This window comes from Lolium rigidum, chromosome 2, assembly GCF_022539505.1.
Source record: "Lolium rigidum isolate FL_2022 chromosome 2, APGP_CSIRO_Lrig_0.1, whole genome shotgun sequence".
Classification (NCBI taxonomy): domain Eukaryota; kingdom Viridiplantae; phylum Streptophyta; class Magnoliopsida; order Poales; family Poaceae; genus Lolium; species Lolium rigidum.
The window spans coordinates 136,242,855-136,298,333 of NC_061509.1; the positions used below are offsets into that span (position 1 = coordinate 136,242,855).

Below are 55,479 nucleotides of genomic sequence, written 5' to 3' on the forward strand. Positions count from 1 at the left end.
AGCTTCGGCTACTGGCGGCGGCGGCGACCTTGCGATTGGGGCACTACGGTGGCTAATCGATCAAATTGAGGCGGCGAGGAGTTGTGTGGTGATGAGTGGAGGCGAATGGTGTGCTCAGATCAGTGGGAGGAGTCCCCCTTTTATAGCATTGAGGGGTGGCCGTGGGGCGGAGCTAGGGTCGCCGGCGTCGTCGTCGGTCCAGGGCTGCGAAGGGGCAAGGCATGGGCGCGGCGTGTTGCTGGTGCACTGGCGAAGGTGACGCGCGTGATCGTGGCGCAGGAGGGGCTCTGTAGAGATGGTGCGCTTGACGGGAGTGCTCGGTACCGCGGCGGGTGATCGTCGTCGTGGTCGTCGACTGCGGCGTTCCCGCGGGCAAGTGGCCATGTCCAGGCGGTCCAGGGAGTTGTCGCGCGTCGACTGGCGCTGAGGGGCAGGCTCGAGGTGACGCGATGACGCCGGGCACCGTCATGCTCTGGGCGTCCAGGGTGTGCGCCATGCGCGCTCTGGCGCGGCATGGACGTGCTCTGGGCGCGTCTGGGCGCTCGTGTTCTGGCCGTTGCTGTGCGAGAGAGGGTCGTGGCTTGGACTGGGCAGCCTCAGGTGAGTGTGAGGGAGGTGATTGACAAGGTGTGGCATGCTGGAATTGACCAGAGTGAGAGAGAGCATGAGAGAGGCATGCCATGCCACGGCATGGCAAGCTTTTGGTCAAGTGGGCATGCTCCAGTGCTTGGTAAGTTGATGGGAGGGTGCAGTGAGGTGAGAGGAGGCTCCAGGGCAGCAGAGAGGCTCAGGCTTGGACTTGGTCCAACCAATTTCTCAGCATGGGCATGATTTCCATCTCTGCCCCAAAGGTGTTTGATAAAATGCCCGCAAGAAAAATATTTTCGAATTTTGAATTTCTTTTTGGTGGGTTGCAAACATATATTAAATGTAGCATTTTGGTGCTGGTGGTGGTCAAAATGGCAAAGAGATGCAAAATCACATTTTGCATATGATCTTAAATTTGATTCAAAGTCTCCACTTTGTTTGCTTGCCATTGGAAATAGAGACAGAATTTGGGGGTGTGGTTTTGAGCAAAGTTGTAGTGCTTGATGTTGTCTTGGATGAGGTGTAAAGAGTTGACAAAGTTTAGTAGTGGAAAGAAGAAAACCAGGGGCTCAAAGTGGCCATCAGGGTAAAAATGGCACAAGTGACCATATTGCATGTATCTTGGAATTTGAATTTGAATTTGGTTTGAGTTGAGTTTCTTCACTTCCAAAAGTATTTAAAAGTGTTTAGTAACCATCTACACCCAATGGTGCAAGCCAAAGTGGGTTAGGTTAAGTATTTGCAAAATGGCATAGGCCTTATGTGAGAGTGAAATGGATTTTTGGAATTCTTTTCTATTTTGTTTTTATTTGGCTATGGTTGATCAAGTGATCATTGCTAGGGTTTTAGAATGAGAGTAACACACATAAACAAGCATCATGGCAAGTGCTCACTCAAAATATTTAATAAGGTGATCTACATGCATAAACCTATATGATGAGAAAAAGTTTTTGTTAACCCTAATTTTTGGGTTCTTGAATTTCTCTCTTGTTCATTTTATTGAAATTTGGGATGTTACAACCCCGTCATCTTTTGGAAGGACTTGAAGATGGGCCGGACTCCAGCCGCGCGTCTTGGCAAAGCCCCGCCGGAACCTTCCGGTTCGTCTGATGAATTGACCATTCTTGAGGTAGCTTTTCTTTCATTCCTCTCATATTCTTTTGCTATTGTTCTTCTGTAGATGTGCCCTCAGCCAACCTCGACCCACAGGTCCATCAGCATGTGGCGCCGCTGCAGGCCGAGGCAGGCAAAGAGTTTGTGGACAAACTCATGGCCCAGGGCCAGAAGAACAAGACGCCGGCCTCTGATGCCGGCTCAAGCCAAGCTCCTCCTGCCAAACGCTTCCGGACCGAACCCGTCGCGGGTAAGGTCGTTGCCATGAGGCGCCACAAGGGCAAGCAGATGCCTACGGCCACCGGGTAAGGCTTCTTTTCTTTTCTGCTTGTTCTGTTTTCACTAAGTTCTTTTCCGGTTGCTTTTTTCCCAACCTTTTCCTTTTCTCTCTTTCGGCCCCGCGCTCAAGCTTGGCCCCAGGCCTGAGGCCTCTGCCGGCTCGGCCAGGACCTCGACTCCTCCTCCTCACTCCAGCCCGGCACCATCTGGTGCCGGCAACACCTCTGCCTCCCTTCTGGGGGGCATAACAAGTTCGGGGCGCGCGGCCCCTACACCGCCAGATCCCCGCGCGGAGGAGGACTTTGCCTCCCCTCCAGAGACCCAAGACACCGGCGCCAGCAACATGGGCGCCGGAAAAGAACCCTGCCGGGCGGGCGGAACCTTCCGTTCCTCCCGTCCTTGAGAAGAAGAAAAGGAAGAAAACCTCCTCCAAGACCGCGCCGGAAGCTTCCGCGCCGGAAACTTCAGCACCGCCGCCGCCACCGGAAACCTCTGCTCCTGAGGCAACCGGGCCCACGCCAACGCCTCCACCGACCCAAGGAGCTCCCGCGACCGCGCCCAAGCCGCCGCCGGCGTCCCTCAAGATCACCGACTATCTCAAGCCGGGGGCGTCGCGCGGAAAGGCCACGGACGGCAGCGCCTCAAGCAGTTCGCAGCCCTTAGTGCTGCACAACGGGCCTGCCGCCCTGGTGGTCCAAGACAAACCTTCCGGCCTCTTGGGCCGGATCGTTGAGCTTAAGCGCGGAGGCCAAGACTTGGGGCCTCTCCTTCCTTACGCCCGGCCGCGGAACGCTGCGGACATCTCCGCAGCCTACCCGCGGCTTGGGAAAGGACCGCCTCCCGGCGCCGCGATCCTGCCGGCCCTCGCTCTACTGAAGAACACTTCTCGCGCCTCAAGCGTGCCGTGAAGGAGTTCGACAGCGCGTGGTACGACGCCACCGCCAACGTGGTGGTAAGTTCCATCAACTTCTCTTGTAAATTTTCTTGATGCCGGTTTTCCTCTTTCCGGATCTTGTCTACCCTCCCAGTCCCCGAGTTTTGGGTTTAGAGTGCAACTCTGAGCGCGAAACTTCTTGTTTTTAAAGAATTTCCGAAACCGGCATCTTTCTCTTAGTAAACCGCGAACTCCCAGTCCCCGAGTTTTGGGTTGAGAGCTCACTCTTAGCGCAAAATTTTCTTTTAAAAGATGCCGCAAACTCCCAGTCCCCGAGTTTTGGGTTTAGAGTGCAACTCTTAGCGCAAAACTTAGCCGAAATGCACGAAACCGGTATCACCAGTCCCCGAGTTTCGGGTTAAAATCCTTCGTTCTTCACTAACATCATTTCCTTAAACAGAGCACGGCCGACGCCCGGAAAGCCCTCTTTGAGGAGCTTCTATGGGAGCACCGGAGCCTTGCCGAGGCGCATAGCAAGTGCCTAGGTAATTTCTCGCCCTCCGACATCTTTTCACCGGAAGGTTTTTCTTTTCTTTGTGACTTACAAGTTTTTTGCACAACAGCTATCCCGGAAGCCTCCATTGAGGCCCTCAAGGACCAGGTTGCCAAACTCCAAGGTACAATTTCTATCTTTCCGGTTGAATTGCTTCTCACCTGCCTTTGTGTTTTGCTAATATCTTCTCTTCCGGCTCTTAGCTGAAAAGGAGCAGCTCATCCGGGATCACCAGAAGGCCTTGGACGCCCAAAAGGAGATCTCCAGAGAGCTCAAGGACCAGGCTATGCAGGCCGGAGTTCGGTACGCTGAGGAGTTGAAGGCCGCCGAAGCTGCCGCGGAGGCCAGGCTAAACGAGGCGCTGGAGGATGCCGGCAATGCCAATGTGGTGTTGCAGGCAGAGCTGGAGGAGGGCGCCAAGGCGCTGAAAGCAGCCGAGGGCAAAGCCGCCAAAGCGCACAAAGCTTCCACGGAGGAGGCCAGGAAGGCCCAGAAAGCAGCCGAGAACGAGGTCGCGCGGTTGAAAGCGGAACAGAAGGAGTATGATCTTCTGGTCACGCGGACTGATGCGCTTGCCCTTCGTAAGTTTCTCCTTTTCTCTTTTCTGGTTTCTGCTTACAAGCTTATTCATTCCGGTATCATATACTTAGCTTTTGTTTGTTCCGTAGGGCTCTTTCCGGACTCCCAGGCCCACGCTATAAAGAAGGTTGCGGAGCACCGGGCACGACGAGGCCGGCAACAACTTGGGTGCACCTTGGGATCCTTATGATCACTTGATTGCTCTGAGTGCGCGGATCTCCCATATGCGCTCAGTGGATCGGAACCTTTCCGACATCCCTGAAGTAGCCTCCCAGCTTTTCAAGACCCTTTGGCCTGGTGAAGCGGTGCCGGAAACCTTCTCCCTCATCAGCGACCGGTTAAAAGGTGTGTGCAGAAGGATCCGGGAGTGGCAGTGCTCTGCCGCCCGTGCCGGAGCGGACTCAGCGCTCCGCATCGCCTGCTCCTGGTATCCGGAGCTGGACCTGGATGCTTTCATCGGCGTGCGTGAAGGTGCTCCCACTGATGTGGATCCGGTTCTTACCGCTAAGCGGCAGGACCGTGCATACCACATCGCGGAGTATGCCGACATGCGCGCCTTCATCCCCCCTCCTGAAGATGTCAAAGATTATCTGAGCGAGGAGGAGGAAGATGAAGGCGAGGACGTGCCACCGCCAACTCCTGATGCCGGCGCTGCTCCCCCGGAAGCCCCTGCTGCCTGACCTTGTCATAGATATCACCTGTTCCTGATTACCTTGTCATGAAACTTGTTAAATTCTACCCCGGTATGCCGGGGTTTATGATGTAAGATAAAACTTAACCTTTTGGTTTGTGCTGCAACATTCTATGCCGGTAAGCTGTACCGGTAACTTATTAAGTTATGTTTGTCTTAAGATATTTGCTTGTTGATTTGCTTTTTCTTGCACTGCAATGATTCCGAAATTGTTTCCGCATCCAATTGATGCATACTTGGCTCTTTTGCCTTGGCTCTGCCTACCTTCTCTGGGCATTTTTGGCGTATGAGCACAAAGTTCTTTTACCAAGCAAGCATTTTCTTGAACTTAGAAATAACTCGAAATTTTTGCAAAAAACCGGTATAACCGGGGTTAGTTAAACTTTTCCGGATTGTTCTTTCCTGCTGTCTCTTTCCGCAGTTCATGTGCTTATCCCCTACCGGTTTATCTTGCTTGTCATGAAGCCAAGTTATGGACAACAACAGAGTCGAAGACTCCGGTATGGTCTAGCACATTACTAAACCGGAAAGAAAAAACATTCAATAAGCAACCGGCAACGGAAAAAATAAACATGTTTCATGCAACTTAGTAAAGGTAGTTCCCGAGATTCATTCGAGGTTCCGACATCTTTTTATTCATAGCAATTAAGGTACAAAAAAGGAACTCTTACAGCACCACTTCAAGAGTAGAAAGGACGCAACAAAGCTACATTCCATGGGCGTTTGGTCTCCTCTCCTGACTTGTCCGCCTTTCCTTTCTTCCATTCCTGTGCATCAATTAGGTAATAGGCATCATTGTGTAGAGCCTTGCTCACAATGAAAGGTCCTTCCCATGGAGGGGAAAGTTTGTGCCGGCCTTCAGTGCGCTGCACCAGGCGTAGCACCAGGTCCCCTTCTCGGAACACTCTTGGATTAACCTTCCGGCTATGATAGCGTCCGAGGTTTTGTCGATAAATGGCTGTTCTTGCCGAGCTAGTTCTCTTGCTTCTTCTAGCAAGTCCACATCATTTTCCCGGGCCTCCTTTACCTCTTCTTCGGTATAGAGTTGCACCCTTGGGGAATCATGGAGAATGTCGGTTGGTATGACCGCTTCTGCTCCATAAACCATGAAGAATGGCGTGTATCCGGTAGACCGGTTCGGAGTTGTTCTTAGACTCCACAGCACTGATGGTAGCTCATCGATCCAACATCCCGGCGATTTTTCCATTGCATCAATGAGTCTTGGTTTGATACCGGAAAGTACCAAAGCATTCGTTCTTTCAACTTGGCCATTGCCTTGTGGGTGCGCCACTGAGCACAAATCCAACCGGATGTTCTTGTCTTCACAAAATCTTTTGAACTCTCCTTGAGCAAAGTTCGTGCCATTGTCGGTTATGATACTGTGTGGGTATCCATACCGCAGAATTACATCTTTTAGGAACTTCACCGCTGCGTGGCCATCACATTTTGCTATAGGCTTCACTTCCAGCCACTTGGTGAACTTATCCACCATTACCAAGATGTGGGTCATGTTTCCCCTTGCGGTTTTAAATGGTCCAACCATGTCCAGGCACCGGACGACGAATGGCCAAGTTAGCGGTATGGTTTTTAAACCGGATGCTGGGGTATGGTTTTGTTTGGCGTACCTCTGGCACCCATTGCATTTTCTTACCATATCCTCCGCATTTTCCAAAGCCGTTGGCCAATAGAATCCATGCCGGAACACTTTTGCCACCAGTGCCCTTGACGAGGCGTGGTGCCCGCATTCTCCTCGATGAATCTCCTCAAGCATTTCTCTTCCTTCTTCCGGCTCCACACATCTTTGGAGGACGCCGGTAACACTTCTTTTGTATGCCTCACCGTTAATGATAGTGTAAGCTTTGGACCTCCTCTGTATTCTTCTGGACTCATTTTCGTCAACCGGCAAGGTGCCGTTGACCAGGAATTCCTTAATAGGTTTAACCCAAGATGGTGCTTCCCTAACCACGAACACCGGCATGTCTATGTCCATGCCGTCCACGAGCATTGCCTCCTCCGGCACGGGCGTCGCAGTCCCCGAGTTTACCGGTACAGTCCCCGAGTTTGCCGGAACAGTTCCCGGGTTTCCTTCGTCAATCTCCATTGGCACCACATGCGACTCCGGTACGAAAATTGATTCCGACTCCGGGCTTGGCTTGATTGACGGAATTCTTAGATGTGCCAAGTGTAACAACCCAAAAATTTCAAAACAAACAAAATGAATTTCCCCAGTTCCAAATTTTGGAACCAACAAAAACTTTTATTAAAATAAGATTGATACACATAGATCTTGTTTAAATCATGTGTTTTGCCATGATGAGTGTTGTTATGCTTATGTGCTAAACCCTAAAACCCTAAAGTGATCGAGTGAAGGTCACCAACCCAATAAAATAAAGAGAAAGAAATCAAATAAGAAAAACCTTAAACCCTAATCTTCACCAGGTATTATTTTGGATCTATTTTGAGAAACCCAAAATCAAATAAAAGATATATGGGGGCATATAGCCTTAATAGGTAAATCTTGAACCCTACATTTATTATTTATGCTAAATGGTAGTAAACCATTGTGAACCCCACTAAAACCCTAAACCTCACCCCTCTTTTCACCACCTTAGTTAAATTAAAATGAAAGGGAATTAAATAGGGAAGAGGCATATGTGCCTAGGACTATATTTATAAAACTTTACCCTAAGCCTTTCTACTTTGCTTAGAGGTTTGGAAAATCTTCATCCACCTTACCTAGTACCTATCAAACCAATTCCAAGTGATTTCCAAAAAAATTAAAAAGAAACTAAAAATGCCATAGAGGCATATGAGAGTAAAATAGCAAATTTGGGAAATTAAGAATTCTGACCCTAATACTTGTTGTGAATGATTGGATCACTTCCATATGCCATTTCAACACTTAACAACATCAATTTGGTCAAGCCAAGTCAAATTGAAAATCAAATGCAACATATGCATAGAGGCATATGTGACACATAGCCATTTTTCCAAAAACTTGACCTAAGCAACTCTACCTTGCCAAAATGGTTGAAAACCTTACTAAACCCAAACTAATAATAAATCAACCATGAACCATGACCTTTGGTCATAGGTAAAGAAAATAAAATAAAAAGATGAAATGCACATATGTGCACATGGCCAAAAATACAAATTTGAGCCAAAGGCCATCAAACTTGTTTCCATTGCTTGGATTGTTTTCCTATAACATATTAAACCTCAACCACATCAAGGGGATCAAGAAAAACCAAATCAAAAAGAAAATAAGAAGATTTCCCAAATACACATATGTGGTTATGGCCTTTTTTTTTACAAATCTTGAACCTAGACCTTTAAGGCTTGCACCATTAGTTGTGTTTGGTTACTAAACACCTATAAACACCTTTGGAATCAAACAAACTCAAATCAAATCAAATTTGAATAAAATATGAGCTCACATGCACTAATGGTCATTTGGCCACATTATAAAATGTTCCCCACTTTAACTCCTGGTTTTTACTTTTCCTCAAACTAAACTTGGTCAACTATGACCATGTCATCCAAGACCATATGAAGATGAACAACTTTCATGTTGCCCACCATACCACATGTTGACTAGGTTGACCAGAATAGAGGAGACAAGTGATGACATTGAAACAAAGAGAAGATGGCCAACTTTTTGAATCTTTGCAAATCAACACCAAAATGAGCACCACCACCACCAATATACTTCAAATATTATATGATTGAGATCCACCAAAAAGTTTGCCAAAATTCAACAAAAACTTTCTTGCGGGCATTTCATCAAACACCTTGCTGGCAGTGTATCCAATGTTGCCCATGCTGGATTTTGGAGAGGACTTGGTCCAAGCCTGGCCCCTCTCTGCACCCCTGGAGCCCCCTCTCACTTCCCCAGACCAGTGCCACCACTTGCCAAGCACTGGAGACGACCAACTTGACCAGAGCACCACCATGCCGGCCCTCATGGCACCTCCATGCCATTTCCCTCTCCTTTCCCATCCAAGCCCATCAACCATGTCTCTGAGCTTGCTTGGACCTTGCTGATCACGCCCATGCACACACTGACCACAGAGAGAAAGATTTTCTGCTCTCAATCAACTAGAACACCCATGCCGGCCACCCTAGTCACCCCCATGTCACCCCTCTCTCCCTTCACATCAGCTCTGCCCAACCATGTCCTGGAGGTTCCCCACGTCGCCCTGAACCTGCTAGTGCCAACCCTTGCCCCAGGAGACGCACAAACACGCCAGCACGTGACGTGCCCCGACGTGATCACCCTGCCCCGCGCACGCCAGGACACGCCACGGCCACCATAGAGCACGCACGCGTCCGGCTGACCTGGACCTCGACTCGACCTCTCCTCGCGCCACCAGCTCCCTCTCGCTCCGACACCTCTGCCAGACACGGCCACTGACTCGCGCGCGCGCCGGGACGAGGACGCGACGCGACGCCCACGCGGGACGCCGACGTCGGCATTGACCCCGTGCGCCCTGCACACGACGCCATCATGCACGCATCCTTACCTACCCATGAGCTCACCTCCTGACGCAGCAGCAGTGCCGGAGAAGCCCATGCCCGCCGTGCACCGTGACGTCGCCACCATGCCGGTCCCGTCGCGCCCCGCTCCTCCAGCCGCTATATAAACCCCCTCCCTCGCTGGGCACAGCACCACACCACTCCACAACGTCCTCCTCTCCCTTCTAGCACAGCTCCCCTCCTCTCCTCGCCACTCACCGACGCCTAAAGCTCGCCGGCGGCCACCCGCAAAACCGCCCAAAAAAGTGTCGCCATAGCCTCCAACCCCTATACCATATTGAAGCCCTGGGAAAGCTCTGTCCAACGCAACAAATCTCGCCGAAAACCGTGCCCGGAGGTGAGCAGGGGAGCCGTCGGAAGTTCGCCGGCGTCGGGCGGAAGACGACGGCCCAGCGCCGTCGGATCCCAATCCGACGCACAGCGTGCGTCGCCCGCGCCCAACGTGCATGCCCCATGCACGCGTGGCCCAGGCCGCCGCTGGGCCGGCCCACTCCTTTTCCCGCCCGCGGTTTAAATTCAAATTTCGTGTTTACTTTTATTTCAGCTTTTGCTTATTGGAACATTGCTAGAATTTGAATAGTTTCAATTGTACTAATCCAAATTTAGTGATTCAAAATGTTTTAGAAAGCTTATGAAATTCTCTAACAAACCTCACTGGTTTCAACCTCATAGCTTGTGTAGTTTTTGAATAGTAAAAATAACAAATCAGTAACTTTTCAAACTTCAAATAAATCTTAAAAATCAACCCTTTTGAATTTTGAGGTGATTCCACCTCTCATAAATCACATTTGATGTTTTCTAATTTATTATGTAAAAATATGATATATGTTCTGTATATGATCATGGGCTAGAAGCAAAATATTGGCTATGTAGTCAATACTAGCCCATTTAAACTATATCCAAATTTTAGAATTTAAATCTATGAGGTGTAGCACCTCATTTAAATCCTTTCTCAAGTGATATGAAGTAATGTGTTGACCTTTAAATGCTTAGGCTCATACTTGCTCACTTGTAGAATTTAAATCAACATAGTATTTAAATTGCAAAGGTTATTTAAAACACATGAGATGATGAATCTCATTTAAATCACTTTTCTCAAATACTAAATGTGAAGTGTTGACCTTGGTCAACATGTGATCACCCCTGGTTATGTGAAAAGATTAAATCTTAAGAAGAATTCAATGAGAGGAAATTATTCCTCCAAACCAAAGAGAAACCCTAACTTCATTGTTCAATAAGAGGAAATTATTCTCCTATTATTAAATAAGGAAACCCTAGCTTAATGTGTGAATAAATGTTAAGTAGTGATGCTAGATCCTTTGTGTGAGCCAATAAGGCTAATTAAGACTACTTAAGTGTTGTTTGGTGATTGTATCCTCGTATTCGTTTATAGACGCTAGTACCGGGGACTATCAAGAGGAGGAGGTATTCTACCAAGAGGAAGGAGAAGAGAACTTTGATCATCTCCCCAATCAAGGCAAGCTATTATCAATGCAAGCTAGACTGATGCAAGTTATATTGTGGCAAGCTAATATTCTTGCAAAGTGCAAAGCTCTACTAGAGCAGGGCACACTCACCAGTTTACTTTATGCTTCATGATCCCATCCCAAGTTTTATTCTTCCAAACTTTTACTTTGACTATTACAACTTGCTTTTATAGTTAACTTTGGTCTAGAGATAGAATACTACAAGAGTATCAAATTTAGCCTAGAACCATCAAAGCTAGTTAGCACCCCTCATGACTAGTTGCTAGTGCTAATATATAAAATTGACTACTCTAGATGGGAACTTGGGAAATGAAATGACTTGAAAACCTTGGAATGATGAGTCATTCTATTGAAAGATTTTGAAGGTGAATGTGACTGGTGAATGACTTGGTGAATTTTACAAAAACTGATGGTTGGGTTCGGATGCGATACCATTCCAATTTGCAAGTACCCCCACAATACCTGATATGGGTAAGGGCTTAACTAGAAATTTATGTGCTTTAGTATGGGTTCCCTCTAAACAAGCGTCATCGGGGTTATGCCGAGGGCTGCCTCTACAAAAGAAATGATGTGATATGACGTGAATGAGGTGAATGGTCCGGCCCAAGCCTCGTGCAGTTCCCGGGTTAACAGTGTTGGTTTTCACCGGGAGGCCAAGCTCATGGGGAGAGGTGCCCGTACTAGAGTATATAAGTGAAAGGTTATGGTTGGTAGTCCGCACACGGAGTGTGATAAATCAGGGCCGCTTAACCCCGACGGATTATTGCAAATGTTGTGGCACAAGTGTACGACCTCTGCAGAGTGTAGAACTATTCGAATAGCCGCGTCCACGGTTATGGACGGTTGGAAAGGCCATACTGTTCCGTCATCAGACCATTTTCAAAAATGTGACATGTGAAGGGTGACTTGTGATTTTGAACCTGAAATGGTGACTTTGACTTGAATCACAACAGAGTTGTGGGGATGACACTAATGTTCCCACTTGAGTTAGTTAGCAAATGAAGAGTCTTTTACTAAATGCTTATGAAATAAAATTTGCTTTATGCAAATAAACTTAGAGCTTAGCACCCCCTTACTATAGTTGATAGTGCTTACCTCAGTATTAGTTTGCGAGTACTTTAAAGTACTCATGGCTTTGTCCCTGGCTATTCAAATGGCCAGACTATGAAGGAGAACAACGAAGTACGAGGAAGATGGACAGCAGGACGTCTACGACAACTAGGATCACTCCTGACGTCAACAGTTGCCTGTGGAATAGATGGACCACAACCGTTACTTCGCTTCCGCTATATGTTGTGTTTGTTGATCAATAGATCAACTATTTGTGTATTTGGATTTCTAGATCCACTATGATGTAAGACTGGATCATGTGATCCCTCGATGTAAGACAATTATGTGTTGTAATGAATGATGTGTTGTGATATCAATCTATTATGTCTCGCAAAAACAATATTCCTGGGATTGCGATGAATGGCATAATAGGCATCTGGACTTAAAAATCCGGGTGTTGACACCAAGGCTATTCCAGGTGGAATTTCTTGTCTAGATGAGCCCAGCTTGGATAGAGCATCCGCGGCTTCATTTTCAGCCCGCGGTACATGGTGAAACTCACATCCCTCGAAGAAGCCGGCAATCTTTTGCACATGGAACCGGTATGAGGCCATGTTTGCATCTTTTGCATCCCAATCTCCGAACACCGTTGCACCACCGGATCCGAGTCGCCGTAGCAAATGATCCGGAGCGCTCCAATTTCTTTTGCGACCCTAAGCCCGTGTATCAGAGCTTCATACTCAGCGACATTGTTTGATGCCCTGAAGTGCACTTGCAAAACATACCGGAGGTGATCTCCCTTAGGTGAGGTGAGTACCACACCGGCACCCAGACCTTCTTTGAGTTTGGATCCGTCAAAGTGCATCTTCCAGTATTCTATTTTGTGCTCTGGCGGCTTGTATTGTATCTCCGCCCAATCGACCAAGAAATCAGCTAAAGCTTGCGACTTTATGGCATTTCTTCTTTCATACACCGGTACATACGGTGATAGCTGAATTGCCCATTTTGCAATCCGGCCACTGGCGTCCTTGTTACCCATGATATCGGAGATAGGTGCCTCACTTACCACCTTCATTGGGTGCTCCTCAAAATAATGCTTGAGTTTCGTGGCGGCCATGAACACGCCATAAGTCATCTTTTGGAAGTGTGGGTAGTTTTGCTTTGAGGAGGAGAGCACCTCGCTCAGGTAGTATACCGGCCTCTGGACGGTTTTTCCTTCCTCTTCTCTTTCCACCACTACCACAACACTAACCACCCGGTTTGTTGCCGCTATATAAAGCAACATAGGTTCCCTTTCCAAGGGCGAGGCCAAGATCGGGGCCGTTACGAGCATGTTTTTCAATTCTTTAAACGCCGCGTCTGCCTGTGTGGTCCAGACGAAAGTATCCGACTTTTTCATCAAAGCATAGAGTGGCAAGGCCTTTTCTCCTAGCCTGCTTATGAACCGGCTTAGCGATGCCAAGCTTCCGGTAAACTTTTGCACATCCTTCAGTTCTCGCGGTATTGTCATCCTTTCTATTGCCCGGATTTTTACCGGATTAACCTCAATGCCCCGGCTTGACACAAGGAAACCAAGCAGCTTGCCGGCAGGGACACCGAAGGTGCATTTTGCCGGATTGAGTTTCATCCGGAACCGTCTTAGGTTATCAAATGTTTGCCGGATGTCATCGATTAAGGTATCTTTTACTTTAGTTTTTATCACAATATCATCCACATAAACTTGCACATTTTTTCCGATTTGATCAAACAAGCATTTTTGCATACAGCGCTGGTACGTTGCACCAGCGTTGCGCAGACCAAAAGGCATTGTAACATAGCAATAAGCCCCGTGCGGGGTAATGAACGCAGTTTTTATTTGATCTTCTTTTTTCAGAGGAATTCGGTGGAAGCCGGAATACGCATCCAGGAACAACAACAACTCACACCCAGCAGTAGAATCAATCACTTGATCGATTCGGGGCAAAGGGAAAGGATCTCTTGGGCAAGCTTTGTTGAGGTTGGTGTAGTCGATGCACATGCGCCACACCTTTGGAGCTTGTGCCTCCAGGTTCTCATCTTTTTTCTTCTCGACCATCACCGGATTAGCCAGCCACTCTGTGTGCGTGACCTCCACGATGAAACCGGCAACCAACAGCTTCGTTACTTCTTCTCCAATGATTTTCCTCCTATCTTCTGCGAACCGGCGCAAAGGTTGACGCACCGGCTTAGCATCTTTCCGGACGTTTAGAGAGTGCTCAGCCAGCTCCCTCGGAACTCCTACCAAGTCATCGTAGACCAGGCAAAGATGTTCCGATTCTCACGGAGGAAGCCGACGAGCGCGCTTTCCTATGCTTGACTGAGGCCGGCACCGATACGAACGGTGCGCTCTGGGTAAGCCGGATCCAGCACAATGTCTTTTGTCTCGTTTGTCGGCTTGAATGCCGACGAGGCCAAGTTTCCACTCATTGCCGCTAAGCTCAACTTTGAGGATTGAGCCAGCGCAACAGCAGTTTGCATTCTTTTCTTTTCTTCCGCTATCACCAGTGATTCTGCCAGGTTTGATCCGGCGGAAGCAGTTTCCATTGAGACTTTATAGTTTCCCACCACAGTCAAGGGACCACGAGGTGCCGGCATCTTCATCTTGAGGTAAGCCGTATGAGTTGAGGCCATGAAAGCTGCCAAGGCCGGTCTCCCCAGCAAGGCATGGTAAGGACTATCTAAGTCCACTACCTCAAACTCAATGTTCTCTACACGACAATTGTCACATCCTCCAAATGACACATCCACCCGAACTTTTCCTATCGGGGCGCAAGACAAACCGGGAACAATCCCATGGAAAGTTGTGTGAGTTGGCTGCAGCATATTCTCCGTTATGCCCAGCGTACGCATGGTGTGCTTGTACATGATGTTTATGCTGCTACCATTATCTATCAGCACCTTGCTGAATTTTACTCGAGTTTCCGGCCCCTTCATGATTGGGTCCACAACAAGAGCGTATCCACCCGGATTCGGCATGATTTTGGGGTGATCCTTGAACGACCAGGTTATTTCCTGATCTGACCATAGCATGTACTTGGGTACTGCCGGCATCACCGCGTTCACTTCCATGGAACGGCGATGCACGCACTGCCTGTCAGTTGGTTCGGTGACAAAGACAACCATACACAAGTGTGGGTCTTCGTAAACATTCCGGCCCAAAGGTGCCGGTGGAGGTGGTTGATCACGATTCTCCTCCACCCGGTTAACTTGCTGGTACTGCTGCCTGTTTGGCTGATGTTGTACCGGTAGAGCATTTGCTCCAGTGAGTGGTGGTGGTGGTGGCAGTTGTTGTTGGCGCAGCATATCTTGCGGCGGCGGCAACATTGTGGCGCACCCTTGTCCTTGCGCATCTTTCACTGCACCCTTTTGCATCAAGTACTTGGTCCAAGAACAATCCTTCGTCAGATGGTTCGACGGGTGATCCGGGTTCGGCGTGTGCCACCGGCAAGGTTGGTCCATGGCGGCTTCCATGGTGTATTTCACGTGCTCTTGCCAATTCTTTTTCCGGCCCCGTGGTTTCTTCTCGACCCATCGCTTCTTAGGACCCGCCCATGGCTGCGATCCGGTTTTCGTCTCCGATCGCCGCCGGCGTCAAATTTTCTTGCACAAGCAAGCAACTTGCCGCGGTGCATATCTTCGATCCGGAAAATCTTCCCTTCTTTTGTTGTTCCGGTTATCCCGGTATTGCTGTTGAGGCAGGTTTGACTGCTCCGGCTCAGCTTGCACTGCCGGTTGCATTGGGTCTCCCAATGCATAGCTATCTGCCACACGTATCATTTCCGCCAAAGTCGTTGGCATGCTTCTCTGCATCCTTTGCCATAAAGGTGATCCTCTCCGGCATCCTTGACTGAACCAAGCAATGGCTTGTGCTTCAATCACTCCTTCACATGTATTTCTCATTGAGTTCCACCGGGTGAGATAATCCCGGTCTGGTTCTCCTGCGCGCTGTTGGCACAACGCAAGTTGCCGGGGCCGGTTTGGCCTCTTGTAAGTACTCGCTGAAGTTGTTCACAAATGCTTCCTCAAAATCCAACCATCCGTTAATGCTTCCTGCCGGCAAATTGTTAAGCCAAATCCTCGCAGGACCCACGAGGTAGGACGGTATGATTCTTACCGCCCAACGCCGGTTTACTCCACCACCAGCTACATAAACAGCTGTGACATAATCTGCCAGCCAGTCTTCCGGCTTGGTCGTACCATCATACGTTCTTGTGTCCCGGGGCAACTGGAAATTGCGCACCGGTGGTTCTTCCCTCATGATTCGTGGGCCAAAACACCTTGGGCCAGGAGGTCCCTCACATTCAACTATTGCAGAAAGATGTACCCTGTCCAACCTGTGCCTCGCATCCCGGTCTGGCAAACATCTTTCCCCCAGGCGTTCCCCCAAAGGGTTCCGGTGGACTCTTGTTCGTTCCACCTCGGAATCTGATTCGTCATATTCTTCCGGTTCCGCGGCTCTTGCCTGCCGGTACCCTGGTGGTGGCATTTCTTCATCCACATATGCTACTCTCGCGGCTCGATAATTTCGCCCGGTTTCATATCTACCGGCATGATTGTTTCCGGCATAGCCTCCCTTGGCGTAGCCCCGATCTGCCCCTTGGCTTTTTCTACCGGCATCATGTTGCCCGGCTTTTTGCTTTCCGGCAAGAACTGGATCATACACAGTCATCTGTCGTGCGTTCTTTTCTCTTTCCCTTCTTTTGTCCGGATGAGGGGACGATGCCTGCCCCTGGGACTTGCTTCCGGCATTCTTTGTTGAACGTACGGATTTTGAGGCCACTGCCTCATTCAGCTTAGCTAGCTGCTCAGCATTTTGCTGCTCAATAGTTTTCAACAGCTCTTTTACACGTTCTTGCTGCTTTGCCAACTCGTCACCGGAAAGCGATTCACATAACTCTACTGCAGCTTTAGCGGCTTTTATAGTTTTATCCGGACTACTGTACTTAGGCTTTTCTACGATGCTTACGTATACTGCATGCACTCTTGCCGGCAAGAACTTCTTTGCGCAAATCCCGATCTAGATTGCGAGCCTTAAGCCGGTTTTCCGGTATCCTAGCAGCATGAGCACTAACTCGAAGCAAAGCCATGGGCAGCGTTGTACTCACGTAGGGTTAGGTTCAGCTCGCGCTACGCCCGGATGATGTCGGCGCCACCGGTAGCGGTGGCCTTGCGCGTGGCCTCCAGCTCCTCCTGAGCCTTTGCCGGGTCGATGTTCTGCGTGATGGGCGTGGCCAGCGTGTGCATCGCCGCTTGAAGAGGCGTTGCCGGTGGTGCTGACGATGCTCCCGCGATGCCGGCGTCACGCTCCAGCGGCGGTTTTGCCGGGCGGGTCGATGCCGCGCGTTCATCTCCTTCCTCCACAGCTCCCTTGCCGGTGTTGACCGCACCAGCCATCATGACCTCCACGCTGCCGGCGGCGCGGCCAGCACACAGCCATCTTGGTGGATCCGGCGCCACCAGCACCGGCGAGAGGCGCTGGCGCACAGGGACGGTGCCGAAATAGACGCGGATGCTGCCGAACTCGATGGTGCGGCCGTTCTGCGGGAACTTGCCGCCGTTGGCGAAGCAGCCTGCATTATCGTTTAATGAAGTCCATGTTGTAGATGCGTTGCACGAGCGCGGACACCGTGCGCTCGCCGTTGATGTCGAGGATGCCCGCCCGAATATGAACTCCAGCAAGCGCCACTTCATGCCCCACGGTGGGCGCCAACTGTCGTCGTGGGGAACAAACAGATGCCATAGGATGGCTTATCTTGGGGCCGAATGGACGCTAGAGGATTCGGGGGAGGGTTTGTGACTAGACGGGATGAACTTTCGGATGGTTTCCTCAAGAACTTGGCAAAAGCCAGAGGTTGAAGAAGAAAGACACAAGGAAGAACTCGCTCTAGATCACCACTTTCATTGATCTCCACAGGTTTACAGGTTCAAGCTTACAAGGTTCTGTCTCTAATGTCACGCACGTATGAAAGAGGCTGCCCCCTCTCCTTATATAGGGGAGAGGGTGGCTTACAGGACAAGAAACCCTAATGGGATCTTTGACTAGACAAACTGCTTTACAAAGATACTTTATAAAGCTACTTTAATCATAGATGACACCGGGTCTTCTTTAAACAGGGAGGCCGACGTCCTCCGGCTTCTTTGGCCGTCATCCTCTTCTTTGTCTTCAGGCCTTCGTTTAAAGCTACTTTGCTTAGCTCATCCTTGTCTTTTAGCTCCTGACGGAATCTTTGACCAGCTAGCCGACATGTTCTTCCTTCCGGCGCTCCGGTACCTTTCCTTCCTGGTTCCGGTATACCCCTCTTGGGGATACCGGCTTAGCTTACTTAGCCAAATTCCTAACTTGGAGCTCCGGTATAAATATTAAACCGGTATCTTGATGGATAAGACCATCCGGTTTGGCATGCCTTTGGCATACCGGGGGTCATCCCCCCAACAATCGGCTCTCAGGTTTCCCTGTGGATCGGCTCAAGGAGCCGATCGCCCCATGGTTCACGTTGGATTTACAATGACATGGGGATCCTGCTTGATCAAAACAAATCTAAGGCGATCCACGACAGTTTAGGGTTTTCACCGCATAACCGGAACGTCCTACGTGTGATCGGGCCTAGCAGCTACGGAAGATGATGCAAACTACCCCTACGAGAGGCCTAAAAACCAACATAACGTTGATTCCCGGAACATCCCTTGCAGGGACGGTGAACAACACCTAACGCACTACCGGATCGTCCGACCCCAAGCATAAGGCCTAACTATGCAGATATTAAACTAATCCTTGCGAGCAAGGAGCAACTATAACGGATCGGATCTACTAAGTAACGAACAAGCAAGATGCTGCCCTTACACCCGCATAGGTGTAAGGGCAGCTAGGTGTCGAGGGACGGCATTGCCACGCAGATATGCACGAGAAAGCATCAATGCAAGCCCCTAAACACCTAATGATAAGTAGTACTCGTTCGCCATCAACAACGCTTCAAGCACGAGCAAGTACAAGGTAGACGAATAAACGTGTACTGCCTAGATCGCAAGATGCGATCTAGGCAGCATGGTGCTTACCCGGGAGAAACCCTCGAAGAAAGGGGTGGCGATGCGCCTGATTTGTGTTTGTTGAACGATGATTGTCCTCCTTTTCCGATAACCCTAGATACATATTTATAGTCCAAGGGACTTTCTAATTGAGGCGTGCACCTAACCGTGCACGGGCCAGACTCTATCTTTTTAATCTAAATACGATATGATCTACTATATTACAAATACACGGGCAGTTAAGCCCAAACTCTTAGCGCAAGGCCGCTCCAAAGATGCTCCACGTGTAATCTTCAAAGCCCATCTTCACTTACGGCCCATCTCCTGATTTGGCCAAAATCGGGTGGTAACAGATGCCACAAAGGCCACTAAGCCGTCTAGGGTTCAAAGACCCAAGAGTAACAACCTTCTTGCTTTCACTTCCACGAATCACCGTGGAGAACTCAAACCGATGCACCAAATGCAATGGCAAGAACACCACAAAGATGCTCAAGTCCTTCTCTCTCCAATTCCAACAAATCTACAAAAGCTATTGGGGGAATAAGAGAGGAAGAACAAAGAGGAGAACACAAAATCCTCCAAGATCAATATCTAGTGGGTTCCCCTCACAAAGAGAGGGATTTGATTGGTGAAGATGTAGATCTTAGATCTCCTCTCTCTTTTCCCTCAAGAGTATGCAAGAATCATGGGAGGAATCAAGAACTAGGGCAAGCTGAACTAGGGCAAGCTTTGAAGGACAACAATGGAGGGGAGAGAGAGAGAGTGAACCAACCAGATTTGGGGAAGAAGAAGGCTATTTATAGCTCCCCATGAAATATGACCGCTGGGGGTGTCCAGGCCGGATTATCCGGCCCCCGGGATGAAAAATCCGGCCAAAAATCCAGGTCCAATACTGTGGCTCACGCCCAAAAGTCCTTAGCAGTTTTTCGAGGGCCGGATTATCCGCCCTCACTTGGGCCGGATTATCCGCACCCTGAAAACTGGCGGAGACAGCAAATCGAGAAAGAGCATAACTTGAGCATCCGGACTCCGATTTTGATGATCTTTGGCTCGTTTCGAAGCTAGTAACAAGCTCTACAAGATCATGCAGGGAACCATCATAGTCCAGCAAGGGAGTATAGAAACAAATCATGAAAGGTTTGACCTATCTAAAAAAGACATACCGGTAAAACCTCCAACCTCGAAAATGCAACAAGCTAGTTGCCCATGCAAAAACCATTCTCGATGAGCTAGAGCTTGTCATGAGAATAAACACAAGCTCTAAAACATCACATGGATAAGATCCAAATAACAACCAAGAAAGATGGTGCAAGGATGCAAAGGTTTGAGCTCTCCGAAGGATACGATCGAGTTACTCACTCGAGAGCCCTCTTGATAGTACAGCAACTATACTATAAACCGGTCTCCAACTACACCATGAGACCGGTGAGAAAGAAACCCTATCAAGAGCAAACCTTAACCTTGCGCATTCCACTTGAGCTTGATGATGATGGTCTTGACCGCAACAAGATGGAACGCCTTTCTTGATTGTGCTTGCTTGATGAAGTCATGAGAAATGCTCCCCCATACTCCACTATGGGAGAGCTTCTTCTTCGGCGCATCTTCACATATCCATGATCACCATATGGATGTCAAGATTCAAGCATATGATCTCTTCGAGTTTGGCTCATCTTGAACTTGCACTTCATTTCTTCATTCTTCATCATGTTGATGTCTTGAAGTAACTTGAGGGCTCACTTCATCTTCATCTTCAAGACATACTTGACACTTGATATCCTTCATCAATTTCTTCTTATTGCAACCTTGAAGCTAACATATGGTTCAAGCATTGCCTATGGACAACTCCTACAAATATAACTCAATGCAAACATTAGTCCATAGGGATTGTCATTAATTACCAAAACCACACATGGGGGCTCCATGCACTTTCACCGAGGTTCCTCCGTCATGATGGGGAGTGGGTTGCATGCTATTTGATGAGTTTATTTTTAGCATATTTTTACACCGTTATTTCATAAAGATATCTCTGAGTATAGGGTTTTTGTATTTTATCATGCTACCGCGGCCTTTGCTTGTCTACGCATGATCTTAAAATATTAAGGAAATGATGAAATATCAATAAAAACTATCATTTTTATGGTATTTTAACATGGTCAAAATCATTTAAGCACTTAACCATGTACCTAGGCGAAAGGGAAACGCGAGGACAAGTTCCAGTAGGTTTAGCGGGCATCGGTACGAGGGAGACTGCCCGTACCGTCCGCCCGTACGCCATACCAGAAGCATCACCTTGTAAAATACTTTCATCTGGCGCAGACGGCAGAGAGATCTGAGACACACAACTTCAAAAAAACGCAAAAACACCACCTCTTGGATAGATATGGAGGAGGAACTTTGGAGAAGACATCATCCGGACTGCTACTCGGATCATTGGAGGACAAGGCATCATCCCCTTCATCATCAACCGTTGCATCTCCATCACCATCACCGATCCCATCCTCCTTCAACCATAGTTATAATCTTGATTGCTATTCCAGATTTGTATTCAAATTCATACCATTACTTTCATCCCATCCATAAGAGTATGATGATGTTCTTGATTGTTTCCATGTGTGAGTAGTCCCTTTTGTTCTTGGAGAGATGGAGAAACCCTAACATGAATATGAGATGAATCTAAGATGATCTATGGTTTTAAGTTATTAATGTGTGTTAGTTCTCTCTCTTGATATTATATGTTGTGCACCATGTAATATTTACCTTATGGTCTCGAGAGAGAACTACCCTTTGAAGTGTGGTAAAGTGAACGGCGAGAAGTGACATTACCATATCGGCACTTTAACATATGAAAGAGGGGGATAAAGGGAGACTCACCTTCTATCAAGAGAATCTCGTTAGTGGCTCATGTCTTATGAAAGATGGGTTTAAGTTGGTGTTTGAATCCAATAAAGTTGTATTGTCTAAGTACGGAGCTTATGCTGGAAATAGTTATGAATGTGACGGTATGTTTCGCTTCTCTTTGGAAAACTTCTGTGATATGTTGTGAAACATGTACGCACTAGTGTTGATGAGATGAATGTATGGCATTCACGATTTTGTCATGTTAATTTAGGTTGTATATTGTGTCTTGCTGGTATGAGTTTAATTTCGAAGTTTACCTTAGTCAAATGCTCCAAGTGTCATGTTTGTGTGCAAGAAAAGCATCCTCGCAACCCTCACATGCATGCAAAGAAAAGAAACTTGGCACCACTAGAGCTCATATATTAAGATCTATGTAAGATGAATGGTGTGTTGATAAAAGTTGGAAAGAAATATTTCATGACTTTGATTGATGATTCCACCAGATACTATTACGGGTATCTCCTAAAAACTAAAGATGATGCTCTCAATTTCTTCAAAATCTATAAGGCTGGAGTTCAGAATCAACTTGAAAGAAAGATAAAAGTGTGGTCAGTTTGATCGTGGTTGAGAGTACTTTTCTAACGAGTTCAATTTAGTTTTTGTGGAACATGGTATAATCCATGAGAGGACGTCTCCCATTCCCTTCAATATAATGGGATCGCGGAAAAGGACAAACCATACTCTAACAGATATGGTTAACATCATGTTAGATACTTCGGGTTTATCCAAGAGATGGTGGGGGAGGCTATATTGACTTCTTCTCATGTCCTAAACCGTTTTTCAACTAAGAATAAATAGATTACCCCATACGAGGAATGAGAAAAGAAAAGGTCAATCCTCTCCTACCTACGAACTTAGGATTGTTTGGCAAAATTGAATTTGCCAATCAACAAGAAGCGAAAGCTTAGACCTACAAACTTTGGGTTGTTTGGCGAAATTGAACTTTCTGCCCCTTGCATTGAGTATTTTGGCCACTCGACAATGCCATTGTTTTCCACAGTGTCTCACGGTCATATGCATGGGTTGTGAGGCTACGCCTACTAGAAAGTCCACGGTTTAAAACATGAGGCTTGTGATTCCATATGCCCAGTCTCACAACAGTGTAAAGCCTTGAAGAGTACCCCTGGTATTGTTTAAACTCAGCCATCATACCCCTAATCCCGTACAAGTATCATTTAATCTCAGTTGTCTTTGTGTTCCACTTAGAAAAACGTTACAGTTTTGAAGGTCTATGAAAGCACAAGCCTTAAAATATTTACACGTGGCCAATAAGGCCTACCAGAAATGGAGCAGCGATGGGCTGCCCACATTGACGACAGATAGAAATAAACAACCGTTGATTAAATCCTCATCGGGGAAATACAGATTCGTCCATTGCTCAGATAAGAAACCCGGAACGACTTGGTAAGCTCGCGAGTTAGCCGCCTTTTTAGCTTGTTCAACTCAATATAAAGTACTAGTAATCCTCCTACTAATTTAGGACTAGAACAATGCTAGTTCTTCCACAATGTCGCGCCTCTACTTGGAGGGTAGATTAATGCTAAAAGACAGCCGCTGTATACAATGCAGGTGCAAAACCATTTGTTCAAATGAAGGCAAATGTGAGTTTCATCCAGGGAGCTCATAATTATGTGTTGACTTTGATTTACACCAAAGAAAATGTCAATGAATCCCGACCCATTCATCATGTGTATCTGCTGGCATCGGCCACCTGATGTCAGCAGTAGAATCAGCCCTGTCCTTAGTTCCTTGCGCAGTTACGCTATGTGTTCTGATTTGTTCTTGGTATCGGATACCAGCGTTCTGCTGCTCGGCTGCTATGCAATTCGCGTCAAATCGAATATTTGTGTTTCTTACTAATTAAATCTCGGTCGTAATAATTGGTACCAATTCGTTCGATCAATGCATGGCGAAGATACAATATGTGTGAACTAACGTGGAGGCTTTATTTTTCCGCAAGTGGTTCAACTCGACATGCGATGCAGGATCCAATCGTTTCACGTCGATAGGTGTAGGTTCAAAATACATAAATAGGGGCCTCGAGCATGCACACAGACAGCATCAAGCAATTGCAAGCCTTCGATCGTGATCAGCAGGCCAAGTGGCCGGCCAACTAGCTAGCTAGCCAGATTTTGTGTAGAACTACACAATGCCGCAGGTTGCCTCCATCTCGCTGTCAGTGATGCTCGTCGTAATAATAACGGTCACATACTACTACCTCTTCCAGAGGTTTAGGCCAAAGCGCAGATGCTCGTCGGCGGCGGCGCCGCTCCCACCCGGGCCTCAGCCGTGGCCGGTAGTGGGCAACCTGCCCGAGATGATGCTCAACAAGCCGACGTTCAGGTGGATCCACCTGGTAATGAAGGAGATGGGAACTGATATCGCCTGCTTTCGTTTCGGCAGCGTCCACGTCATCTCGGTCGCCTGCCCTAAGATAGCCAGGGAGGTGTTCAAGACGCAGGACGCCAACTTCGCGTCCCGTCCGCTCACCTTCGCCTCCAGTGCCGCCGGCGGAGGGTACAAGGAAGCCGTGCTCTCGCCCGTGGGCGACCAGTGGAGGAAGATGCGCAGGGTGCTTGTCTCAGACGTCGTCTCCCCGTCCCGCCACAGGTGGCTCCACGACAAGCGCGCCGACGAGGCGGACCATTTCACTCGCTACCTCTACAACAAAGTCACTGGCGGCGCCGCCGTGGACGTCAGGCACGTCGCGCGGCATTTCACTGGCAACACCATCCGTCGGCTCCTCATCGGTAGCCGGTACTTGGGAGAGCCACAGCCTGACGGCGGGCCGGGGCGGATGGAGTTGGAGCAGATTGACGCCACCTTCGCCGTCATTGGGAGCCTCTTCTCCTTCTGCGTCAGCGACTACCTCCCGTGGCTAGTCGGCTTCGACGTCGACGGCCACGAGAAGATCGCCAAGGAGGCTAACGCGACGATGGATAGGCTTCAGGACACGGTCATCCACGAGCGGTGGAGGCAGTGGAAGACCGGCGAGAAAGAGGAGGTTGAGGACCTCCTCGACGTTCTCGTCACGCACAAAGACGGTGATGGCAACGTTAACCCGTTGCTAACCATTGATGAGGTCAAAGCACAGACCAAGGTACTTATATCTGAAACTAAAGCACGTGAAGTATAACGATCGAAGCTTCTGATCTGAAATTCTGAACCTGCATGCACGAGGTTGACCCGTCCCCATCGATCCTCGTATACTACTATTACATTTTTTAAATCAAACTATCAACACACTACGCGTGAGATTCCATTTTTGTTTGGAATAACTATATAATGCTATACGGAAAAAATACTTCCTCTTGTTTTGTTCTCAAGTCAAGTTTCTTATGTTTGACCTAGTTGTATTAATAATATATATTGGCTTCTATATATAGTAAAAAAATACATACAACATAAAAACATATTTCATGCATGATGTTTTTACTGATATTGATTTGTTATTGTAGTATTTTTTTCTATGAGCTTGAGCAATTTTAAAAAAAAGTTTGACTTAGGAATGAAACAAATAAGACTTACATTTTGGGATGGAGTGGATATAGTTTTCTTGGCTAGTAACACTTTTTATTAGAGCGGTTTGTAACTGTGGTAGCCGAATGGTAGTACTTGGTAACTAAAACACTACTAATAATATGTTTATTTTCGTTAATTAACTTGTGTGCACTGAATTTGCGATTCATGCAGATCATAATATTAGCGGCGGTTGACAACCCGTCCAATGCCGTGGAGTGGGCTCTGGCGGAGATGGTGAACAACCCTGAATTACTTGCGACTGCGGTGGAGGAAATGGACCGGGTGGTAGGTCGCGAGAGGCTTGTGCAAGAGACGGACATCCCGCGGCTTAACTACGCCAAGGCGTGCCTCCGCGAGGCATTCCGGTTGCATCCCGTCGATCCATTCAACTTGCCACATGTCGCACTTGCTGACACCACTGTTGCCGGCTACCGTGTGCCCAAGGGCAGCCATGTTCTCATAAGCCGGATCGGCTTGGGCCGGAACCCAACTGTATGGGACGAACCGCACCGCTTCAAGCCAGAGCGCCATATGGGAGATGGCATCAAGGTGGCGCTCACAGAGAGTGAGATGCGGTTCATCTCATTTGGCACCGGACGCCGTGGATGCGTTGCAACATCATTGGGGACAGCCATGACCGTCATGCTCTTCGGCAGGCTCTTGCAGGGATTCACCTGGAGCAAACCATCTGAGGTGACGAGCATTGATCTTAGCGAGTCAAAGAAGAATCTATACATGGCGAAGCCACTGGTATTGCATGCTGAGCCACGCCTGCCGGTGCACCTCTACAACCTACAGCCATAAACATCCATCATCAGCCTTCTTGATATTACCCTAGCTTTATCGAGCCTGATGTGGAGGTCTCAAAAAGGACGAAATTTATCTTATTGTTATAATCAGTTTATCTACTGAAAAGATTGTAGTATGCCACAAATGTATCTTGAAATTTTATTAGTGTTGTGGTAAAAAAACAGGAACACAGATAATTTAGGAAAATAAAGGACTAGACTCGAGCGTTGACGTGTCCGGTGTTTGCCCCATCGCCTCATGCACACACATAGTTGGCACGATATTTAGATGGTGGGTCCTGGCAACTTTCCAAGTGGCAGATATTTTTTATTGTCACACACCATATATACTTGAAGACCCGATGGCTAGCAATGCGTTCATTCTATGGAACTAATTAATATACTCATGTTTGCTCTAAAATTCCAACTAGTGCAAATCTTTCGCCCCCTGGAAGTTGCGAGGGAAATTCGATTGTGGGCCCTGGCAACTTCCAATTGTAGTTTTAAAACAATGTCATTCACCATACACTTGAAGATCCGACAGCTACCGAGGCATTCGTTCTGCGGGACTATAAAAATCTCAAGTTCGCTCAATATATTATTATAATTTTTTAATCTAGTGCGAAAATATGTGTTGTTATTCTCATAATTTAATAAAATGGGGAAATCATGCATGAGTTTCAAGGCCGGATTAACTGAGCCCTAAGAAAATCACAACTGAATTAATGGAAGTTGGGAAAAGAAGTATTTTCTCGTATTATTGGAACAATGTTTAAGAATGGAAGTAACACTTCCAACGGAAACATTCAATTAATTCGTCGGAAGAAACACATATGAGCTTGGTACTTGACAGGCGTAGAAAACAGGAGGCCATGGCAGCTCACAAGGAAAAGGCACAACGCTCGCGTAATCTTTCGTCTTGCACTTGCATTTCACCACCTGCATGGTGTCAAGGTCGACAGAGAACAACCATGTGTTGGTTCTTAGAGCGAGGATGGCAGACGTCATGCCGGCGGCGACAATCTCCAAATCACCGCCGCAAAAGTACTCCTCCTTGTACCCTGCGAGACCTTTGGTAGCCTCGATCAGCTCGAGGCTCTTCCGAAGCACCCATACGCCGGCACCATCGCCGTAGAAAGGTTTGTCAAAGACACGGAGGCTGCTGCCCTGCAAGCTGATGGCAGTCATGTACCTGCTGTCCCGGCAGGCGATGACTCGCACGGTGGACGCCCGGACGAGATCCGGCAACTCGATGGTACCGAACACGTCGTCAAATTTCAGCAACGATGACCCATCGCCGTCGTCGGTGAAGAAGTAGAGTGAGCACGCGTTACGGCCGACGAAACGCAGCGAGCTCGCGCCGCGAACATGCAAACGTGCTGGGCTCTTGGCGGCGCACCAGCCGGGCTCCCTGGTGCCAGAATTCTTCATGTGCCGGCGGCAGTCCAAGACGCAGGCGGTCACGGCGCCGATATCGTCGTGAGGTAACCCGTCGAGCTCCTTGTAGAGCATGCAGGTCACCCTGAACTCTGACATGGTAGGCTGCCCCCACCACCGGCTATTGACGCCGGCGCAGAGGTGCACGCCGATGCAGCGGTGGTGTCTCATCTCCTCGAAGCGGGGGAGCAGCCTGTACCTCCCTGTTGCCGGTGAGCAGACGGCGAGGTCGGGGAAGCTGCGCCGCCTCAACCGGGCGGTCGTCTTCTTCCTGAGGAGCAGGATGCTGGCGTCGCTGTCCGCGACCTCCCACGCCCTGCCGCCGCCGCCTGGGAGGAAGTCGAGGGAGAAGTGGCAGCTGTCGACGACGTCGCCGAGCGCCGCCGCTGGCGAGGACGGGACGAAGACGAGGCCGTTTGGCGGGGACGTCCGGTTGTAGTAGTTCCCCGCCACCGGGTACCGCCGGCCGGAGTCGTTGGCGTGGACCAGCAAGCGGGTGTGCGCGGTGATGTGCCGGCGCCACCGCTTGCACGTGGCGGCGGCACGGACGGCCGTCACGGGCGAGCTGACGCGCCAGAGGATGCGCCTGAGGAGATCGGCGGGGATGTCATGGAGCGTCGTCGCCCTCGCCGGCGGCGGCCTCTTCCTATCGTCCTTGCCCATATTCAGATTGTGCGTGCGTGTGTCGTGGTGTTATCCTATACTGTTCCGGCTGGCTGGGTTCTACGAAGTTAACGTGCCGCGCGCGGCCTCCACGTACTCCACCACGTCCGGTTGGAGATGCGCACGGTTTGGTTTGGATTCGAAATCCATTAAGATCTACCGGAGCCATTCCGATCCGTGGAACAGCAGGTCGGCCCTGGTTAATTTTTTGACAGCGGTTCTGGTTTTTTACAATCAATATCACATATATTTATATTGATAAATAGTTGAGATACCAGCTGACTTTAACTATTAAAAATAAAGTAACAATTCTTTAAGGTTTTCAAACTCTTTCTTTTTCCATGACACAATCTTGTACTCTCTCTAATCCATATTAGTTGACTCTATGATAGATCTACGTAGATATATTTTAGTTCTAGATACACCCATATTAATGGCAAGTAATATGAGTCAGAGTGAGTACATTTTTGGAGGCAGGGTGATCCACTCTCCCCTCTCCTATTCAACTTCATGGCGGAGGCGCTGTCGATTATTTTATCTAAAGCAAGTGTGGCGGGACACATCTCTGGGGTGGTGCCCCACTTAATTCAGGGGGAATTACGCACATTCAGTATGCGGACGATGCACTCATCATGATACAAGACGACGACCAGCGGATTGTCAACCTTAAATTTCTCTTGATGTGCTTCGAGGACATGTCCGGACTTAAAATCAACTATCACAAGTCCGAGGTCATTGTAGACAGCAAAGGGTTGTTGATCAGCTAATCTGCAAACTGGGAAAGTTCCTCTTCATATACCTTGGTCTTCCGATTGCGGATAGGAAGCTAACCATGGAGCAATGGATGTTTTTAATCCAGAAAATGGCTGCACGGATTGGACCCTGGTGGGGTAAGTTTCTTTCGTGTCTGGGACGTGTGACCTTATTCAATTCTTGCCTTGCTAGTCTTCCCATGTTTGCGATGGGGCTGTTCCTCCTCTAGGATGGAGTGCACGCCAAGTTCGACTCGCAACGTGCCCATTTCTTTTAGGAAGGATCGGAACCTAAACGTAAGCTAGATATGCTCAACTAGCCTGCGGTCTGTCGTCCCAAGGAATGTGGGGGTCTGGGCATCCTCAACTCCAGAAAGATGAATGTAGATTTGCTACTTAAGTGGGTGTGGAAGTTATATCAGAATGACAATCCAATTTGGAAACAGATCCTCCAGGCTAAATACAACTCTGCGGGTGACATCTTCACCGACACGAACCGAGGGGGGCTCGCAGTTTTGGCGTAGCCTGCATAAAATCAAACACATGTTTAAATTGGGTGCTAAGCATGTTGTTATGAACGGTCTCCGCACGCAATTCTGGATGGATAAATGGACGGGCGACAGGGCCCTGTCAGATAGATTTCCACAACTTTTTAAGTTTTAACATTTGTTTGTCTCAAATGGTGTCAGTGGCCCAAGTCTGCGGCCAGCCCGACCATCTACGTTTTAGAAGACCTCTGGGTCATGCTGGTATGGCTGCTTGGTACGAGATTAGGGAGATTATTGACGACACTAGGCTTGAGGATGGGCATGACGAGGTAGTTTGGTCCCTGGATCCTTCGGGTACGTATACAGTCAACTCCATGTATGCCAAACTTGCTCAGGGTGCATCTTTGGCGCATTTCAGGAAGGTCTGGGCGGCCCGTGTTCCACTCAAAACTAGAATTTTCTCTTGGCAACTAATCCTAGATCCTCTTCCATCTAGTGCCAACGTGGCGGCGCATCACAGCCTAGGGATGGGTTGCTGTGCGCTGTGTGGGACAGTTGAGAACGCCAAGCATATTTTCTTCCAATGCTCGCCGGCGAAATTTGCGTGGAGCGCCCTACATCAGCTGCTGGGCTGCAGCTGGTGTCCGACCAACTTTCCGCAATTCTTCGCTATTTTGTCAAGTTTTTCTGGCAGATTTCGTAGGGTTCGTTTGAATCATTTTTTTGGCTCAATGTTGGGCACTTTGGCTTATTAGAAACAAACTGACCATTGAGTCTAAACTAATTAACCATACATCATTTTCAAAACTATGCTCTTTATCCAGCTTTGGTCTCTCCTGGCGAAGCCCCAGGATCGTCCCTGCCTAAGGGGGTAGTAAGCGCGCTCAAGCAACTACGCACGGCGATCGTGGCAAGTGACTGAGGAGGACTGCCAACCTTCTGCTACCGTCTCTATCTATCTAGTTGCCTGGTTTCGGTCTGTCTTGGTGTTGTTGATTAGTAGACGGTACCCCGGAGGAGGGATCCTCACGAGGGGGAAAAGAAGTAGGGGCCATAGGGTGGAGTGTCCTCGGGACGGTAGTACGCGAGTTACCCAGCTTCGGAACACCTGCACGATGATAGGGTCTACTGCTGCTTGTCTGGAATTATCTGGGCGCTTGCGCGTTGTTACAATGGTTGTGGTCGTGCCTCTAGCACTACCAGAAACCGGTATTTTCCCCGCGGCCATGTACCTACAGGAAATTAGCATAAACCGTCAGGATAATAATTCCTGTCGGCTGACCGACAGGATAATTCCGCAAGGATTATTTCGACAGGGAAATTAAAAATGCCTGACGGTTGGCTGACAGGAATTATTTCCCTGACGGGTGTTCCTGACGGTGGCCCACAGGAAATTGTTAGTCCGTCAGGTTTACTAATTTTATTTTTGTGTCAATTGACCCACAGGAAAAAGCCTCCAGGAAAACCAAATCATATGAAAACAAGCCCACAGGATAAATGCTTGTACCGCAAGGAATTATAGGCTACATGACAATAGACTGCTCACAGGAAAAATCATCAATGAATACAGGTTCAAGCCAGCTAATGAAGTCCAGATCACATTCCAGAACGAGTCCACAAATAACAATGTAACAGTACACTAAAGGTTGGTGCCAGACATGACACAACCTTGCCCAAAAGCAAGTAATAACAGTGGCACACATACATGCCACTATCACTCTAGTTTCCAATACATTGCACATGGCAGTGCAATGTAACAACAAAATACATGAACTTCAAGGTCATACAGGTTCACGGTCAGGCCCATCACCTACATACATAACTTCACTATTTCCCATACATCACTTAACCTAAGTTTATCAAAGACAGTCAAACCACAAAAGAACCAAAATACCATAAGAGTGCCAAGAACTAGCTGAAGTGCAGGACACTAGTGAGAACCTCCTCCAGAAGCATAGTTACCATCACCATCTTCATTGTAGACAAAGTCGTTGCTATCACCACAAATGTTCTCACCATCATTTCTACCTCCATTGTTTCCATGACCAACAAGGTCATCCATAGCAGCATCATCCAAGCCTGTGTTCCCCTACAAAGTCATGTGCACCATGTAACAAATTAAGTATCTTATTAATGTACAGCTCAAGCAATAATAAGCAAAACTGAATTAGCTTAAGGTTCAAAGATGGGAAAGAATTTATGTGTTGGGGTACAGCTCATGCAATAATAAGCAAAACTGAATTAGCTTAAGGTTCAAAGATGGGAAATAATTTATGTGTTGGTATGTATTCTGACCTGGCTACGAACTTGGTTTCGACCTTGCTGGAACCATTCTGGCAGGTCTCTTCCCATCTCAGCAACAAGCATCTGCGAGAAGAAAGCATATTTATAAGGATTATGTAGTAGAACATATTTTTCCATTTATAGCTAGATTGTAACAGATCATACTTATCATTACCCTGAACATTTGGTCATGCATTTCTGTTTTCCTTGTTAGAATCTCATTTGTAGAACGTAACTGTTGATTCTCTTGGATGACATTACGGTAAGCAACAGAACTTGAGGGCTTCAGATTTGTTGCCTTTGCAGCAGAGATAATGTGGGCTTTCTTGACGGCACCAGTAGCAATTGATAGGCGGCCATGTGGCATGCCACCCGATGTGTTGTACAAGACACTTTCATCCAAATCAATGTCTTGCCAATCCTCTGGATGTGCTTTCTTAAGACCATCGCAATATGCATCCTATAGCAGCAACAATTATTTAGTTTGCACATAATTAATGAGCTAACACAAAAATAAAAGAAGGGGACATCACATACAAGGCGTTTTTGTGCTTTCTGGCTGCTGATTGCACCGCTACAGCCACTTTCATCCAAATTTTTGATACCAGATTTCATTGCAGCATATGTGTTCATTATCGTAGCCTTCTCAGGTCCAAATTTATGTTCCTACATGTGCAATATATAGTGGATAAAAGAATGGAAAAGATAGATTAGACTGAGTTAAATAAACAATAAGTTCATGTCATACCAAATACTGCCTTGTTTCTGTGAATGGTCGTGAACCTCCACGATTTTGAGCAACATCTAGAGATTTTAAGCGAGAAGCCTGCCCTCTAGACCTTGCTTGCTTGAACTCTTTTGAGCACCAATATCTGCAAATATGAGGCCATACTGTAGGACTGAACCAGTCCACTCTGCTAGCTAAGTATTGTTCAAGAGTAAGCTCCCTTGAACATGCCAGCTTGTCATCGAGTTCTTCTCCTTGGTTATCATAGTATATCTTGACAGCATCCACACGAGCTTGGTACATATTGTCTTTTACTTTCCTCCTCGCACAACCCTCTAAAATACGGTTAGCCTCTGCCTTATTAGGCTCGGTAACTTCAAACAAGCGCTGCAAATATAAATATGATAAGGAATTGCACAAGTAAATCAGATCACTGTCCTAAATATATTAGAGACAAGCAACAATCGAGAGAGCTCCAAATAATATTAGAGACTATTGAGAATCATACATACCCAAAATTCTTGCTTCACGCGGTCAACACTTGTAACACCTTCACCATCATGCATGAGATAATAATCTTCCCAGTCTAGTGCGGGTCGGCTTCCAGTGATTACACCATTACTATCCTTGACCTCAACCAGACCTGGGTATTCTCGCTTGAGAATGACTCCCAACTGTGTACCATATTTGTATGCATTGGAAATGGTACCAACATACTTAAATTGCCTATACAAAATGCAACAATGAGAATATAAATGCATAGGTAGCAATAGAATCATTAGAAGCCCAAGTAACCATGCAGCCCAAGTAACCATCAAATGTCATAGCCAGGTACTTACAGTTCACCATTAGGTTCAAGTTGGACCTTCCGACCATTAGGAGGCACTTTTAGTGAAGTACGGGCCCTCTTTGTCCTCCCTCTCTTCTTAGACTGTGAAGTACGGGCACAATTATCTTCATTAGTGTTGCTTCTTTGGCCAACACTTGAGTTATTGTTTTCACCAGTGGTCCTTTGGGAGGCATTGCCGCTTGAGTTACTGTCATCACAGTTGGTCCTTTGGGTGTTGCTAGCAGTCCTGTCACGCCTGATATGGCGAATCGTCATCCTGCATGATTACATTGAGATATTAGATCAATTTTGCAAACACTTTGTACAAATAACTTATTGCAATTTTTAACATAATGGAATTGACACTCAAGACCATAAAATAGATAACAACATTGTCGAATAAATAAATGTTCAAGACCATGCAGTGCACTTTCAGCCACAAAATTGGAAGCTTAATCAAAAATCATTTGGATCATAAGATGGGGCTTGATTCTCAGCATCATTGGCTACTTCGTCATCTTCATCCTCTTCATCATCTTCATCTTCACTGTCGCTAACTTGTTCACCTGCTTGCTGCTTCTTCAAACGCTCCAACTCCTTCGGATCAGTGATCTCATCTGACATCAATGGTGCTACAACTTCCAGGTCATCCCCCAAATCAATCACAAAGGTTCCTTCCAAACCATCCTCTTGATACACTAACACATCATTCACAGTGTTAGACTCATCCGTGTTGCCATTAGGAGGAAGATAGCCATGTGGAGGAACATGATACACAATCGACCATTGCGACAGATCTGGTCTGGTCTTACATGCGTAGGGTAGATAATATACTGGACTGACTTGACTAGCCAAGACAAATGGATCAAAATTTGACAGTCGAGATGTGTGCTTGACCTCCACTAAGCCCAAATTTTCAGTTCGTCTAACACCAGCAGGTGTTGGATCAAACCAGCGACAATCAAATAAAACTAGCTCAAGTTCCATGGAGCCTTCCCAGGTAATTTTGAAGATGTCCTTGATAACACCGTAGTACTCGAGCACATTGTCGTTTTCATCAAAAGAAGACACACACACACGCCAGTATTTATTGTTGACAATCCTGATTTCTCGCTTTCATACAACTCTGATCTAAACCTATACCCATTGATATCATATATGCCATAAGTTCTAACTTTACTGCGAAACTCATAGGACATTTGGCGCAAAGCATTGTGGATATTAGATGACTTCATACACTGCAAGGAATGCATGCTTATGTTAGTGCTAAATGAGTTTAGAGGGCAGTAACAAATAAGTTCCATCTGTCCAGGAACATTACATGTGTTTTAAACCAGTCAAAGAAATCAGGACCACGGCCTGATTTCCAGCCATTTAATCTTAACTCACGGAGTTGCTTTTCTGTTGGTTTGGTTCTGCTCTTCCATTGTTCTTTATCAAATTGTCTGCCAAAAATTTTCTTAAATCAGTTGTGTAATGGAAAATTGACTATTGTGAGTTAACTACTTAACTTATATTACTTAGATACGTACTTGAAGATATCGCCCATCTCTGGTATGTTGGTTAATATATAATAGAGAACGACCTTGTACTCCTCTCTGGTAAGAGTCCGAAAGCCTCGAGGGCTAATGCATCGCCCCGGGCATTGAAATATATCAAACTCACATGCAGGTACAAAGGAAGAGGCGCCATCATCATATCGAGGCGCCTTATTTCTAACAGAATGGGCTTTAGGATTGAAGTACAATGATAGAAAATTTGTAGTCTCCTCAACTAGATAAGCTTCAACAATAGAACCCTCAACGCGAGCCTTATTACGCACTTTTGGCCTAAGATTCCCAATGAATCTACATGGACAGATCATCAACTTAGGATAAATGGTACACACTAATAGTAGTGTATAACAAACTAATAGTTTCAGACTTACCTCTCAAAGGGGTACATCCATCGGGCTAGGACAGGACCTCCTAGTCGGGCCTCTTCGGGAAGATGTATGATTAAATGTTGCATGGGATTAAAGAAACCAGGAGGGAAGATCTTCTCTAATTTGCATAGAAGCACAGCGATATTCTCTTCCATTAAATGGACAACATCTTTGCTAAGTCGTTTTGCACATAGTTGCCTATAAAAGTAACTTAACTCGGCCAAACACAACCATACGTTCTCAGGCAAGAAACCACGGAAGGCAGCAGGGAGCAAACGCTCGATGAAGATGTGATAGTCATGACTTTTCAAGCCAAAAATTTTTCTTTGAAAGAAATTAACTCCACGTGATATGTTGGCTGCATATCCATCAGGAAACATTAATTCTCGGAACCATTTGAGAATAATTATTTTGGCATCCGTATCAATGCAAAATGGTGCCCTTGGCTTATGCCATTTTCCATTATCCTTTGGCTGCAAATTCAGCAACGGACGATCACAGATTTCAGCCAAATCTTGTCTTGCCTTTATATTATCTTTGGTTTTATCACGTATGTCAAAGAAAGTGTTCCATATAGCTTCACCAACATTTTTTTCATTATGCATAACATCAATGTTGTGTGGGAGCTTCAGTTTAGAAAAGTACTCTAGTTGTGAAAAGCAGCCTATGTGAGTCCAATTGTGCAACTTATTATAGTTCTTAGTATCAGCGACATTCTTGTGCATGTGAGCAAGCAACTCCTCTCCCGTTGGACGCCTTGGTGGCCCCTCAAGCACTACAGTGTCCTTTCTAAATGCATTGTCTTGGAATCGAAATTCATGATCTCGATGTAGAAAGCGTCTATGGCAATCAAACCAGCAAGGCTTACGCCCATGAGTGAGCTGAAATGCATTGGAATCAGCCAAACATATATGGCAAGCTAGCTTTCCATGGGTGCTCCATCCAGAGACCATACCAAGAGCAGGAAAATCGTGGAACTGACCATAGAAATGCGGCCCTCATAGGGAAGTTACGCTGACGAGAGGCATCCCAAGTCAGCCGCCCCTCCACAATTCTATAAGTTCATCAATTAAAGGCTGCATCGGGACACCTAGCTTCTTTCCGGGATGTTCGGGACCAGGAATAACAAGGCGAGAGGAATATGTACTCTTTCTTCAAAAGTTTGCCGGGAGGGAGATTTAATGGAGAAACAAAGGCGGCCAACATGAGTACGGAGCAGCACCTAAACCATAGGGTGTGAAACCATCTGTAGAAAAAACTAGCCTAACATTTCTTGGATCACTTGCAAACAATGGATAATCCTTATCAAATTGTTGCCAAGCTTCCCCATCACAAGGATGAACCATGAAATTAGAAGTAGACCGGCTATGTGACCGCATTTGTCTAGCAGTCTCCTCATGTGCATATAGCCTTTGTAGCCTTTCTGTGAAGGGGAGATATCTCAACACTTTATGGGGGACTTTATTTTGGCCTTGCACATAGCGAGAGGTACCACAAAAATCACACTTATCTTTTTGCTCGTTAGCTTTGTAGTATAGCATGCAATTATTCTTACATACATCAATTTTGACATATGGCATACCTAGGCCCTCAATCAATTTCTTGGAGCGGTAGAAGTCCTTACACATATTAGATTGCCCAGGAAGAAGTTCATGAATAAGCTCTAAGATAGCATCATAGTTTGCAATGGACATGTTGTATTGTGACTTTATAGCTAGCAAACGAGCAATGGCAGAAAGACATGAGTGTGTTGTGCTCTCATGGACTGGTTCATCGGCACTAGCAACCATCCTATAGAAGGCTTGAGCGGCCGCTGATGGCTCCTCCTCAATTGATGGGGGCTGCTGACCGGCAAGGTCAATTAACATATTGTCCATCCGGTCAGTTAAGAAATCCTCGTGAACTAATGATGAGCCGGCCTGGTCAGACATAACACCACGGGTTTCACCATGTGCAGTCCATGTTTCATAGTTTTCCTTAAACCCGTTGTAACACAAGTGCATCTCTATTTCATCCCTTACATGACTAAAATAGTTCCGACACTTGGCGCATGGACATGGACACTTGACGGTATTATCTTCAGCTACACCAACAATAGAGAAAGCATGATCTAAGAAAAGTTTGGTGTTCTCAATCCATTCATTGCTAGGGGCTCTACCACGCTGCCAACCACTATACATCCATGTACGATCTGCCATAAATAGCTCTGTGTTTGAAGATTTAGATTCATCAGTTATAAATTAGATCACAACGTTACAGCACACTATTCCTAGCGAATGTGTCAATGTATAAAAATAAGACAACAGAAAATAACACGGTAACAATCAGCGCATCATTTATCCATATGTTAATTACCATATCAAGACAAACATGTACTACCAAAGTGTGAGAGGTACCTTATTGATCCTTTCTTGCGCTTGACTCCAATTACGCAATATAATTCCTTCGTTTTTACACGAAGATTTCTAAAGATGCAGAACAACAGCTACAAGAGGTTGTATAGATGGGCTGCACCTTCCACAATAACTCCGGACAAGGATTCAAGCTAGGTCCTACCACCGGGCAGCACATCAAGCATGGAAAAAAAATCAATATGTCACATATCCAATACCATTCACTAGATATAATCAGATAAAATTTACTTAACTACCAATTAGAAAAAGAATGGACATCATGTTCACAAACACTACATATCCTCAACAGCATTGCAAAGTAAAAGTACATGACACAATTCAGTTTCACAATGGCATGCTAAAATGAAACTACAATAGCACCTAAATATTTGAGGTACAAAATAGAACAAAGCTATTTCTTTCATCATAAAAAAATGCAATGCAGTAAAAATGCAAAAGGCCCTAATAAGTATATCTAATATTTTCACTGAGAACAAATTCGAGCTAGGTCCTACCACTGTGCAGCACATCAATGATGGGAAAAAGAATAAATGTGTCACATATCCAATGCAACTTACTAGATAAATTCAGATCAAATTGACATAACTACCAATTAGAAAATATTCAGTTTCACAATGGCATGCTAATAATGAACCGGCAATAGCACCTTTTTGAGCTACAAAATAGAACAAAGCTATCTCTTGCATCCATCGCGCTCTTTCCTTTTCTTCTAAAACTAATCCATCCATGCATGAATTAGCTAGATCCTACAACATGCGGCACATCAAGTATGGATAATAAACAACCCAGTACAGTATTTACCCTTTACCACTCCAAAACGAATATGATGATGAAAAGAAAGGAGTTTGCGGTTCCTGTATAGGTCGACCGAGAGGAGCTGGGCGACGGCCGCCGACGGATACGGCGGCAGGCTTCAGACGGAGTTCCGGCCGCGAATGGGGAGGAGGCAGAGGGTGTAGGCAGGGGCGGCGCTCGCCGATGGAGATGGGGGAGGTTGGGGATACGGGAGTGGCGGAGCTGCAGGTCGGAGATGGCAATCGGCGGTGGAGGCGGGCGGCCGGCAATGGAGAAGATCTAGGCTAAGGGCGGCGGCGGTGAGTACGTGGAGAAGACAAAGAAATGGGGAATTTTTCTACTCCGTAAGACTTGCCTTATCTAGTAGTGTTCTTTTTTTTTTCTCCCGTGGGCTAGCTTACACAGGAATACAGAAGCCATGGCGCGAATACGCGCGGAGATGGAAATTTTAGCCCGCGAACTCGCCTTTCGCGGCTACCCGGTAGCGGGCTAACTGTAAAATAATTCCTGTGGGCTGAGGTACACACAGGAAAATGTGTTATCCTGGCGGGCCGGGCTAGCCCACAGCAAAATGATGTATATTCCTGGCGTCAATAAAAAACCCGTCAGGATTATATTTATTCCTGGGAACTCACCCGGGCCTCACAGGAAAATACCCAGCCGAGAGGAAAAGACCGGTTTCTGGTAGTGTAGGGCTCCTACGGGGCTCCTACTGCAGCTTGTATAGAGGTAGGGCCTTCTCGCCAAGACGACTAACAAATCTATTGATTGCTGCGACGCAACCAGTTAATCGTTGCACATCTTTGAGACAAGTTGGCATTTTGATGTTCAGGATAGCCTTGATTTTTTCCGGGTTAACTTCAATGCCCCTATGGGAAACAATGAAGCCAAGGAGTTTTCCGGCTGGCACGCCAAAGACGTATTTAAGCGGATTTAACATCATCTTGTACCGTCGGAGATTTTCAAAGGTTTCCTTGAGGTCGCTGATCAAATCGGATCCCTTTCGGGTCATGACCGCGATGTCGTCGACGTAGGCGTGCACGTTCCGGCCAATTTGGTCCTTCAAGCACCGCTGCATCGTACGTTGGTATGTGGCACCTGCGTTTTTCAAGCCAAAAGGCATAGTAACGTAGCAGTATGTGCCAAAAGGTGTGATGAACGAGGTCGCCTTTTGGTCAGACTTCTTCATCCGGATCTGGTGATACCCGGAATATGCGTCAAGAAAACACAGAAGTTCCGCTCCTGCCGTCGAATCCATGACTTGGTCAATGCGCGGCAAGGGGAACGAATCCTTCGGACAAATCTTATTCAAGCCGGAGTAATCGATGCACATTCTTAGTATTTCAGAATTCTTTTTGGGTACAAGGACGGGGTTTGCGACCCACTCAGTATGGATAACTTCTACTACAAAACCTGCCGCTAGTAACTTTGCTAATTCCATTCCTATGGCGCGGCGCTTCTTATCTCCAAAGCGTCGTATAGCTTGCTTCACCGGTTTTGCACCCGGATTTATGTTGAGGTAGTGCTCGGCGAGTTCCCTTGGTACTCCGGACATGTCAGAAGGTTGCCATGCGAAGATATCCATGTTAGCTCGGAGGAACTCGACGAGCGCGCTTTCCTATTTGGGGTCCATGTTGGCTCGACCGAAACCTGCTTGGAGTCTGTCGCCTTCAACGAGGTCATGCTTCTTGGTTTCTATCGCGGCCTTGAACGAGGTCTTCGGTTCGGAGATCTGCTTCTTGGTGGTCTGCATCTCAGTCGGATCCACCGCGGCTCTGTAGCCTTGCAGCTCCTCTCCAGATATGACGGATTCTGGAAAGGCGGCCTCGCCTTCCTCGCAGTCCCTAGCTTTCTTGTAGTCTCCGGATACGGTGATCATACCGTTAGGACCCGGAATCTTGAGCTAGTTGTAGATGTAGCATGCCCTGGCGTGAAACTTGTGGTAGGTGGGCCTGCCGAAGATCACATGGTAGGAGCTTTTGAAGGGCACCACTTCAAACGTGATCATCTCTTCGCGGTAATTATTAACATCGCCGAAGGCCACGGGAAGTTTGATGCTGCCCAGGGAGTTCGCCTTTTTACCCGGAACCACACCGTGAAACTCAGTGGTGCTATGCTTTAGCTGGTCCTTGGTTAGGTTCATCCTCTCCAGAGTCTCCAGGTACATGATGTTCAAGCTAGCTCCGCCATCCATAAGGCACTTGGAGAAGTCATACCCGTCAATACGGGGACTCACAACCAGAGCATAGCATTCTTTGGGGATGACAGCCGGATGATCCGACCTGTCGAAGGTGCAGGCCTTCTCCGACCACTTGACATACTGCGGCACAGCCGGAACTGTGGCGTTCAAGAGCCGGAGCGCCGATTTTTTGGCACGGACTGTTGGGGTTCCAAGGAAGGTGTGGAAAGCTCCGACACTCTTTTTTCCAAAAGGGTTGGACTTGTTGGCTGCGGTACCCTCCTTGGGATCCGGCGAAGCGTCATCTTCGTCCATTGCCTGGGAACTGTCCTCTTCTTTGTCCTTGTTCTTGCCCTTGCCTCCTTTGCCACGAGGGCGGTGCTTCCGGGCTCGCTTGTATCCTGCCTCCGGGTCGTTCTTCAAATCGTTGACCCACTTGCAGTTGTGATTGGTCTGAGTGGATTTGCCCGTAGCCGGATCTAGATGAGCCAGGCACGGCATATCCATGTATTCTTCATACGTTTGGGGGGCGCGGGATCCGGCAGCGGTGATCTCGTCAGTGCGCTGCTGGCCCCTGCCTGCTCCGCCTCCATGTCCGCGGCCTCTTCCGCCTCCTGGACCTCCGCGTTGGAACGTCATGGCGACCATGTCGGATCCTCCGCCTTTCTGGTCTTCAGAGGGGTTCTTCCGCTTGTTGCTGCTGCTGACGCCATTGTCACGGTTTTTCTTCTGTTGGTGCAGGGGTATGGCTGTAGCTGCGAGATCTCCGCCTGCGTCGTCATCGGCGGCAGTGTGATCGCTGGCGATGTTTATCATTTCATCAAGCGTGAGTTTGTTCGCATTCACCAGGCAGGTAAGCTTGTGCCGCAGCAGCCTTCCTCGTTGCAGGCCACCAATGAAGGCGTGCATTGCTGTGCGGTTATCTACGTTCTCGCACTCGTTTCTGGTCGCCAACCATCGGGTGAGGAAACTTCTGGATGTTTCACCCTTCTTCTGGATGCAGGCTTGAAGGTCGCTGGTGGTGGCCGGTCTCTTGTAGGTGCCCCTGAAGTGGTTCTCGAAAGCCTTTTTCAGGTCAAACCAGCAAAAGATGGTGTTTTCCTCGAGGTCGCTGAGCCAAACACGAGTTGGACCAATAAGGTACAACTGGAGCATGCGGCAGGCTATATTCGGGGTTCCCCCGGCAAAGGTTACTGCATTGTAGTAATCTTCGATCCAGGTATCCGGCCTCTCGCTGCCATCATAATGCTTCAGGTTTCCGGGTAGCTTAAGGTTCAAGCTTCTTGGCTTTGGTTCCTCTCGGATCATCCGGCCAAAGCACTTTGGGCCGATGTAGTCGGATCTGTACTCGTTAAGACGTTCCCAAGCGTCGCGGGGACCGCCGCCAGGGGTCTTTGAGCGGGAACGGGATCGCCGGCCTCCGCCTCCGCCTCCTCCTCCGCCTCCACTGGGTGGTGGCGAGGGAGATCTGCGAGGGGGCCTGTAAGATGTTCTTCCGCCTTCAGATTCCCGGCGCTCTTCCCACGGCTGGCTCCGGCTTCAGTGGCTCTCTTCCTCTTGGTGGTGGTCGCCTCCGTCGCTCCGGCTCCTGCGGGGCTCGGGCGCGCGTTCTTCGTTCCGTCTCCTTCTTGGTTCAGGCTCGCGTCCTTGGCTTCTACGAGGCTCTGGCTCGCTGTCTTGGTTCCGGCGAGGCTCAGACTTGCGCTCTTGGTTCCGGCTCCTGCATGGCTCCGGCGTGCGCTCCCTGTTCCTGTTTCTAGGGGGTGGCATATTGTCGCGGATGTTTATTCCACCTGGCCCATGAGGCCTAGTGTTTCCGGCAGGACTGCGACGACGAGGGGGCAGCGGAGGACGCGGAGTCCAGGGTGGTGGTGATGGGTTACGATATTTGTCTCTGCCAGTATACATCGGGTCCTTTCCCTTTGTTGGGTTCCTCGGGTTTGAATCCGAGGGCACGGGGATTGGATTTGGATGTTCCCTGGCTTTTCTCCTGCGCTCCGTGGATCCGGTGCGCGACTCGCCATCACGATGTTCACTTCCTAGGGCGTCCTTCTGCGCGGTGGATAAGCAGTGATCCGGGTTGGATTCCAACCTGCGCGAAGTATCTGCCTTACTCTGTTGCTGCATTGCTGAAGCAACGAGCTTCCGGACATAGTTGATGTCAATCTCCTCGTCCTTCTTTTTCAGGAGCTCCACAGGCTTCTTCATGTTGTCCTTTGGAGTTGTGAGCGGCTTCTGTTCTGTGGGGGTTGCGAAGGTAATCCTGCGGGGAGGGATGGCTTCTCGCCTGATTCTATCTTCCTCCTCCTGAACATGCTTCACCTTGGCCTCCCAATGCTTCTCGAGTTGCCTGACCTTTGCAAGAGATTCATCGACCTCGCGATCCTTCTTCTGAAAGTGGACCACAAAGTTCGCAGCTTCTTTCCTCTCATCCAGCATCGCAGCTGCGGTGTTGGCAAACTTCTTGGCGGTAGCCAGCATCTCCTTCCTTGTGGCTTCTAAAGCCTCCAGATCTGCGGCGTTGTCAGGGGTTATTGGTTTATTGAGGATATCAGACTGCGCGACTAAATCCATGCGTGCTTGCTCGGCCATCTCTTCTGGGGATAAAACTTCCTTGTGCGGTCGTTCCCGTGATAACGGAGATCCTGCGTTGGATGGTCCTGGGTCGGAGGTGGAGTCTTCATCTTCCGTTTCCTGCTGATCCAGCGGTGCTACGGTTGCTAGAACCTGCATCAGCTGGGCGGATTCTGCGTCAGCTTGCTCACCACCTTCGAGTTCTTCGAGCTTGCGGTTGAATTCTTCCGTATCCATGGAGGAGGAATCACCGGAAGTTGGGCTTAAGTTGCCGAGGATCGATTCCTCAGGATCTCCAGCTCCATCTTGTCCCGGAGCGTCGCTGTCTCCGACAGCCTCCTGCTGATCCGGGGCGTTGTTTCCGGGTGCCTCAACCTGCATAGGATCGACTCCGCCCTCAAGAGGGGCGGCTCCTGCGGTATGGGCCAAGAAGTGCACGAAGTGGCACCTTTGCTTCTCTAACACCTGGGAGACCCAGGCGGATCTGCATTGGTCTTCCACCGTTTTCTCCTGCTCAGGGGCGGATTGGGTGGGCTTTGATTTTTTCAGATCTAAGGCGGAATCCTCCTTAGGAAGTTCCTGCGACTCAGATCGGATTTTCGTGACTGCGTCCAGCTCAGCGGCGGTCGCGTCAGCGTTACTTACCAGAGCGTTTCCGTCGGAATCGACGGTTTCGCCGATGAAGATGTGGATGCCGCCGATCGGGACGATGGAGAGCTTAACGGGGTTAGCCTTGGCCGGAATCCAGAATTCGTCCGGAGGGACGATCGGAAAATTCCTGGCGTAAAGAACACGCCCCACAGCGATCGTGTCGTCGAAGCTTCCCATGGCGGAACCCTCCTGGTTTCGGCCTCCGGACGCCTCAGGCCCCACGGTGGGCGCCAACTGTCGTTGCTTAGTAGACGGTACCCCGGAGGAGGGATCCTCACGAGGGGGAAAAGAAGTAGGGGCCATAGGGCGGAGTGTCCTCGGGACGGTAGTACGCGAGTTACCCAGCCTTCGGAACACCCGCACGATGACAGGGGCCTACTGCTGCTTGTCTGGAATTATCTGGGCGCTTGCGCGTTGTTACAATGGTTGTGGTCGTGCCTCTAGGGCTCCCAGGATCCGGCTTATATAGGCGCACGGATCTAGGGTTTACATGGAGAGTCCTAGCCGGATTACAGGTTGCCTATCTACGGTACAATGTCTTGCCGTGCACGTCAAGGATCCGCCTTCCATCTACGTCGTACTGGATCCGGGTCCCTCATGGGCCTTCACGGATCCGGCTTCCTCCGAAGGTCGGTTAAGATCCGGCTTCCTAATCCTGGGCTGGACTTCATCCTTCATGATCAACAGCAACTGGGCCGCCCAATGGGCTACACGCCACCATCACCGTCTATGGGCCACCCGGGCTTGCCGGATCTTGGCACTGTCGATGGTACACCCATGAAGTATACCCACAACACTTGGGGAGGCCGACCCCTGTTTCATCCTAGTTTAAACTTTGGCTAAGCTGCATGCCGCAGCATGTATCACCTTATGTTGAACCTTGGGGCTTTATTAATTTAAAGTCGGGCACGTTCTGCCTTCTATCTAAAAAATACAACGAAGGTTCTTCCATATTTTAATTCGAGCCGCAATGGTAAAGCTACATGCAAGCGTAGCCATTGAGGGACTCAATCACCATCGGCAAGAGTACTAACACTAGTATACAAGGGAATATCAACCGGTCAGCTTGGCCGACATTGCCAAAAACCCGAGAGTACAAATCACCATTGTTGAGGACCGGGACAAATATTTCGAGGACAAACATCCGCGTGGCAACCATGAGAAAAGATGCTACATAGATCGGTGAGCAAGATCCGAAGAATCATACCTAAAAAAAATTAGTCTTCCAACACCATCATTGATGCTAGGAGGAAGATCTGGTCATCGAAAAGTGGCCAGAAGATCAATTATTCTAGACAATATCATCCTCATTGATTTGGGAACCAAAAGAACAAGACTACCCAAAACCCTAACCCGGTCTTATAGAAAAACACTACTTTTAATGAAACATCCACTCATAGATCGGGTTTCCCACCCCTCCTGACACTGATGAGGCTAGACGGAGGAGGGGGAACCGAACTATGGTGGGGTAGGAGGTGGAGGCGACGGCTCTGTTTCTTTCAAGCGGTGGCGCAAGCACGATACTTTGGCAGGCGCCAGCGAGCGGATGAGCCAGAGGGGCTTATCAAGGACGTCGAGTGGCGAAGGACGGAAATAATTTGAGGCCCGGGGAACTCCCAAAAATATGCATATACAGAATAGTCCGGAGGCATTAATGTTATTTATAATTCTAACACGGGCACTTGGTATAATAAAAATAGAAACATATTTGAACATAAGCAAAACTTAAAAAATAAACCAAGAATGAAGCTTTGATGATCTATAAATTCATGGGAAATGGCAAAGCTCTATCTTTTTTTACTAGGTCTTTGGTAATTTTATCATTCAAGACTTCAAGTCATCAAGAAGCCATCATGGACATATTGTTGCACAACTCCGTCTTGATGATCTTATCAGCGAGAAAGCCTTTTCAATTGTTGTCGTTGCCACCATTGAAAGCAATGCCAACTCAATGACGGGTTAAACCATGGAAAACATGATGCTACTTTCAAATAGCAAGACAATCTCTAAAGCCTTTAATCATCCTTGTAAGAATGATAAATAGCTCAAGGTTATCGTGTATATTCTTATGCTTATAATAAGATCCTTGATAAATCTCTGTAAGACGAGAAATTGTATTCATATTAAACTTAGAAATTATGCCTCTTGAGTCAAAAGAAGAGAAGTTCTAAAGCAACTTTTAAGATAGTTCATTAAATCGAGATTCAAAATCAGAGGTAATTTAGTCTATAGCAACATAGAAGGTGTCCGCGCTGTAAAGTATTAGTACTGAAGCTTCCCCTCTTTTGATTTCTCTCATTTTGTTACCATTTTATCATACTTAGGATTGTGATGGAAATTTATGCGCAAATAGACATCTTCAAAGCCTCTCAACCATCATTTATCCAACTGAGCAAGCATGTTCTCACATCCTTAAACAAAAACATTGACCGAACTAATACGGTTATTATTTTGAATCGGTAAAATATACGAATCCAAAGTATAACCTAAAACATAAACCATCGTATGCTAGAGCTAGTTTGGGCCATAGCCCGTAAGCTAGGAGAAATACCCTCAAGTACTCCTTAAACTAGATGACCTGGTGCGCCCCGACGCAGAGGCAAAAACGAGACAACACTGTAACGGTAAGTTTTAAATGGTTAAAAAGTAATATTAATTTTCTTCAAAAGTACATACTAAGTAGCATTATTTTCGTCAATAAAAATATAGCACGATCATCACTAAGAAGCAAAGAACAAATACCTATAGATAGATAAAAATATAGCAGGATCATCACTAAGAAAATCGAGGATCACAATACTAAAGTTCCAATACAACAATGGCAATAGGGGCAAACCTCGTATGAAAATTTAGCTAGTATTCAATGACAATGTCAATAGACCTACATTATACGAAATTTTTTCCAATGCCAGCAGAAGTGGTTTGGCTGGTTGTAGTAAATAGCACAAATGTGTTTTTAGACAACCATACAAATATACAAACATGCCATCAAAAATTGTTTCGCCTTAAAGGCAAGACAAATATTTATGTCAATAGACCTACATTATACGAAAATTTATCCAATACCAGCAGAATTGGTTTGGCTGGTTGTAGTAAATAGCACAAATGTGTTTTTAGACAACCATAAAAATATACAAATATGCCATCAAAAATTGTTTCGCCTTAAAGGCGAGACAAATATTTATGACAATCTCCATCAGGTCAGGGTGAGCAAACATTTCCTACCCTTGCAGCAATACCCACGAGTGAACACAGAGAACTGCAATTCATTCAGTAAAAACCTTATCAAGCTGCACAACCTAAAGCGAATGAATTGTCATATTGGCTCTTAGATCATCTAAAAAATAGGGAAAAGAGGCTTGTTCAACCATCACCAAGCGACCCAAGAGTTGCTGGTGTCACCAATGCTCTGCACTGGGCAGATTGAAGCCCTCTGAATCCTGACATTGTTTAGAAAATATTAGATAGATACAGATGTTGCATAATTTAAAATTGTTGAGGGCATGATATGTAATAGCGAAAAAAAAACTACAGAGAATTACACCAAGTGACGGTAGGTTACCTGTCGGAGAAACAATTTATCCAAAAGACGTGATTAGGGCATCTCCAACGGGCGAACCAACTCCAGCGGGGCGACGCATAGTGACCGGGTCATCCGCAGCGACGCAAACTTGGCCCAAATATGCGCCTCGGATGCGTCTCTCCGGACGCTACGCGGACGTGCAAAGTGTTCGCTCGCGTCTAGTGGATGTTTCGTCGGGCCCGCATGGCAGTGACCTAAGCTCGATGCGTCTTCTCAGTCGCGCCAGTACTGGCGCCGAGGCGTTGCTTCGGCATGCCGCGGCCGCGTAATGGTGATGCCTCGCGTGGCGCGCAGCCGTCGCCTACCTCTGTGCATGAAGTAATGGCGATGCCATGCGTGCCACGGCCGTCGCCTGCCTCTGGCCTATATAAACAGGGGCACGCGCATCTCATCTCCTCCCACACTAAATCCTAGCCGCCGCACAACCTCCACCGTAGCGCCGCTGCCGCTCAACCTCCATCTTTGCCACCATGAGCAGCGCCGGCCACGGCCAGGCTGCCGCGCCTCCACCTCCGACTCCACCTCCCCTGGCCTCGAGCTCCGACGACGAGTTCAACGACGACGACAACACCGACGACCTCCTCGACCTGGTCAGGGATGCCAAGTTCCTGGCTGACGCGGAGAAGGAAGCAGAGGAGGGGCAGGCGGCCCACGTGGCGTTCGATGCCGAGATGGAACGCCGAGGGTGGCGGCCCCGCAAAGGACGACGACTCCGACATCTCATGGTCTTCTGATGAACCTGATGCGCCTACCCCGGAGGAGAAGGCGGCGGAGCAGAGGGCGTTAGTCGACTTCTTCGAGACGCTCAAGAAGGCCGAGGATGCCGCGAATGAAACGCTGAGACGGTGCCTGCTAGAGGACGCGGCGGCGCACCGAGCTCTAGCGGCCGCACGGCTGGCGGCGGAGAAGCATACGAGGGAGGGACGCAACGACAGGGCCTGGCCGTCAGGCACCAAGTAGTCTAGGCTTTTACCGACTGTAGTTTGTATAGGTTGTAGTACATTATGTTTTTTAAATATTAAATGCAAAACAAAAATGGGTCGCCCCCGCTAGGAGCACACCCAGACGCAAACGGATGCGGTCAAAATATGTCCGCGTGACGATGCAAATGGACACGCGCGATCACTTTTGGGCGCCCGATATGCGTCGCCCCGTTGGAGATAAGGATGGCCCACACATATTGTTGGTAAGATGACTACTGAGGTCTAATCAACTTACGCTATAGTGTCGAGTACTGTGCTACTATTGCTCTACAGTGGCCTACTGTGAGCCTATCGATAGCTGGAAGGGTGCATATGTCTTGTCGCTAATGCATGTCCTCTGTCTTGGATTCAGAGAGATCGTGCTACCCTTCCAGCTATCGACAGGCTCACAGTAGGCCACTGTAGAGCAATAGTAGCACTATAGCGTACAGTTGATTAGACCTCGATCAGTAGTCATCTCACGAACAATATGTGTGGGTCGTACCTTAATTTTACCATACGTGTTAGATTGACTAAAGTATTATGAGTGACGTCTCATGAATGTTCTTTAGTAAACAACCAAGTATGATGTATGTAACTCAATTTTTTTATGTCCCCTTGGTCTATTGTTTTGACTTTCGCCATACCAAAATTCGTTCTCCGCTATTGCACTCAAACTATTCAAGAAAAAACGCATGCATCTGACTCAAGGTAGAAGGACTGCCCTACCTTGCCTTACTGATATCTTCGCCCATGACGTCGTCCTCCACCGTAGTTCGCCCGATGATCCATGCATGAAGAAACTAGCGCGGACGGACGCATTGTTGGTCTGGTTTCGTGGCCTTGTGGTCGTCTACCTGCTTTACCTGGCCATCAACGGCACCTGCTACCTGCACTGCACCGGCGTTCCTCAGCAGCAGGCCCGCCACCGTGGCGATGTGAGTACTTCAGGCTCCCCGTCACCAATAACCAAAGTCTTTCATGCATGGTGACTAGGAACGCCAGAGAGAGACGGAGGTTTGGTGAAAACGCTGACTTCGACGAAAGAGGAAAACACTTTGAGCAAGAACGTAGCAGAATTTGGGAACATTAAATGAAAAAATGCCCGGCATAGCTTTTGTTAACAAAGTGATCATGCATTCTCACATGTGTTATGGTAACAACGCAACTTTGAAAGAGGAAAAAAACACTAACGTAAATGATAATTCAACTTTACTCAGTATAATTTAAATAATAAGGACCAAGCAGGGTCTTACATGGGAAATTGAGCATCGTGAAAAGAGCCGCTCCTTTCGTCGCCTCCTTCGGGCGACAGGGGGCAGCAAGGGCACTGGTGCGCGGGGTTTTGGCGGAGCTGGATGGCGCCCCCGCATCTCTGGGAAGTTTTGCGGCCATTGTGGCTGCGAGGGGTGGCATGGCGGATGGATCGGAGAGCTCGCGTTTGTGCAACCGCCAGCTCTACGTCTTGGATCCCCGTGTCGGCGTTTGTCGAAGTCCTCTCTCTGTGGCGTTTGGTGGCGCCCGCGGTGCTCGGTCTCAGTGAGCCGAAAGTAGTGGTGCGGCTTGGCTCTTCAACCCGTGTGGAGCAGGCGGTAGCTTCGGAGCTCGCTGAGCTCCCTCGTCTGGTTTTGGAGGAGGTTGTGGCTCCTGTGCGGCAGTGGCGCTGTTGCCGCACATGAGGTGTCTCTTAGGTCTTTTGCCGCACCTCTGGTTTTGGGTGCGGGTTGGCGGCTCTTAGGTCTTTGTCTTGTTGTCCGGCCATGTGGGGATGTCGATGCTCGACTACTCCGGGTGAAAGCCTGACCGCACGACGTCTTTGGGGGGGGGGGGGTTGTGGAGCTATGCGACCTTCGCTACCCTCATTTTCACGTCTTCGGGTGAATGCCTAGATCCCACTTTGCGTGATTGGACGAAGATGTTGTTCCTTCGTCGTTTCCCCTCTTGAGGGCGTTGTCTTGAAGTCGTTGATCCCCTTCACACACTTCGGTCAGGATGGACACACTCGGCATCTAGGTTGGCAGGAGGTCAACCAGAGATGTGGGGGTTCTGGGTGGAGTGATGAGCAAGGTTTGGTAGCGGCAAGACCGTGTTAGTCGGCTTCGTTCCAGCGTGTCCGTTTGTCTTCGTGTTGGTCTCCTCTTGTTGTGTAGTCCAAGTTACCTTTGGGTGTTGTACTATGACCTACGAGGGACAGTCCGGTGGTGAAGGTCTTCTTCGGCGTAGGTCTTGCACATCTCCTCTTAGAGGCTCGTCTTCAGAATTAGAGTTGTCCATCTCTTCTCGAGGAGCCATTTGTTTGGCATAAGTTAATTTGTGCTTCGCGTTTGTGTAGCTTCTGTGGATAGCTATGGTGGCTTGGGATGCCCCTTTGGGTGGTGTGTGGGTGGATGTGGGTGTGCCTTTGCCCTATTGTTGTAGATTTTCGTCCGATTTTTTTCTAAAAGCTTAACACTTTTTACTTAATAATTAATAGATGAGGCAAGAATTTTATCTTACTTTCAAAAAAGAACATGTCAAAGCAAATTGTGGAGCATGCAAGCTTTTGGTCAAAGTTTTGTGGATTCACACTTCACTTCATAGCATTATTATATCCGACATTCTCCCCATGAATTCAAGGTTTGGAAGTCAGACTTAAGTTTACTTCAACTCATTTTATACCAAATAAGACTCCATCGGTCCTAAATTACTTTTTGCACATTTATTAAGATAAATGTGTAGCATATAAACATGTAGTATATAAACATTTTTTAGTGTATAAATAATATGAATCTAAATAAATCTACGACAATTAATTTGGTAAATGAATACTCCTCTACAAGAAGAACAACGCTCACTGACTGGAGGTCCCCACCAGTTGGGTTCCTAGCGGGTATATACCTCTTCCCCAGACAGCAGAGCGGTGTAGCCAGAAACCGAAATAAATCCCCACACCGGTCGCCGGGGCCGGCCACCGCGATTCACCGTCGCCGTCCGCCGCCGATCAGACGGCTCCCCGCTTGCGCACGCTGGCGAGCTAGTGCGGTACTGCCGTCACCGTCGCCATCTTCTTCTTCGCCTAGCTCCTCCAGGAGGCGGCGGTCGTCGCCGTGGCCATGGACGCCTACAAGCTCTGGGTGCGGAAGAACCGGGACCTCGTCCGCTCCCTCGAGTCGCTCGCCAACGTAACCTCCTAACCCATACCCCCGACCACCTTCTTCTCCCCCTTCAGTCACGCGCGCGCAATCGCCTCCTGCGGTCCACGGGAGCTCCTGATCCCTAATCCGCGTGGTTGGTCGATAGTTCAATCGTATGATTTGCCGATTGGGTAGGGCTGCTAGCCTGGTGTTGCGCAAATTCGTGTGGTTCGGCTGCTTCCTGGGTCCTCCTGGCTCTGCAGACCACAAAAGGGGATCAATTCCGCAGTATTAATTATCGAATTCCAATTTGGTTCTGGTGAATGGAACGAGCAGCTGGGAGTTGTAGCTGTTGCTTACGTTTGCTTGAAATCCTTGCAGGGGGTGACGTGGATACTCCCTGAGCGCTTTGGCAACTCCGAGATCGCGCCGGAAGCAGGTGCCGCCACTCCTTCAATATGTGTAGCATTTAGTTTCACCACACGATTTTTTTCATCTCAATCTTTTATCACCAGTTTATACTTTTACTTACTGTCTCATGGTGCTTGTCCTTTGAGAAGTACTGAATTGAAGTGTCTCATGGTTCGCAACCGCGAATGTTGAAGTGTCTCATGGTTCGCAAATTTCGAATGTTGAAGTGTCTATTGTGTGTTTGTCAGAGAAAAAATATGGTCTGTAGCTGCAACGAATACATTTTGAACTGCTAGAAAGTATAATGTGCCGTAATAATTCTGATCAAAGAGGTATGTGTTATGTAAAGGTACTGACTTATGATAGGCTAAAATGTGAAATTATAATTGTGAGATGTAAAGGTAACCCTTTGTTCATGTTGCATGTCACACATGGCGAGTTCATGTGTGGATGGACGTTACCATGAGCCTTTTGTGCTTCAGGAGTGGAATGTGATCATTGCAATTTTGGGAGTTGAGATAATCTGTTTCATACACCAAGTACACTGAAAACCCCGCATTAGATTAGCTTTTTAAGATATTATGATAACAAATATTATTCATTACTGTCAGCTTCCTAATCATTTTGTGCATCTCATATGCAACTTCCTGAGGTGGCTTTAGCAATAAGTGATGAAACCTGACGTAGAATTTCCTTTTTCGTCATCAAGTGGCGCAGTTGGCTAAAAACTTCTGCACCATACTTGAAATAGGAGATTATCAGAAGTTTCCAGTGTATAATTTTGCGGATGTGGAGTGCACCCCATTGTTTGCTCAAAAATTGAGAAGATTGTCCTTGCGACCTTGACCATATGTACCATTTTCCTCAACCTTGTAAAATGATCTCATTATTTGTACGTAATTATCTAGTGAAAATGTATTTACACCTGTGTATAATGTATTATGCCGAAGCACATTTGCTCGCAACTCCTGAACCTGGCTACTTACCTAGCAAGTTATTACTAATCTGAAAATAACATTTAGCTTAGCTCGTTAACTAGCTATAATCTTTCCAAGGTATCACCTGAGAAGCAAAACCATATGCTGAGTAAGTAAACGTGTACTACTATACACTAAGATAGGAAGATGACTTCTATATATATACTTGTGTGCTTTTGTTGTATAAGAAGCTGTTGAGAGCTATGAGCTTGATAATTTGACATTAATGTCTTTGCTTTTTCTGAACAGTATATGCACTTCTTGGCATTGTAAGTTCTGTCAACCAGCATATAATTGAGACACCAAACGATGGTCAGGAGCAATCTATCCCATGGCCTCTTGTTGTATCTATACTCAAAGATGCGGAGGCAGTTGTCGAGGTTGCCGCCCAGCACTTTGTTGGAGATGATCGCAAGTGGGGCTTCCTGGCTGTTACAGAGGCAGTGAAGTAAGACAATCACTTATGCATTCTTTTTCTGGCTTGCATATCTGATACTGCGATGCATTTCTAGCTTGGTTCAGACAAATGACAAATATTCTGCAACATTCCAGAGCATGTGTCAGATTAGCTGCTTTCAGGGAGAGTGGCTACAGGATGCTCTTACAAGGAGGGGAGGTGGAAAATGAAGAGGAGGATATTGTTGCAGACAATCATGGAGTCAAAAGCAATGGAGTGCCAGTCATCTATCCGATGAATGGACATGCCCAAAATGGCCATGAGATAGGGTCGAATGGTCTGGATGGAAAACCTGGATTTATATCTAAGAGTCTCGAGGGAAGAGCAGTAGCTGCTTTGAACAAGTTTGGCCAGAATGCAAAGATGATGTCAGATCCCATGTGGATGACCAGACTCCAACCTACTCCTGTTCTACCTGGTAACTTGTTTTTTTTTACATAAAGCTATTTTAGTTCTCAGATTGCCATAAGCATTCTATTATTTTTCATAAGCATTCCATTAGTTTGCTTATGGGATTATACTTCCTTCTACACTGACTTATATGTTATGCGCTGTGCAGTGATGGAGGTTGAGAAGCCAACTTTTGCAACTATTTGGTCTTCTAAAGGGGTTTCTGGGCGCTTATTCATGTTGGGGGAGGCCGTCCACATATTCAGACCACTTGTCTACGTCCTTATGATCAGGAAGTTTGGAATCAAATCTTGGACCCCGTGGTTAGTGTCATTAGCTGTGGAGCTCACAAGCCTTGGCATTCACTCTCATGCAACAGATCTAAATCATAGAACCGGGAAAGTTCATCATCTCTCATCTGCTGAGAGGGATGAGGTGAGATGGTTTCAGTTCTATAATTATTTATTTTTTGTCGGGTTCTCTGTTGCTGAACAAGCTGTTTTTCTTCGGATCAATTCCATCAGTTGAAAAGGCGAAAGATGATGTGGGCCCTTTACGTCATGAGAGATCCATTCTTCGCCAACTACACCAAGTAACGAACATTACACCCTGATATGATAATGTGCCAACTCTTGATTTGATTTTCCCTTTTATGCCCATGCTTACACTTGAGAATTCTAACAGGCGCCACCTTGAGAAAGCTGAGAAAGTGCTGAATCCAGTGCCGGTGGTTGGTTTCCTCATAGGTATGTAAACATTCTCCATATCTGGGCATTTCATTCCTACGGAAACTTAGAGAGGCAGCATTCTGTAATAAGCTTTACATGTTCAATTTATTGCAGGTAAACTTGTGGAGCTGGTGGAGGGGGCTCAGTCGCGGTATACGTACACGTCAGGCTCATAAAGGAATTGGGATAAGAGTGTAGCAGCCTTCGCCTGAGAGCTTTGGTGCTGATTTGCCGTGGTGGACCTTCGCTGGTTGGTGGGTTTTGTTTGTTTTTGTAGATGAGGAATTCAGTCGAACCCTGTCTGTGCATTGCCATTTCCTGGCCAGATCTGGCAATTGTCTTCTCAAGACATTGGCTGCTAAGTTGCAGCCACATACCCTCTCCTATGGGGGCAGATGGGAAGCTTACTATATAGTATATCAGTGTAATGCTACGTACGGATAACATGCAGTGATACCATGTATGTACCAAAAAGAAGAGGAAAACCATGATAAATTCTTCAAGGAAATTCACATTTTGTGATGCAAATTGATGTTATTCTACCTCGCTATATGCTATCACCTTGGTCTACTGTTGGATCATTTACTGGAAAGAACTGAACTGAATTCCTTCTGTTGGTGATGACTGCCCCATATTGTGCTCAATGTCAACTCAGAAGGGTATTTGGGTTAGCTTAGATCATGCTTTGGTTGGGGATGTCTATAAGGCTCTTCAGATTCAGAGATTGTGAATTGTTAAACTTCGAATTACCATTGTAATTCTTATATGTTCGTGAAATTTACAAGATTTAGATTCGCAGCTTGTATCCTCAAAATGTTGAATCAGATAAGTACATATGTAGAATGGATAATCTAAGGCCTCCTTTGAGTATCCTCAAAATGTTGAATCAGATAAGTACATACGTAGAATGGATAATCTAAGGCCTCCTTTGATTTATAGGATTTGTATAGGAATCATGTAGGAATTGAATTATATGAGAAAATTTCCTACACAAATTGTTCGATTCATAGGAACATATCCTATAAGAACTCATTCTATAGAAATCTTATAGTAAATCCTATAGGAAAAAACATTAGGCCATATCTCAAAATTTATTTGCTACACTGAACACATTTCATCTTCTCTTAGGATTCAAGTACCTAT

At 47.4% G+C, this 55,479-nt stretch overlaps 2 protein-coding genes across 2 annotated transcripts; both read left to right on the forward strand.

Moving 5' to 3' along the window:
* The first annotated feature begins 23,838 nt into the window (after positions 1 to 23,838).
* LOC124690145 (tyrosine N-monooxygenase-like) lies at positions 23,839 to 26,015 on the forward strand. Its single transcript, XM_047223574.1, has 2 exons — positions 23,839 to 24,789; positions 25,383 to 26,015. The coding sequence occupies exons 1-2, from the start codon at positions 23,839 to 23,841 to the stop codon at positions 26,013 to 26,015; spliced, it is 1,584 nt and encodes a 527-aa protein (XP_047079530.1).
* Positions 26,016 to 51,245: 25,230 nt separating this feature from the next.
* On the forward strand, positions 51,246 to 54,844 carry LOC124692395 (peroxisome biogenesis protein 16-like). Its single transcript, XM_047225752.1, has 8 exons — positions 51,246 to 51,421; positions 51,755 to 51,812; positions 53,011 to 53,209; positions 53,314 to 53,636; positions 53,778 to 54,043; positions 54,133 to 54,200; positions 54,293 to 54,354; positions 54,451 to 54,844. The coding sequence occupies exons 1-8, from the start codon at positions 51,353 to 51,355 to the stop codon at positions 54,510 to 54,512; spliced, it is 1,107 nt and encodes a 368-aa protein (XP_047081708.1). The 5' UTR covers positions 51,246 to 51,352; the 3' UTR covers positions 54,513 to 54,844.
* Positions 54,845 to 55,479: the final 635 nt, after the last annotated feature.

What these genes read in the sequence shown, in the direction of transcription:
- LOC124690145 (XM_047223574.1), top strand. Translation starts at nt 23,839, where the DNA reads ATGCCGCAGGTTGCCTCCATCTCGCTGTCAGTGATGCTCGTCGTAATA. An exon ending in AGGTCAAAGCACAGACCAAG is followed by an intron (nt 24,790 to 25,382) that starts GTACTTATATCT and finishes CGATTCATGCAG; the next exon opens with ATCATAATATTAGCGGCGGT.
- LOC124692395 (XM_047225752.1), top strand. Translation starts at nt 51,353, where the DNA reads ATGGACGCCTACAAGCTCTGGGTGCGGAAGAACCGGGACCTCGTCCGC. An exon ending in CGAGATCGCGCCGGAAGCAG is followed by an intron (nt 51,813 to 53,010) that starts GTGCCGCCACTC and finishes TTTTCTGAACAG; the next exon opens with TATATGCACTTCTTGGCATT. An exon ending in GGTGGTTGGTTTCCTCATAG is followed by an intron (nt 54,355 to 54,450) that starts GTATGTAAACAT and finishes AATTTATTGCAG; the next exon opens with GTAAACTTGTGGAGCTGGTG.